This window comes from Henckelia pumila, chromosome 2, assembly GCF_033568475.1.
Source record: "Henckelia pumila isolate YLH828 chromosome 2, ASM3356847v2, whole genome shotgun sequence".
Classification (NCBI taxonomy): domain Eukaryota; kingdom Viridiplantae; phylum Streptophyta; class Magnoliopsida; order Lamiales; family Gesneriaceae; genus Henckelia; species Henckelia pumila.
Window position 1 is genome coordinate 160,125,945 of NC_133121.1, and position 72,089 is coordinate 160,198,033.

Below are 72,089 nucleotides of genomic sequence, written 5' to 3' on the forward strand. Positions count from 1 at the left end.
GGCAAAAAACTCCTAAGTATTCGTACTTGAGGATTTGGGGAGTGTCCTGTCTTATGTGAGAGCAGACAGTGGGAGATAAGTTTGGATAGTCCGATCGCACCTTATGATATTTTGACGAGTATCCGAAGATTTCAATTCGGATATTATTTCTATCATCCTACTGAACACAAAAGTGTTATGTTTTCTGAGGAATGCCACCCTTCATGGAGAAGGAGTTTTCTACTTGATAAGAAAGGCAAATATGATGATGGAACTTTTGAAAAAATTCGAGAAGAACCCCGAGATACAAAAATAACGATCTCATACCTCAGAAACCATTAAACGACACGACACGCCTCTTTCTAGAAGATCCGAGAGGACTTCTAGACCTCCTATTCCTATATGATTTACTTCTATGAAGGGGATCAAAGTGAACCCGACATTGGGATGTGATCCAAGAAACTTCAAGGAATCAATTTTGATGGCGGATTCGAATTTATGGCTTGAAGCTAATGCAGTTGGAAATAGACTCGATGCATACAAACCAAGTTTGGACTTTAGTAGATCCTGCCCGATGGAATTTGTTCCAATAGGGTGTAAATGGATATAAAAGAGAAAAACTTGTCCTGATGGTAAGGTATTGACCTACAAAGACACGATTGGTGCAAAAGGTTTATACTCAAAGACAAGTGTGTTGATTATGATGAAACCTTTTCACCAGTCGCAATGTTCAAGTCCATAAGAATCCTTATTGCCATAGCAGCTTGGTATGACTATGAAATATGGCAAATGGATGTGAAGACTGCATTTTTTAATGGAAACATTAAGGAAAAAATCTATATGATGCAGCCCGAAGGATTCACATCCATGGGAAGCGAGCATAAGGTATGCAAGCTTCAGAGATCAATTTATGGTCTCAAACAGGCATCAAGAAGTTGGAACCAAAAATTTGATGAAACAATAAAGGACTTTGGTTTTCATCAAGAACTCAGAGGAAACCGTGCGTGTACAAGAAAGTAGTTAAGGATGCTGTGACGTGAAAGAGTGGGTGCCCCGGTTAGCCAACTTGTGGCTAAGGGCTTTTATGACTCTATGTATAAACAATCTTTTGTTTACTATAATTTACACTTTTTATAATGGCATTTACTTTATCTTGTATCATGTTATTATGTTGTGACGTATTATACGATGTTTAGATAAAGACCTTGAATATACTATAGTGTAAGTAAGATGAGACAGTGAATAAAGAGAGATCACTATCATGAGACACATCTTATGAGCACTGTATATTCTAAACAGTTCTTAGTCAATTGAGCCGTCCGCAAATAAGGATAAGGATTGCTCGAGATTGAGACTAGCATTTGCGATGTCGAGTACCACGTTTCATTGGTATGGAACATAGAGATGTTCAAAGCATGCAAATGGATATTCATATGATGAATGATCGAACTACCCTATTCGGACTTTCCAAGTGGTTATTATTAATTGAGTGGATAATTCCGCGGTTTTGGTTGTACACCATTAGTCCTTATTACTTGAAACATCATGGAAACTCTATATGCTAGTACTGTACTTTGACTCGTTTATCGACTCTATGAGGGTCATCAGGTGTCGGGATTGGGTACAGTTACGACACATATAAGAGTCGATGCTTTGTTGTCAAGGATTCACCACACGCTTGCGAGTGTGGATATCCTATGCGATCTGAGGAGATATTAGTGTGACAAATCTCTGGCCAGAGTACTCGATGTGATTTAGGTTACTTGGTTTCCTAGTAGCACATGCGATGTCACTATTTGATCTTCAAGATGCATTGCATAGTTATCGAATCTCGAACGACTCTCGATTGTACCCAATGGTTGTTGATTCGATCGGAATATATGGATGAAGGGACCGTACTATACGCTAACCAAAACCTACTGGTTCTTGCAGGCACTATCAGTGATACCTAGGGAATCATGGGGCGATTTTTCTAGGCGCTCTTACCATGATTCGATGGGTAATTCGGAAATTGTTGTTCCGAGTCACAAGGAGTTGTGAGCTCATGGCTAGCTGTATCCCTTGAACCATTGAGGGTCACACAAGTAATGGATTACTAATTCCCGTTGAGATAGTTAAATTTAATGAAAGAGAAGTTGGACTTCTTAACTAAAGGGAGTGGAATTTCATAAAATGACATAGTGATGGGCATTTTTGGAAATCACTAGAATTCGGATTCAGAAAACTTATCTTGACTTTAAAAGGTGCAGAAATGGTTTCTGTGCACATTGGTGAAATCAGTTTATCAATCGGAGTCATGATAAATTTTATGGGCCCTAAGGAGTTAGTGTCCTAATAGACATATAACTTAATCTAGTCTAGAAATTATATATATATATGTGTGTAATTTTCGAAAACAATACAATTCCATCTAGCAATTTTCGAAAATCACATCTAAATATTAAAAGGAATTTTCAAAAATTTGAGAGAGTGTCTCAAGAGAATTTTCGAAATCCCTTCTCCCTTTTTGAGAGAATTCAGTCTGTAATTTTTATGAAAAATTACATTCTGAATTGACAGATCAAATCTGTTTAATCTCTTCGATAAACAATCTGATTGATTTTTAGTGCAATCAATCAGAGGGTTTTAGTTTTCTGTTCGTGGACCTAATTCCGGAGATTGATCGAGCAAGTCATCAGTTCCTGGGATTTACAGCAAGAGCAGATTAATCTGTTGGTGTCCATAATCAAGCCATAGCTTGAAGAGGTAAAATATTAATTGTTATTATTATTTTACATGTTGATTTTAATCGTTAGGATTTGATACCCATGATATGGAATTGTTCCATATAAGAAAATAAAAATTTTTAAACTTTCGCTGCTCCGGGTATCATATCACATTGATCTGAAAACGTGTTCTAACAGTTGCTGATGGTGTTTGCCAACATCACAGACAACACGGATGCTACTGAGTTTTATTTGACTACTGTCTTTTCCTACAAGTTCTACTATGGAGAAGATACTTCTGTGTGGATCTTGTATTTGAATCGATGCTGATTGATGAGAAGAATATCGATGTGGATGCCTATGTAAGGATCAATTTTGTTGAATTTTTGAAGGATCAAAAGCTATTTTTATTGTAGCGGTGCCCTACAGTAGAAAACCAGTGCTGCAATTTTTTTTGTGAGAGAAAAGCTTTTTGAGTTCAACCCTGCCATCATCAATATTTTTTTATGACACACCGGATGTTGAAGAAGGGAACCACCCTGATATTCATGAAGTCATTGCTGTACTCACCGGTGGTTTGCTCAAAGTTTCATGGACAAATCTTTTCTGCACAGCTCACATCCTTTTACTCTATCTTACACAATTGGATGCTTTCTACACGCTCCACCGTGGTGACTCGACCACAAGCGTTGGTGTCATTTGCTATATGGACTGATAGCACTTTCATTTTAGCAAGCTCGTATTCAAAAATATACTCCGGTTTGCAGATGGAAGATTAAAATCCATCAAGCTGTCTTTTCCATCTTTGATCTATGGAATTTTGGAGTTTCAAAGTTTGATTTGCGATTTTGGTGAAATTATCTCTGAACTGACTGAAGATCTGCAGGTTGCAGCTGCCTTAATAAGAGGGAAGAGAAACCTTGACCTTCCTTGGTCTGAATCTACTGCTGTTGTTATTGATGCTGATGTTGTTCCCGGTGTTGCCAACACGGGAGACAACACTGAAGAACCTGAAGAAATTACGCTTCAACAATCCACTCTGGATTTCTCTCTCACTATCATTCAGGCTCTCATGGCTCATGTTGCGAAGAATACTGCCCAAGCCCAGGAGGACTTGGATCTTTATGGAGTCTTGTTAGCTGACTTTCGTACAAGATTTGGCATTTTTGGCCAAAAAGGGGGAGAGAATGCACAAGATGAGGCTGATCCATCTGCTACTAAGAACGATGAGGATGAGGACATTGAAGATCAGGAGAGATCTGCTACTAATCAATTTTGGATTGATTGGTGTCGCCCCATATTTTTTCCTTATCTCATCTTTGCTTTAATTTTTTGATTATTATATCTGTTTTTGTTTTGCTCTAGTTATGTGCTCTAATTGCTCTGATATGCTTTAACTAGACTAACTATTTCTACCCCACTTATGCTCTAATACAGGAATAATAGAATCCCCACATGTTACTGTCCATGTTATCCATCGTGTTGTCAACATGAGGGACAACACCTTCAGGGGGAGACTTACAATTCCGAGGAGAATTGTTTTAAACTTAGGGGGAGTTTATGTTTATAATTGTTTGTGCTGGTTTTGTCCAAAAAGGCAAAAATAGGGAGATTGAAAGGAATATTAATTCCTTGATATTCTTTACCTTAAGCGTGAATATAATATTATTTAAATTTTTCCTTCTAGACAAATATTTGATATGATATGGTTAAATATTCTATCATGATCTCGAAAATATATGGATAGATATTTACCTTGATTAATTATTATCTTGATAAGGAATTATTGTGTATTATTGATTATCATATATTATCAAGATATTATCAATTATATTTAAAAGATTCTTATTCCTAACAAAGATTAATTTCCTTATTTGTGTAGGACTCTACAAGAAAATCCTTCCATGCTTGGCCTCTCATCTATAAGAAAGGATTTCTGCGCACAAACAATCATACACTTCAGAGGAGAATTCAGAAGAGCCTTCAGAGAAAATCACATTGAAGAATTCGAAGATTCTGAAGAAGTTTTGTATTCGTCGTTACTACTTGTCCCCGTGATGTCGTTCGTGTTGAAGACATCAAAGACAACACTGTGGAAATAGTGTTGTTCGAAGATATTTTGTGTCTCTTAAAATTTAGGCTACGGGAGTTGCATCTATTGTTTTTACTATGATTTATTTAGGATGCAAGTTTGATTTCTCAACTTGTTGAGAAATTTAGGATTTAATGATTTTTCATAAAATCACTAGTATTATTTTGTAAGATTGATCTTACGTTTACTAGTGATATTTAGCCCTAAGGCACCCGCACGAGTTTTTATACTCGTGTAAAATTAATTTCTTGTGTTATTTATTTTTGTTTATTTTCCGCTGCACTGTGTTGTCGTTGATGTTGTGACACCGCGGACAACACTGACTCTTTATTTTAACCTACAATTACAATACGATTTCTGTCACTAGATGTCCGCTTTAGGTTACATTTAATAGACTTTTATTTTGCATGATAAATTTTTAAAAAACGATCTTGAATAATTAAATTACATCTCTTTTTATTTTTTTAAATTTATTATCCTTAAAAAAAAAAACATATATTAGCTTGAATGTAACCTAAAATGTACATATACCGGTCAAAATTCCATGTTCTAAATATCTGAGAAAATCATCCCAAAAGCATGCATGTACTACATATCTAATATCTTGGACTTTTGTGAAGTAAGCTACATAGCCACACACTCGTTTCTTGATTTTCATCAACTTGGGCATTGATATATTTAATGTTATTTGTGGGGGCCGCACATACCAACACACACCCACACACACACAAAGTCTCTCTATATAAACACCGGGAGAACATAATACAACAACATCATCAAATAGCCAAGGTACCCAATTCATAGTTATGAGCTATAATTAACCTAAATTTGTCCCCGAATCGAAGACCGCATGCCAAGACGTCGCCTTTACCAGCATTTGCACCTGCCACCTTTTTATTCCCGTCTTCTCATTAATTCTCGTTTCTTAAGCTAGCTTGTTCGATCCTGCAAATGTATGTATATACATTTATTATGTTTATCAAGAAAGCACAACATCAATGTTTATACACAACATGACACAAACACTTGGAATTATTCGATCAAGAAATTAAGGGGAAACAAAGGAGGTGCAGGTGCAGATGCAGGTAAATGCCACTCCGGATAAATCCTTTAACGTACGTAGTTTCCATGAATATATCTTCTGTATATATACTTGGAAGCTTCAAGAAAATGAACTCTTGTTTTTGTGTGCGCGCTTGGGAAAAGAAGGTACGATTTCTCCATTACTCATTCATCTTTTTTTTTTATTTTTTTATTTTTTTTGTATCTCAGAAACTAATTTCTATGATGGGTTTAGTCTTTTTTCTCGTTTTTGAGAATCTAATTAATTAAGCTCATTTTATTTAATTAATTATAAGGTAATATGAGTGGACTATGGATCAGCTTAGCTCGCTAAACATTGCAATTTTGTTTCTTTGTTTTAGGGTTCGACTTATAATAAATATTAGGTCAAGATGAACATGTACGCATGGTTAGAATGATACACGAGCGAGGATTATAATTAGATTCATGATAGTTAAATGGGGAAAAAGTAATAAGAGAGTATTAATTATTAAATATATATAGCTTCAAATTCTTCCATCTGATATTCCAAATACGGTTCATACGGTCCTGAAATTGGACGAGGTTGGAGGTGTCCTGAATTGGAATAGAGAGGAGTTTCATAATATAAAATCTTAATGATCTTAACCTCTTGTACTAATTAATTTTAAAATATAAGTTAATTAAATGTAAATGAATTATATATAATTGTTATAATTTCAGATATATATATAGTTTCTTAAATTATAACTAGCTTATGATCAGAATTCCAGACAATATAAATTGTTGCATGTTCTTGAATCTTGATTAATCTATGTAGAATTCTTTAATTTAAACCTTTTTAAATTGGCCAATAAAAATATTTTTGGGAATCAAGTGTTGGTATTTTTTTTTTCTTATGATTTTAGAATATGCTAATTTTGTTCGAATTAATTCTATCACAACTGCGGAAAAATTCAGGGGTTTAGGGTGAGATAGAGTGGGAGAAAATATATAGAGGGGAAAATATGGAAGAAAAATGAGAGAAATTAAAAGGTGTTAAAAAATATTAGCAAAAATCTTGTTTAAACTTTAAACCCAAAATCTGAAAGAACACAAATGCTCAATTCAATCAGCTGGTTAATTTTAAGTTTTTAACCCCCTTGAACTATATTGAATCATTAAAAGGAGTTTAATAATCATTTAATTGAACCATTGATTTATATTGGTAAAATTCATGGGTGTATTTAGGATTTTTAAACGTGGGTTTAGACAAAAAAAAAAAAAAAAAAAAAAAAATTTTAGTTGAGAAAAAGAATTTGAAAAGTTTTAATATTAATATATTTCTTATAGCATGAACAAAGTAAAAAAAATCAATGAAATTTTATTTGAAAAAAGGTACTTTGTAAAAATTTAATGCATTAACATCATAATAAATATACAATATAAATTATAATAATGTATCTTTTTTACTAAATGCGCAAAAATATATATAAGTCAAAAATAAAAAGATAGAATACACTAATCAACAAGATAATTTTAGCTTTACAGTTTTCACTTCAACAATTCATGTTTAATCTATTTATTATTCATGAGTACTTTACATTAATATTTTACTTTCTTCAGGATATTTATGCAATTTTTGTAATCATCCTTTTATTAAATTTCTTTTTTTTAGAGGTTTATTAAATTTCTAATAATACTATAGCACACACACATGTATATATATATATATATATATATATATATATATATATACCATAGATTTTTTTCCCTGTTTTTTTAAGCTATGTAAACATATACCATAGTTGGTCGAAACACAAGTTATTGTTTTAAAAAAATTAGGATCAATTAAGGATGTTCATTTGAACCACTCGAACAAATCTAAACCGAGTGGAATTGAACGTTTCGGTTCGGTTAAAAGTCAAAATATTTATGTTTTTTCGTTCGAATTAAAATTTAACCAGATAAAAAAAGTTAAAATATTTTAGGTTTTTTCGTTCGAATTAAAATTTAACCAGATAATTTTAAAAAATATAATATTTAATTTATTTTCGTTTTTTGAGGTTAATTCATGAAAGTTCCGAGTATTTTTCTTGAAAGTGGCCAAGAAATAAACATTTGAAAAAAAATAGAAAGTATATTTCAACCAACTAATTAAATTTGTAATTTCAAGTAATTATGTTTATCAGCCTATTTTAAAAACTTAAATTGTTACAATATTTATTTTGTTGGAATGATTTGATTAAAATAAATTAAGCTGTTAAATGTACTTAAGTTATTAAGTGAATGTCCGAGTGGATTTTTTTATAGTGTTTAAAATATATGTGCAGTATCTACTATGGCGACAAATGGATAATATTCATATCATCAAATGAAAAACGTATACTCTAATTAATTTATAAAAAAATTTGGCTTCTATTTTCAAAATGTATCACATAACATCTAACTCAAAATGTAAACAAAATATTGATATATCTTATAAAATTTAAATATAGCATATAAATCAAAATTTTTAACATATAAATAAAAACATAATTCAAAATAGAAATCAAAATACATTAATTATTACCTTTGAACATAATACACAATAACTTTACTAGTACATGCAATTAGTGCAACCAGAGATAACAGAAACAAAATAATAAAGATCAGAAAAAAAAAAAAAAAACTGTTTTTGGTTCAATTAATCGAAAAATCAAACCAAATCAAATATACAAAAAATAAAAAACTAAAAATCGTACCGGATTATTGGTTCGATTTTCATTTTTAACCGTTTTCGATAGGTTCATGTGATTAATCAACCACACCATAAACACCTCTAGTATAAATTATTAGACAAATATTATTGCAGATGGCCTCATATATTGATTATATAATACATACATATAGCCACACATGAAATACATACCAAGTGTAAGATTATATTTCGCTGAAAATATAATAAATCAATTGAGACGAGGATTATACATTTGTTGAAAATATAAGTTCAATGTCACATATATTTGATTGTGTACATCCTCATTGAACTTAATTATACTATAATCGTTTTTTTTTCAATTATAGTATAATTCTCATCTCAAGTGGTAATTCGAGACTCAATTGTAACAATTTTCTCTGATCCTTAACTAAAAAAAATATAAGTTCAATGTCATATTTATAATTAATAATCTGATTTATATTCAAATAATCCTAATATCATAATTGTAAAGATAAATGAAGTGTCATATTTGAATTGATTATATTTGTATGTGTATTATACTATAATTGGGGAAAAAAATACCAAAAGACTGAACGACCATTTGAGATGGTAAAATAAACCATGACACCATTTTTAGCTGTTCAAGCCCGCACTTATAATGGATGGGCAAATGAACTAAAGCCCAATACTACACTATTTATAACCCGCAGGCATGTATATATATTAAGCCCAATAATCAGAATTCCTAAAATCCATAATTATCAATGCTGATTCAGAATAATTATCAAATCTGATAAAACAGTGCTTTTATTTCTCTCAAACTGAGAGAAAAAAAATATTCATAGCTAGCAATTATACACACCAGTAATTGTGGCACAATGCGTGCAGGGGCGGTCCAAAGAAAAATGAGGCCCGGGGCGAAGATTAGAGGAAGAGTTTCTTACATTAATTTTAAAAAAAAAATTGATATTTACACTTCTTTTTTTTTATTTGTACTCCATTTGTAAATAAATTTGCATTTCATTCTACACATGAATTTGAATATAGGTAACACAAAATAGAGTGTAAATATAAAATTTCATTTAAAAAATCAAATATGATCGAGCTATATGAAATTATCATCATATTTTGTGAATATAATTATGATCCCGAAAAAAAATCACATTGAACTATTAAAACTCACAATTTAAGTGTTAATTTAATTTAAAAGCAGTTAATTTAATCATTAAAGATAAATTAAATAAAATTCCCAATTTTTAAAATTAAATTTCGAAATTTGTACCTTCAATCCATAATTTTCAACCACGACATGAAATTAACTATAAATATTAAAATATAACATTAAATTAAAAATAAATTGAACGATTCATAAGTTAAATTTTAACGCACACATAGGTCAAGAGAAAATTGGTAGAACATCAAGCTATAAAAATCAATGCCAAAAGCGTGAAAAGTGATGTCGACGACAAACAATATCAAATTGAAATGTGATGAACGAAGCGACAATTGAACATATTAATTTGGATTATAGCTTTGTTGTTGACGATGTATAAATATTCTTCGATTTTTTAAATAGCTACTATAATATAATAAAAATTAATTGAAATACATTAATACATAATATTTATAATATACATTTATAATATTTTTTTTAAAAAAAATTGGGGCCCCACTTGCCCGCCCTGGGGTAGGGCCGCCCCTTAATGGGTTCGTTCGACCTTATCCCATGGGTTTTACCCCCATGGGATAGGTGGCAGCATGTGAGTGGTCCATTCATGTGGGGCCCACGTCAATTGATGTGGGATCCACATGAATTGTCCAATCACATGCCTACACGTACTCCATGGGGTAGGACCGAACAATCCTCCTGAATGCGTGTGTGTACATTTTTTTAAAAATTTAAATTTTTGCATTGCAATATTTGTAAAATCATGAGAGGGACGACTGCATTAATTGTAAAATCTGTACAAATGAGAGATGGTAAAAAATTATAAACAAAACGCAAAAAATAGAAGATGACAGTGTTTTGTGGAGGAGAAAATTGTGTTACAGTTAGAAGAGTGAGATAACAAAGTGAAGAGGCATTATGATCATTTTGTCCGTAAAATATGTGAATATCATGATGATGTTTGAGATATTTATATAAAATTATATTGGTCTACTTAGGTCGAATCAAAATAGTTAATAAGAGGTCGTCTTGCTTTATTAATAACTAGTCACCGCAGAACACGCGTTGTGTGTGGGCACGGAGGTGTGCATAGTTGGTGGGCAGCATAGCAAAACTATATATATATATATATATATATATATATATATTGTGGATCAAAAATCCAATTTTATAAAATAATTATGTATTTTTTGTACGGTCGTTGAGTTTTTTTTAGTGGAGACGTTTTGTTTAAATTTACTTAAGAGACTTTTGTAAAAAAATAAAAATAAAATACTTAAGAGAAGAGCAAAATGGGAAAGAATTTTTGGTGTGACAAACAGTTTTTCTAATGCCCTCAACTATTATAATATAGTAGAGATAATAATAATAATAATAATAATAATAATAATAATAATAATAATAATAATAATAATTTAGAAACACGTGTTGCATTTCTTGGTGAAACAAAATAATTTAGAAAAATTACTGAAAATGAAAATTCCTCATTTTGTTTTACTCGTACTCACTTCTACACCACAATTCATTTTTTAAATCCTTTTTTGAGCATTTTATTGATTGTTTGTTACATGGTAAGAATTTATTTATTTATTTTTTAACATTTTTTTTGTGTGCCCAGTCAATAATAATAATAATAATTACTAAAAAGTTCACATAAATACCCTAGCAGGCTAGCAGTAGCAAGGTGGTTAGTGGTTAGTCTTCGGAGTTCAATAGGATTTAAATTTGGTGCACCTACCAATTTACTACATGGCGTGGGCCATATTTATTTGAAATTGTTTTTTATGAGACAGTCTTAAGAGTTATTTTTTTAAAATGAGTCGTTTATATGAGTTATTCATTAAAAAATATTACATTTTATGCCAAAAATATTACTTATTATTATAAATATGAGTAGGGTTGACCCGTATCACGGATGAGACCGTCTCATAGAAGTGTTACTCTATTTATTTTTTAAATAATTAGATTTCGTTTGAACATGAACTTTAAAAACATTTTCAGTAGTTTATAAGTTTAAAAATTTTAAAATATGCGTTTTGATAAAATTTTTGTAAAATGTTTTTAAAAAATATTTTTTAAAAACTGTTATCAGAGTATAATTTTAAATTATTTGAAAGGTGGTTTTAGATTTTTTTTAGAATGGAACTATGGAAGACAAAGATGAACGACAGTATTTTTGAAATAATAAAATATTGTTTAAGAATATTTTCCAAACACATATTTATTTTTAAAACAAATTTTAAATCATTTTATAAAAAAATTTAAAAAAACAATTTTATAATTTTTTTTTATAAATACATATTCAAACTAAACCTTAGATATTTGGTGAAAACTCAAACCAGATTGTCTTTGATTTAATTTTGAGAGTCGAATCTTTAATTTGATTCAACTTTATTTCTTAATTGAATTAGGTTGTCTTTTGTTTGAGTAAACTAATTACCCGTGCAAACCTCTCTCGCGTGTTTGTTAGATTGTTTTTTATTTTTATTTTTATGAGTAATGGTAACATCATTAACCCTTTCGTTTGATTTTATAATTTGTTTTTTTTTACATAAAAATTAATGTTGAAGTTAAGTTAATATTTGATTACGAAATATTTGAATTAAAAATATAGAGTTTTGACGTCATGACTCATGAGCAATCACCATGAGCTAATACATAAGTATCAACCAATGTAATATTTTGTACATATAATAAATGAATATTACGTTAGTCGATATTTAAATGTTTGACTAGATGGTTCAATCAGAGATCAAATTTTTAAAAATATGATTTTTGTTATCTTGTGAAACCACGGAACATAATAATTGGTAAAATGTCATATTGGTACACAAACGATTGAAAATAACTTAATTGATACATGATCCAATTAAAAGATCAATTTTACCCTTAATATGAATTAATATTATATTGATTAATTTTAAAATATCATATTTATTAAAAATTAATTATATATATAATGATAAACAATTGTCAAGTCAAATTATACAACAAATATTGTAATATATTGATATGATAAAAATATATATCACCGGAATCTGTTGATCTTGTGTTTAAATGATTGAAACAAACATAATCACCATTTTAGTTTTTCAAAATTTGGTATAAACATTTTCAACATTAAAGATTAGATCATGAAAAAACAAATCTCATAAGAAAATCTAACTCATTGTCTCAATTTACGTAGTTTTAATAACCCAAAATTTCTCCACATGATTTAATAATTTTTAAGTTTATATTCTTTCCACGTAGTAGCGGGTGTACCAAATGAATTTTACTCTATAATAATATAATTTATTTGTAGAATTATGACGTGGATAATGAGTTTTTTTTTTTTTTTAAAAAAATTAAGATATAATTAGGGAAGATAATTACGTAATTTGAAGAAGAATAGCGCTAAAAATTTTCATTGCACGTAGTAGTGTGGTGTTCTTTCTTTCAGTTTATTCATAAAATTCTTCGTACGCTGCAACTCTACATTCTCAGATAGCTCAGAGGATGAGTAATCAAGCCGAGTCATCCGATTCGTGAGCATTCGTTGACTCCTCGCCATTTCAGTTCCTTTACTTCGAAGAATCCGATTTCTCTTTTTTTGGGTTGAAATTTTGGCGGAAATCTGAGTTTTTTTTTGTTGATTTTGGATAGAAAAAGTGGGAAGAAGGACTTCTCGACGGCGATTTTGGAGAGGAATAAGGCGGCTAATCGGCTGATCGTTGACGAGGCGGTCAATGACGACAACTCTGTTGTAGCTCTCCACCCCGCTACCATGGAAAAGCTCCAGATTTTTCGTGGGGATACTATTTTGATCAAGGTTCTTACTTTTTTAGGGCTCTGCTTTTCAATATCTTTTAATTGATGTTTAGTTAGTGGGAGATTGATTAGGCTTTTTTTTTCTTTCAAAAAATTATATATTATTGATTCGTGGATGTAACACATAGATATTGTCGATTTGATGTAAGTATTGTTGTTGGGCTTGCCTTTGATTGAGAATTTCGTTGTTTAAATCGGAATCCCATCATTGCTGGAGGGAAAAGAAGTTTGTGCTGGTAATTTGGTTAATTTATCGTCTTGTCATTGATCTGCATGAAATACTGATTCCTGAATGAATTTAAGTTAGATCGCGAATTATAAATTGGTTTTATTGGGTTAGATTCTATAATAGCTTGAATTATTATGACATGGTTTGGATTAGAAGTTCCATTGTTGCATCTGAGGATATCTGACACGTGTTTCTGCGTTGGTGTTATGGAGAGGTAAATGCTTTGCTACACCGGATGATCCGGTGTAGCATCCAGCGTGCATTGGGCTTGGGCCCACACATTTTGTGGGGCCTCATGCCCAATGAATGGTCCAATCGTCCAGATCCACCGGTGGATCATAGCATTTCTGGTTATGAGATGGCCATAATTATATGCAGGAAGCTACCAACTTGTTTCATGAATATACTATAGAGAAAAAAATACAAAAAAGACAGTGAATCTTATATAAGTGCATTGGTATATGGTTTATCACTGAATGTGGTGTGCCATATTAATTATTTGGCCAAAATAGATTTTGGCTACTAGACTGCTAAATTATCCGCTTACCAATTGCTTCCAGGGTAAGAAAAGGAAGGATACAATCTGCATTGCCCTTGCTGATGATGCATGTGAAGAGCCAAAGATAAGGATGAACAAGGTTGTACGCACAAATTTGAGGGTCCGGCTTGGAGATGTTGTGTCTGTGCACCAGTGCCCTGATGTTAAATATGGAAAACGTGTTCATGTACTACCCTTGGATGATACAGTAGAGGGCCTCACTGGAGATCTGTTTGAAACATACCTAAAACGTAATACTTATACGTGATTTACGTTTTCTATGTTCTGCATGTTTCATTTGGTGTAATGGAACAAATTTTTTGTTGCATGCATTTTCGTGGAGTTTTGTTGACTGACAGAATAATCTATGCAGCTTACTTTCTAGAAGCTTATCGCCCTGTTAGAAAAGTCGACCATTTTCTTGTGAGAGGGGGGATGAGAAGTGTGGAATTTAAAGTTATTGAGACTGATCCAGGTGAGTATTGTGTTGTTGCCCCCGATACTGAGATCTTCTGTGAAGGAGAGCCTGTCAAACGAGAGGATGAAGATAGGCTGGATGAGGTTGGTTATGATGATGTAGGAGGTGTTAGGAAGCAGATGGCTCAGATTCGTGAATTGGTAGAGTTGCCTCTGAGGCATCCCTAACTTTTCAAATCTATTGGTGTGAAACCACCCAAGGGAATTTTACTTTATGGACCCCCAGGTTCTGGAAAGACCTTAATTGCTAGGGCTGTTGCCAATGAAACCGGTGCTTTCTTCTTTTTAATTAATGGGCCAGAAATTATGTCCAAATTGGCCGGAGAGAGTGAAAGCAATCTGAGGAAGGCATTTGAGGAGGCAGAGAAAAATGCCCCGTCTATTATTTTCATCGATGAAATTGATTCAATAGCACCTAAGCGTGAGAAAACAAATGGTGAAGTTGAAAGGAGGATTGTTTCTCAGCTCTTGACTCTTATGGATGGGCTAAAATCCCGGTCCCACGTTATTGTCATGGGAGCAACTAATCGTCCAAACAGTATTGACCCAGCCCTCAGAAGATTTGGTAGGTTTGACAGGGAAATAGACATTGGTGTTCCAGATGAAGTTGGTCGACTTGAAGTTCTCAGGATTCATACCAAGAACATGAAGCTTTCTGATGATGTAAAGACCTAGACATCTTGAATCCAAATATATTGGTGCTCTGAATATAGTTTATGTGTTTGAAATGATGATGCTGTGTTGTAGGTTGACCTGGAGAGAATTGCCAAAGACACTCATGGCTATGTTGGTGCTGACCTTGCAGCTCTCTGTACTGAAGCTGCACTTCAGTGCATCAGAGAGAAAATGGATGTTATTGATCTGGAGGATGATTCAATTGACGCCGAAATACTCAACTCCATGGCTGTAACAAATGAGCACTTCCACTCTGCTCTAGGAACTAGCAATCCTTCAGCTCTAAGGGAAACAGTAAGTACTCTCTGTCTTGGATGTTATATAGTCTGTGCTCGTTACTATAATGAACTTTATGATGATAGCATATGTTCGTTATAATTGATGAAAGGTTGTTGAGGTGCCCAATGTGTCCTGGGAAGACATCGGAGGCCTAGAAAATGTCAAGAGGGAGCTTCAGGAGGTTATAAAATTCTTTAAGCCATGTTTCATATTGCCATATTTAATGATATGTTTATCGAAGTTGTTTTCTTCTAACTCCTTGGTTATCTTGTAGACTGTTCAATATCCTGTTGAGCATCCAGAAAAGTTTGAGAAATTTGGCATGTCACCATCTAAGGGTGTTCTTTTCTATGGGCCACCTGGATGCGGCAAAACTCTATTAGCAAAGGCGATTGCAAATGAATGTCAAGCCAATTTCATTAGCGTAAAAGGGCCTGAATTGCTGACCATGTGGTTTGGAGAGAGTGAAGCAAATGTTCGCGAAATATTCGACAAAGCTAGGCAATCAGCTCCATGTGTCCTTTTCTTTGATGAGCTTGATTCTATCGCCACTCAGGTTATATACCCTTTTAAGTTGTACATTTAGTTATCAAGATCTTCCCTTTTGGCTATTTTCAACTTTTGTTGATTAACTATTTAGTTAAAAGTTCAGAAGTTTAAATCTGCAGTAGGCATATTGAGCCTTAATCAGGATGAACAAAGAAGAAAAAGGAACCACTACCTTTGGTTGCATGCATTTGTATTTTATATTTGCGTAAAAAATAGAAACTTTGTCTTACTGGCACCGTGCCCTTGTATTGTTGCAGCGAGGAAGTAGTGTTGGTGATGCTGGAGGTGCAGCTGATAGAGTCCTCAACCAACTTCTAACAGAAATGGATGGCATGAATGCTAAAAAAACTGTTTTCATAATTGGGGCTACTAACAGACCTGACATAATTGATCCAGCACTTTTACGTCCTGGTCGTCTTGATCAGTTGATATATATCCCACTGCCAGATGAGGATTCACGCCATCAGATCTTCAAAGCTTGCCTCCGCAAATCACCACTTTCCAAAGATATTGATTTGCGAGCTCTTGCCAAGTATACTCAAGGATTTAGCGGTGCAGATATCACGGAAATATGTCAGCGGGCATGCAAGTATGCCATAAGAGAGAACATTGAGAAAGTACGTTTCTATGCCCACCACCACCCTTTTGATTATTTTTCCTTTTATATTTTTCTTTACATTTCTCTAACACGTGGTCAGTGGTATTTACTGTTTATTAATATAATTGGCCTCCTCTCCTGTGCACCTTCCAACTGGATTAAAATCCTTTTCTCGAGGTGATACTGGGTGATGGTTTTTATTTTTCCTCTCATGCTAATTTTGCTGAAATTGAAACACATTGCGAAGTTGGGTATCTTTGTTACCAGTTTCTCTTCCTCAGTTTCTAGTTTCATTAGTATTTCAGTTGAATGTCAAACTATCCGCTGTATTTGGAAAAACTTAAATAAAAAAAAAAATCATGAAAGCTTTTGAGTCTTTTGCTACTATGGTGACATGGAGGCGCAAATGTTTTTGCAGGAAACTCCCACTATTATTTTAACTCTCATACGAATTCACCAACTAGAGACAGAAATTCCACATAGTGCTGAAATCCGAAGTACTTAGATTCACTTTGAAAGAAACAAGATCCGATGGAGGCTATTAATTACCCTTTAGATTATTTCGTAACATTACGTACTTTATGCTTTTACTTCATTACATAATTTGTGCTGGCAAAGCTAGCTATCAGTTTGAATAGAGATCGACAGTTGTGATGATTTTATATTTTTATGCATCTAAATTTATAGACACCTTTGCCCACATCAGGACATAGAAAGGGAGAGGAAGGCAAAAGAGAATCCCGATTCCATGGATGAGGATGCGGTTGATGATGTTTCAGAAATCAAGCCTGCACATTTCGAGGAGTCCATGAAATATGCTCGTAGAAGTGTGAGTGATGCTGATATTCGTAAGTACCAAGCATTCGCGCAGACGTTGCAGCAGTCGCGAGGATTTGGAACAGAGTTCCGGTTCGCTGAATCAGGAGGTGGAGCGACATCTGGATCCGACCCATTTGCAGCCTCTGCTGGTGGAGCCGAGGAAGATGACTTGTATAATTAGACTTCCCGAGTCTGAGATATTACCCTTCAGTGACTATAAATTCGAAAAATATGTTTTTGCAGGCTTCACCGGGAACCAGTGACAGCAAAACTAACACTTAGTTTACTTTTCTCGATCATTTATACTTGTGGACTCCAGGATGTCTCTGAATTATTTTCTTTTGTTAGAATACTAGGGCATTTACTGGTGGCTTCCCTTTGGTTGTCTGGCTTGTGATTCTACATTAACATTTTATTTGGTAATTTAAATTTGTATTCGAGACTTTGAATTGAAATTGGATTTGGTCGGTAGACTTCTACTTCGCTATTTTGGTCAACTGTGTTAAATTTCAATTTTTGTCGTGTATCTTTCGATATTTTTTGCCAACGCGCCGGATTCAACAAAGTCTTTGTATTAATAAAAATTTATAATCAAGATTAATTGGATGAACGACCACAAAAGAAAAAATATACCTGTGAAAGAAATAGGAACTTGAAAATTTTACGTGACAGAATGTGAATTGAAAATATTCAAAGCAAAAATAGAGAACAAATTGTTCTGTTAATGAAGTAACTTGTTTGGTATATATAATATACCCCAAACAAAAAAAAATTGTTCTGTTTATGAGGCAACCTGTTGTGTTCTCTGTTTTTGCTTTGAATATTTTCAATTCTCATCCTCCCACATTAAAATTTTCAAGTTACTATTTCTTTGTCATCTATATAGAACTTAATCTTGATTAACAGATATAGTTGGTAAAGAAATAGGAACTTGAAAATTTCAGGAGGAGGATGAGAGTTGAAAATATTCAAAGCAAAAATAGAGAACAAATTGTCTGTTACGAACGTAATTTTTTTTGTGTATATTATATAAGGATATTTTATGGTACATCGGAAGAAATACTCCCATTTTTGTGTTTTCTCCACGAAGTACTGTTTCCTCCAAATTTTCGCGCACATTTGGAGAAAAATGAGATGCATGTCTCATGGTGTAACATAGACTAACCCATATCATATAACCAGGGGCGGAGCCACCCTTGGGCTAGGGTGGGTTCCAGCCCCACCTATTTTTTTTTTAAAAAAATTTAGTAGTTTAAAAATTAAAAAAAAAAATTTAGTCCCATGTAAAAAAAAAAAAAAAAAAGAACATTTCATTATAATTTTTGGTTTATTTATTGTCGCAGGTTTTAAAATTATGCGATTTTAAGATAAATTCGACAATTCTAAATTTTGTCGAATATTTAGTTGCGATAATATTGATTTTTGATACAAATGAATTTTTAAATTTGAATTTTTACCCTAAAAACTATTGTTGTGAAATTTAGAAAAAACAATCAATTGATTGAAATTGAAATATGCGAGAATTATTGACTTTGCAATTATTATTGAGCTAGTATTGCGATTTTTCTAGTTAGAATAAACTTAAAATTCAATAATTATGAGATTTGAAAAATAATCATTTGTTGTAAATTTTTGGGATGATTGAAATTTTATAGTTAGGTCTTTCAGAAAATGAAAAAAAATTTAAAAGTTATTTTTAAACTGAAAAAGCATATATCGACATATCAGAGGCAGACATAAATTACAGTTTTAGGTGTGTAGAAAATATCAATTTCAATCAAAATAACCTATCGAGTTGAATTCATCTAAAAAATCGTTTCAGTTAATTCATAATTTCGGTTTTAAATTTTAAAAATATTGGTTAGGTCGCTTTGGTTTCGGATTTTAACATAATTGTTTTGTTTACTGAACAAACCTAATATTTATTAAAAAAATTAATATTTTTAAATTTTCTAATAAAATTTTATTGGAAAATAGAACTAAACTTGAAAATATAGTTTTTAATAAATAATTTAAATTTATATAATTCAATTTTTGATGTAGAACTTATTTTTTAAAAAAAATTTCTAAAATATCGAGATCATTTAATTTGGTTAGTAATCAAAATAATATATTATTTTTTGTTTGATTTTTTTCGTCTTTAGAGTAAAGTTCAATCGATTCGTTTTAATGAAAAAAGGTTAATTTCATTTTAGAAAGTTTGGTTCGATTTTAACTGACTTTTCTCATATTTATATATATATTGTCTAACACGGGGCGAAACCAGCCCAGGTACTTTTCAATCCTGGCTCCGCCCCTGCATATAACATAGATTAATTTTTCCTGCTCTTACCGTTAGCCTTTTGCTGTTATTTTATTTTATTATTATATGAATGACTTCTCATTGAACATCACTACCGACTCAAAAAAAAAAAAACAAAAAAAAAAAAAACTGTCTCACTACAAATTGTTGTAGCAATAGTCTAACAATAACAAAAGAAATTCACGAAAGATTTATATATATGTATGTATGTATGTATATGTATTCTCGCGCGCACACAATATGCATGTATGTATACGTAATATAAATTGCGTAATTTGATCCAAAAGCCATCGCATTTCATTTCGACTCATGATCATGCAATAAGTTTGACTCAAAGCACACCAGCTGGAATATAGCTAGAAACTATAATTTTCATTTAAGATATAATCGAAGCAAAAATGAAAAAAAAAATAAATACAACAATTAATAATCTGAGACTCAAATCTCAGTCCCAACTTTGCAAATCAATCCCTCTACCTCTTATTCATATCTCCTTCAATCCCTCGACAACAAAATATTGTACAAACATCACCAAAAACCTCACCTTCATAACATGGCTAGCTAGCTAGCTATGGTATCCGAGAAAACCCCCCAACCGAAAAACACCTGAATGACCCAAGTGTTTGATAGTTCACGAACCGGCTAGGCGCGGACGAACGCCTCGACCCTTTCGGCAGGCAATCTTTCACGTCCCTCTCGTGAAAGAATATCGGTTGCTCTCCGCGACTCGAAAACGGTGTCATCGTGATGTAATGCGTGGCAGTCGAGGGTGCGCTAGGCGATATAGATCGTCCCTTGTGACGCGAAAAGAAGGTCGCAGGGAAGTAATATCTAGCGGTGGATGGTGCACTAGGCAGTATCGGTAAGTGCCTAGCCATTGCTACATGGATTGGTAGGAGAAAATTGAGACAAATCAATGTAATGTAAACAACATTTGTAGGCATTTTGTTTTTGTGTGTTTTTTTGGGCAGTTATAAAAAGAGGTGAATGGGAGACTTAAATAGGCACGTGCGAGGCAGTTTTGGACAGCACGACTAAATTAATTTCAATGTTCTACAAAGCTCGCTTAAGCTCGATTAAGCGGCCGTTTTTTAGAACAAAAGATTTTATTTGTTTTTTAAAATGAAAACATTTTTATAATTATGTATATTTATAGTTTAAAACTTGAATTATCTATTAAATATTATATATATGGTTAATCTAACATTTTATTTAATATTTATCTTAAAATAATTAAAATTATAATAAAAATTAAAAACACGTTTTTTCACGCTTAAACTCGTTCTAAACTCGCTTAAATTTGAAAAGCTTGAAGGTTGACCTCCGCGCTTCAACACGCTTTACGCTTTTTAGAACCTTGCTAAATTTTATGGATGACCAACAAATTTAGTTCATACTAGCTAGTTACACACGTGTGTTTTGTTAATGTATGTATTTTTAAACTACTATTTTATAAGATAAAATATATGTAATATATAGTTATTATTGTTATTAAAAAAAAACAAACTCAAACAATTTAATACACGTTGGAAGTTACCTTCAAATTAAAATCTGAAAATAATTGAAATTATTGAATTTCACATTTGATTTTTAAAAATTGCTTTATTAGATGTAGGGTTATTTTCGGAAATTCACTTAAAAATATCAAAGGTAGTTAACTAGGGTTTAGTACATGCCGCCCGCAGGGTACTACCCTGCGGGTGATGTGTAATTCCATGATTGGTCAAAATTAGTGAGTCTCACGTGGGGCCCACTGATTTTAACCAATCATGAGCCACCACGTCACCCGCAGGGCACTACCCTGCGAGTAGCATCTACTCAACCGTTAACTAGTTATTATAAGGTGCTCTTGCATTATAATAGTAATAGATAATAAAAGTTAATTTCATTATAAAACTAAAACACAAACATCGTATTATCCGGCAGAAAATTATTAACTAAGATATAAATACGCAGTAATAAAATTGTATATATCTATAAAAAAAATTATTTATATTTTTCTCCATTTAATTATCATTCCAAGATTCTCATTTATAAAGATGGATGGATGGTTACGTGAGCATGCATGAGTTGGTGGCAAGAGGAAGAGGATGCTCGTGAGTTTTCTGTAACACATTTATATGAAAATATATTTCAAATTTCAACCTTAAAAATCCCATTAAATAATGCATTTACAACCAACGGTGATATTTTTTTTGTGTGTTCACGTCGGGTTGAGTTAAAAAAGAAAATTTGTATCATTTTAATTTCTTCCCCAAGAATAATCGAAACAATTAGAAATGAAGCACATATATACTTTATGGAACGAAAGTGACCAAAAAAAAAATAATCATGAGACGTATTTTTCTTCTGATGCGATTAATGAAAAACATTTTTTTTTAGTTTAAACGTTTATTTTTCACAACACAAAGTATGAATGGGTCGAACCACATAATCACATATATAAATTCTACTATCTATTTCAAGATTATTGCTTGTATTTTGAGTTTATTACACTGGTCAAAAAAAGTTTATTATTATTATTATTAATTTTTAATTTTTGTTTTTGTTCTAATTTGTTTTAATAATATGTTGGTTTGACGTTATAAGGTTAACTTCAGTTTATTCTACATTACTCTTCGAGAATCTTGTGACTATTGTCCGTCCGTACATTACCCGAAGTATCTCCAAATAAATAAACGTAACATATTTTTATTATAATTTTCTTTAGTAATTAATATTATCATCAATTTTTTGAAAACAATTTGAGAATATCAAAATCTTAGTTTTAAAAAAGCAAAGATCAAAATCAGTTGTTAAACAATTCAAAACTTTATTCGTTAATTGAGTTATTGCATAAAAATTCAATATATAAAATTAAATTTTAATATTTTTTTTCCAAATAAATTTTAATTGCCTAATTAAAAAAAACCTAACAAATATTAAGAAGGTCGGCAAACGAGATTGCACACGCTCTTGTTTTTTTTTTTGTTTGCACACGCTCTTGTTTTTTTTTTTTTTTGTTTTTTTTTGCTGTTTCTTCCCATTCCCAATTTGTTCGGGGAGACTAGAATTTTTTTTAAATTGATAAATCTTGTAATGAATTTTTAATCTTCATCTATACTATATTATAATGCTTGAGACCATTATAAAAACTGTTTTTTTTTGTGTGACGTGGGAACCCGCAGCCGCTACCTTTCGGTGCGCTCTGGGTAAAACCCCGGATTAACGCAATAGCCTGCAAACTACGCTAGTCAGGTAAACCACACTAGGCAAGCCCTGTGTGACAGGCTAGTCCAAGAAGGTGTTGGCAGGAAGAATCGAACTCCTGATTTATGACCAAGAGTTCACCTACTCCATCAACTTGGACACTCCCTTGGGGCTTATAAAAACTGTTTTTGGTATGGTGTGATGACACCAAAATTTTCTTCCAGATTTGCCCTTTTATTGCAGCCAAATTTTCACTTTGCATCAGTTTTTTCCGTTTCTTATTCAATTGAAAATCTAACTTCTCACACACATGTATTTTCGGAGCACAAAATTTTTATATAATACATTATATTACACACGCAAGGCGTAACATCACAAGCTCTTAACGTAAAAAGAAAAAAAAATATTATTTATCGAAATACTGGTTGAAATAAATTTTATATCTTATAATTCTAATTAAATATAATCTGTTTAATTTTATCAAAATTTTCCTGTATGATATAGCAATAGCATCGATATTTTTCCCATTCCTTTTCATTTAGCTCTAATGGAACTAAGCTTGCAGACTCTTCCTCGATCGGTCGTCTCCTTCCATTACAGTAAGTTTGTGAGCACAATTTTTTCTTAAAATTCATCAATGAATCTTGCAATTTTCATATATTTCTTTGGCTTCTGACAACTGCAAAGCGTACTGTTATCCATATAATGCGGGTAAATGATGGAGGTGGGTTTAGTGGTTGCAAATTCACTCAAAGATTTAATCTTTTTACGCCCTGTGTTTAATGATATGAGGAACCCTTTGTTTGTTCAGTAAAACTTTCGACCTGACTGAAGTTAATGAGAAGAAAGGTAATATTTACGACTTTTGTGCTTCATTTATGGATATTGAAGTGTATATGGCTATGGTTTCTTGATGGGGTTTTTTTTTTTTAATTTTATTTTGGGTTGAATCATAAAAATGAACTGAATTTTGATTTATAGTTTGGTTGAAACGAGTTAATGAACTTTTTGAGGGCCAATAACAATTACCCAACTCAAATCTTTGGAATCTTTTCAGTTGGCTCGAACATCCCATTTTACTTGTTATGGGACAGTGTCTTAAATTGGAGGTTAATGGCGAATTGAGGGAGCACCGAATTGGTTGTGAAGTACAATTTATGGGGTTGGTTTTATGCATTAAGTAAGTTCTTGATTTGATATATATAGGACATTTATATCTTTCATAGATGTGAGTTGGCAAAGTGATGCAAATTTATTAGGAGTAAGTTTCATTTACTTTTATAGGTTTACTGGTGTGAAGTTGAGACATTGGATTTAATGATTGTTAAATAAGTGCATTAAGCAAGAGCAGATATGGGGGATGGAGTTTTAATGTGAACTGGAGGCTGGGGACTTTGCATATTCGGTGGCTTTAAGCAGGAAATTCCGGGCAAAAATTTGTTAGAAGGATTTAGCTCTATGCTCTTATTATAAATGAACAGACTTAGAGGAGCAAAGACTTGTTAAAAATGAATGACAAAATTTGTTGGCTTCGTGAGAACATTATGATTTAGTTTTCGGTGTACTAGTTTGATGGATTTTCACTGAAATCATTTGCAAAAGAGTTGGTTACTGATCAGAAGAGGGTTTGATCCAAACTATATTGTAAGCATCTGGGCGAATTTGAAAATTCACGCCCTCATAATCGTGTGCCAACTCTTCTATATTTCGTGAAGGGCCTCAAAAGTTGTTTCACCCAAAGTAAAAGTTATTCTATCTATTTATGTTTCATTTCCATTGATAAGGCCATAAGCAAGGGAGGGAAAGGACTTTCCATACCCATTAGATTAAATTTATAGGCAGCGTTTTTGGTTTGAGCAACAATTGTATTGTTTGCGCAGTTGCGGCTCCAAAAATGCTAATGATTTGTATCTGCTAGACCTTGAAAATTTCTCATACAATTTTATTCGTTGCTATATCGAAAATAAGTCTGGACCAATTGAATTGCTTAACAGTGCATGTATGGTGATGTATTTTTTAAATGGTAACCGAATATTCGTACACCTCTCTAACGTATAATTGTATTTTAGGGCAAGTTCTGTGCCAAATATGGTATAATCTCCAACTCATCTACTTCAAATCTTACTTTGAATCGAATAGTCTCACCATATTCTTTTTTACTTTATTTGGATTAATTCTCAAGATTTATTTAATATGTTTGTATAATTAATAAAGTAATTTGTTTACTTACAGCCTTCATTAAAAATCCAGCTCATCTCTGTTTATCAGCCGGAAATTCTGCTCACAAAATCCAGCTAAATGCTGGTTCTCTATATGATAGTAATGCGAAAACACGAGGCAGAGGATCAGTAATCACATTGCTTGCGCTGCCAGAAACAGCGGTCTCTGTTACTGTTGCAGCCACAATTGCTGTTGCTGCTGCTACATTTCTTGGGCGAAAATCCAACACCTCGGATGTAGCAGAGGTACATGAACACAAATTAAACGAAATTCTTACCGTCCAAGTTTTTCTCTTTCCCCTGAAATGTTCCTTGGATTTAAATTTTGAAACCAGCAGGCTCCCACAAAAACATGTGAGGACTGTGGAGGTTCAGGAATTTGCTCAGAATGCAATGGTGAAGGATTCATGCTCAAGAAAATGTCTGATGGAAGTGCTGAGAAAGCGAGGTTGCTGGCTAAAAATATGGCGAGTAGATACACAGCAGGGTACGACGAGTTCTTTTGTTCACATTTCTGAACCTTCTGTAGGAATGAATTGCTTTTGTATGATAAAAATTGCAGCCGATAGTGATGGTGCAACTCAAACTTATCGAATTGCATAGCAGTAAACCGTGCCATGCAGTCAAACACGGATTACTCACGCCCTTCATCAAGTTATCGTAAAAACGTTTTGTTAATATGTGCTAGTGTGTTGGCAGGCTTCCAAAAAAGTGGAGCTATTGCACGAAATGCTCCTCGGGTCGATCCTGTAGCACTTGCGGTGGAAGTGGGAAGCTGGGCTCCTAGAAGGAGACATCCTATGATAGTTCAGACTTCAGAGTCGGCTTTGAAGCTGGTGGTTCCATTTTAAATTAAGAACCGTGTACTCAATTTTCGATCACTTAGAGTAGTTCGATCGTACAATTTGATGAGGATCAGATCCAGGTGATGATATTTTTCTTCAGAAACCGGGTAGAAGATTCTTGCAATATATACTGTGCAGTTTCGAATGAACATCAAATTTTTGCTACTTATATTCTCATTATTAGAAAAAAATCCTTTGTTACATTCACTATGGAAATAAAAATTAGCCCAAAGTCATGACCTTTACGGATCAAATTACATAATGAAATAGATTAGGTAACTCCTTTTCTTGACCAAACTGATAATTCTATGTGTGGAAACATATTAAGATCATGCCGATCGAAACATGTTTCGTGCTCCCGTAGTCGATTGTTGGGAAATCTAGCTCAAACGACTATTTTCCTACTCTTTTAGAGTTACATACTTTGGGGATCGAATTCTTATCGTACCGTTTACCCGAGTGTGTATTACGTTACCAAGAGGTTTATCAGTGCAAGCTAAAGAGCATTGAGCTGCGGATTTCCATGCTATAAACAAAAAAAAGAATGAAAGGATGCACGTAGTTGATTGGTAGAAAATAATGAAAACTCTGATTCCAACAATATAGTTGGAATTAAACCAATGTCCAGCCGGCAGCAGAATTATGGTAATTATTCTCACAAAAATAAATAAATGGAATCAAACATAATTCCATATGTGTAACCATAGCATATATATTTCACTCTCACACGTAGTTAACTAATCCAGGTTTGATCGTTTGTACTTGAAAACACATATATCAGACATAGTTTGGTGTGGCGTTTGGCGGTGTTGGTGCTGAGGCGACACGTGTCCCCCTTTCGGATCGACTGTTTTCAGCGAATTTCAAGGTATTTTGATGCATCCCTTGCTGCTTCTCATCCTCGGTGTAGTCGGCGGAGTAATAGTGTTCTTCGGTGAACTTGACGTCCTTGGAAGGTGGAAGAAACATGCTACCCCATTGTGGGAAGTGAACCAATGTGACGGGAAGAGTGCAGGCCATTATCATGATCCCCATGTTCCTGAGGCCGACGGCTGTGTCGTGCGTGGCACTGGTGAAAAAGAGCAGTTGTGTTAAGCCAGAACCGAAGTTTCCTCCAGCTCCAGTCATGCCAGATATTATGCCTAAGGATCTTCTTGAAATGAAAGGGACTATGCCGAAAGTTGCTCCACAGGCTGCCTGGGCGCCGATAGAGAATATGATCATATGTGTAACGGCCACAGGAAGGGAATTGGCCTCCCCTAGAAGTAAACAGAAGGCTCCTCCCATAGTTTGTAGGGTCCATAGGGTCCAGAGTCTGCCTCTCATCCCGAATTTTCGGGCTGCAACATCGGACGCGTATCCGCCGAATGGGCGAGCAACCAGGTTAGCCATGCCGAAGGTGGCTGCTATGGTTCCGGCAGTACGGAGTTTGAGGTCGAATCTGTCGTAGAAGTACTCGGCGATGACATTATCGGTAGACAACTCAACTCCCATGGAGTATCCGTAGAGGAGTACGAAGATCCAGGTCCTGTAATTGGTGACAGCATAGCGAAACACCTTCCAGAATTGATCTTTGGCAACTTCCCCCTTCTTCTGCAAAGCACTTAAGTTCCCATCAGGCAAATCTTGGCCCAAAGTCATCACCAAAATACCCATAATCACATGAAGCCAACCCGGAACGAAGAATGCGATCCTCCAGGCTGTAAATGGAGTGGATCCCGCCTTCCTGATGATCTCATACAGCAAAGGCATCAGCAGCTGCGTCGCACCTCCTCCCATATTCCCCCATCCTGCCGCCGTCCCGTTCACCGTCCCGATAATCTTGGTATTGAACATAGTACTCATCCAGTACTGGCACGAGACGAAGGTGGCCAGGGAGAAGCCGATCATGAAACGAACCGCCACATACCCGCCAGCCGACGACACGAAAGACATGCAAAACACCGTCGGGGCGGAGAGCATGATCAGGAAAGCGCAGCCGTAACGTGGTCCCAGAAGATCACAGACCGCACCCATGACAAGCCTAGAGAAGATACTCCCGGAAACCGAGGCGACCCCAGCATTTCCGATGTCTCCTCTGGTGAGGCTCAGGTTGTCCCGGATAATGGGAACCAGTGGAGCAGCTGCGAAAGTGGACACAAAACAGGTGAAGAAAGAAATCCAAGACAGGTGAAAAGTCCTCATGTGTGGATTGGCAAAGGAAAATAGCTTGAACTTCTTCGCCTTGTGCTCCGAGTCCACCGGCAAGTCGAACTTGGCCGTCGTGTCAGTCGGCACCATCGGCGAAGCCACCGAGAATGCCAGCACCGGCTCCCTGCCGGTAACTCCATGCATGGAGCTTCCAGGAGACCCTTCCATATCCGCCATTGATTTTTCTTGATGATGATCAAGAAATATTTGCTACTAAATTATTATAATGTATGTGAAATGGAAGAGGGTACGTTGATTAATATTCAGTGATTAAATGAGTGATTGGTGATGAAGGATAGAGGAATCTAGCTAGGTAGAGTTGTTTATATAGTGTGAGAAGTTGACATTTTGGATGAGCCTGTGGAGGATCCCAATGGTTAGAGTTTGTAATATTATGGTTTGTTTAATTACAAATTAGAATCCAATTCTCCGCATCTGATTTAACCTTATCGTATATCCCAAAGGATCATATTCAACTTTGGTATTTTTTTAATGAGAAAAAAAATGTCAAAATAATTATGTGAAAGTGACTTCATCAAATTGATTTTAATGCAAAAATTTTTTAAAAAATTAATATTGAAATGTAACTTTTATTTTCAGAACATTGAATCTCTTTGTTGAAAGGGAATCAACCGGCGGATACCAAGGTCTTGTTATATAATTTAATTTCTCTAATACAATATATCATCGCCTCATCTTTCATGAACCCTAAATATATATGTTTTTTAATAATGACCTTATGTCGTCATTATATAATAAACAACGTTTTATGCGTTTACCTATGGTTACACTACAATCTGATCTCAAATCTCAATTTAATTTGTATAAAATTATTGAAAATTAATCACACTCCCATTTCATCAAAATATCAACCCACCAATTATTTTAATTAAATAAAAATGAATAAATAGAATGGAATCAAGATATCAAATTTCGGAGGAGGTCTAGGTTTCAAGATCCATCATAAGTATTAAGGTCCTCCCTTAATTTCTAAAGAAATAAAATATTGTATATATATTCTCATCTTATTTATGTTACGATTGATATATGCTTATTATTATCATTCCATAGAATTATTCTCAAATACTGTTTGTGTAAGTTGGGTTATGAGCTGATTTTGGTGGAATTAACGTGGAGCTATATATAAATTTTGAATAATTTGTGTTCACATACACGCAATTATAATAAAAGATTTCGTCACAAAACATAATTTTCCAAAACTGATGTTTAAATTTAATTTGCTCTTTCAATAAAATTGAAATATAATATATAAAATTTCTAACGGTTTGATGTATTGAAGGGGTTTTTTCTTAATCGATCATTTGGTGGAGATTTATTTTCAACAAGTTGTTGATAGCTGCTTAATTCGATCGCGTCTATATTAATTAATTTATCCCTGGACTGGTGTCTCTAGCCGTGTGTGAAAATTAAAAATACAGAGAGGCACTTACTGTGCTTACGTATACTTATACATATAAAATAACCTTGAAATTATTTTATTTAATTTGGCCAAATTATTGGGCAACATTTTTGCAACTGCGGTCAAATTTATTTGTGCAACCACAATACTTGCTGGCATTAACTTAATTATCACTTACGTACGGGGCATGAATAGCTATACAAAATATAGTAAATGGATATTTGTGTTGCATGCAATTACACAAATAACGAAATCATTTATTGACGTTGTATCAAAAAAATTATAGTCAATGAAAACGATGCAACTCAAATTTTTTAAATTGTATAACAATTGTTCAAACATCACGTCTTAAATTTTATGAAATATAAAATACATCAAGGTTTCATACTGCTATTGAGGGTATTTTTTTTTAAAAAAAAGAAGCATAAGATAATTCAATTTTAATGAAATATAAAATACAGCAAGCTAGCTAGGTTTCATACTGCTATTAGGGTATTTATTTATTTTTAGCTAGGGTTAAGTTTCAATATAATTAGCGTGAAGAATTAATAAATAGAAAATAGCAAAAAATTTATTTATAACTTAGTGTTTAATTTGTAGATTAATTTATCTATTAATATTTGACTTGGCACATTAGAACTTGTGTACGTTTTTTTTTAAAAAAAAATTATATAGTTTTTACGCTTAAGTATCAATTGATTACGTACTTAAGCATGAATACTTGATGCTTAGCCTTGAGGCTTTACACCGTTTCGTGTTTTTCATAACTTTGATTGGAATTACTGAAAGTTCAATTAGGTTTATTTAATTTTTAAAACGTTAATTTCAGTCCCCACAAAATTAACACAATATCCTCCATAATTTATAATATAACTAGCTAGCACTTGAGCACACAATGTTCGTAAAATAAAAAAAATGATACACGCGACATATGCATATGTTACTTTAATGAATAGTATTATAAAAAAAATTTAAATAAAGGGGGCGAAAAATTGCAAACAACTCGAGATCAGCAAAATTAATATTTTTATAATTTTAATGTAATTTTTTTTCTTTATCATTTGAGGAAAAAACAACGGTACGTCGTTCAAACCATTTACGTATGCAACACTGGTACTAAACTCGGAGTAAAGATTAATTAATATGAATGATTAATAATCACTTGGTCAACTCATTATAATTAACAGAATTTTGATACGTAATCGCATAACCTTTCAAGAGCTCTTAGAGTTCTTAATTTAATTAAGGAAATTGTATATATTTACATTATTATCAACGTACATCATTTTCGAGATAAAGGGCTACAATTATATATAGTTTGACTTCATTTCACAGATGAAAAAAAAAAAATACAAGCGAGGAATGAGTGGAAAAAATGTCAACTTAAATTGTAATTATTTAAACTTAGAAACAGTGTAATATGACGGCCATGATAATTTATTATGAAAAAAAATGATGATTTCATAAAAATTATAGTTTTTTGGATTCGCTTGTCTTGATCTGATTCTGAGTATGTATCCTTATCTGGTAATAAACATGATTCCCATTTGTGTAAGTACAATGTAGGGGGTTAAAATATGGAGGTTTTTTTTTTTTATGGTAGATAATGGGAAGAAAACATGCATGAAAGGGGCAATTTACATATTTTATGAAATTTCGGAGTTAATACTAAGCAATTTATATGATTCTATATTTGTCGTTTTATCAGAAATTATAGATGCTGATAACAATATAATTCAATATTTTACACCGTACATAATTAATTCAAACGTCACATTTCAATTTATTTTCTATTCGAACAAAATCTTTCTACGAGGAAAAATTGAAAATACACTAACTGAAATCGGGACTAAATTCATCTTTATGTGTGGGATGTAGTACTGATTTTATCTCTTTTAATTTTACTCGTTAAGTGATACAGATCGTAAGTCATAACTATAACTTTGATCTCTTGATCATTAGAATTAACATACCAAATTTATTTCCTCAAAAACCTAATTTCCTCACACTGCTCTTACTTTTCCCGAGCTAAATATAAAAAATGAGACTCTAATATGATATTGGAGCTAGAACAAAAAATTTCTCATTAGGAACAATCGAATTCGAAACGTCGTGCTTAGACTGATGTACTATTCAAAATATTTTTGTTGCAATGTCACCGACTAGTGTTTGATGCTAATAAAATTATATGTGAAAAATTTTACTCCAAATTATATCAATATAAATATTTACCATATACGAAATTATCTGTTTAAAAGTTTATTCACCTTTATATCTCAGTGAGTTTATATAGTATTCATATATGTCTCCAGTTTCCAACTATTGTACTTGAGAGTTAAGCCATAATCTCATTGATTTATTGTCATGCCAAAAAACTTGTAGTAGAAACAATAAGTCATAATGATCTCTTGATTACTCACTTTACTTATTTCCTGAGACAAGAGGATATAATTATGGTTAATATGAGTAATTATAGAAATTAACAATCAATTGTGATGATTAATGCAAAAACTTCTATGATCTCTTGGTAGAATGGATCCTCCAAATCTTCTATGAAACAGGTCGGGTCGGGTATCAATGAAATCTGCGCAAGCAACAGCTAGGTCAAGGGGCGCCGAAGGTGTTTTCGGCGTGACCCCTCCGATGCCTAAGTCAGTGTCTTGAAGGCAGAGGGTATGATTAATGCGAAAACTGAGAGATATGAGTGCGTGAATGTAAAAGTGAGAGTGAGTGTTGATGAATAATGAATAGTGAGTAATGAATAATGAATAACGAATAGTGAGTAATGAATAATCACAACCATAACAATACCTGTATTTATAGGAAGAAAATAGTAAGTTACCTAGTCGAATTATAAAATGTCCTAGACTAGGACTCTTCATCCATTGGTCCCTTTGTAAGCTTATCTCCATCTCGTGAATATTTGAAAAGATCCAGGCTTATCTCATATATATCAGAGTCCTACTTGAACTCGAAAAGAATACTTGCGGCCCATTAGAAACAGCCTAGATCGGCCCATAATGACCAGCCCTGGTCAAAGTCCAACATAGTCCAAACTGGGTTGGACCTTGACATGTTGGGCCATATCGGATAGACCAATTATAAACGAGCTCGGGTTGAAATATTTTCTCGGGGTAATAATAGTACCTCCCTAACTGGTCTAAAAGAAGAATGAATTTAGACCAATAACGTAGAACTGACCCCGAACTACATGTGCTTCCTTTGGACGAACGGTCTAGATGAAGGTCTGATTAGAACCGAGCTCGAACAAAGAGCAATAGACGACAATCTGATGAAACTGAGTGTCAGACCTGACTGGGCTTTGAATACCACTGACGTGGGCATCTGAGGTGGACTTTGAGTGCCAGACCTGCCTGGGCTTTTGAGTTCCACTGATGTGGTCCTTGAGTGCCAGACCTGCCTGGGCTTTTGAGTTCCACTGATGTGGGCCATTGAAGTGGGCTTTGAGTGCCAGACCTGCCTGGGCTTTTGAGTTCCACTGATGTGGTCCTTGAGTGCCAGACCTGCCTGAGCTTTTGAGTTCCACTGATGTGGGCCACTGAAGTGGGCTTTGAGTGCCAGACCTGCCTGAGCTTTTGAGTTCCACTGATGTGGTCCTTGAGTGCCAGACCTGCCTGGGCTTTTGAGTTCCACTGATGTGGTCCTTGAGTGCCAGACCCGCCTGGGCTTTTGAGTTCCACTGATGTGGTCCTTGAGTGCCAGACCTGTCTGGGCTTTTGAGTTCCACTGATGTGGTCCTTGAGTGCCAGACCCGCCTGGGCTTTTGAGTTCCACTGATGTGGTCCTTGAGTGCCAGACCTGCCTGGGCTTTGTATACCGCTGATGTGGGCTTTTGATGCCACTGATGTGGGCTTTTGAGACCACTGCTGTGGATTTTTGATGCCACTGATGTGGGATTTTGATGTCGGGCCTGCCCGGACTTTATAAAGTGTTGAACCATAAATTGGGCCTTATTGCTAGATTGCATGCCCGATATGATATAATTGGGCCTTACTGCGAGATTGCATGCCTGATGTAAATAACCCAATAAAAAATTTAAGAAAAGAGAAGTCCAACAAATTTGATCACAAGAAAACAAACATTTAATTTTGATGGTAGAAGATGCCTCAGAATATTATTAATAATGATAATAAATAAAAATTTAATAATTTAATTCAAACATAAAGATGATTGAAATACTTATCTCGTTCACGCGTTGTCGCTGACGTGACTTTGGATATATAGCAAGATAATATCTTCCATACTTTGATCAAAGAACCGAATTGATGTGGCAAGCAAAAATCGATCTCAACCGTCCAGAATGTGCGTCAAGATGTTCTGAACTCATGATAAAAATTTCAAATAATTTCAACGATTAGACTTTTCGGAATGATTTTTTCAAGAACACTACTCAAAAATTATACGAGCAGATTGTACTGCAGCTCGGCGGTCCGAATCACCTTTTACAGAGCCCCAAAATTCATATCAAGATCTTCACCGTTCAGATACTTGATAACATGATCTTAAATACACATACCAAATTTGAACTCAATCCGACGGTTCAATTAATTCCTATGATTTTTTCAAGATTCTGATATGCAAGACCTACGAAGAACACACAGAAGCTGTGCGAGTGAGCAGCGTATGTTTGGCGGTCTAGATCTGATTGTACAGACCACCAATCACGATATTCACCGTTCATATCCTTGAAAATATATAGAAGCTGTGCGAGCGAGCAATGTATGTTTGGTGGTCCAGATCTGGTTGTACAAATCACCAATCACGATCTCCACTGTTCATATCTTTGCAAAAATATTAATAAATATGTTTGCAAAATTTGAACCCGATCCGACGGTTCAATTAATTCTTATGATTTTTGCAAGTTTCTGATGCGCAAGTCATGCGAAAATATATAGAAGTTGTGCGAGCGAGCAGCGTATGTTTGGTGGTCCAGATCTGGTCGTACAAATCACCAATCACGATCTTCACCGTTCATATCCTTGAAAACATATTAATAAATATTTCTGCAAAATTTGAACCCGATCCGACGGTTCAATTAATTTCAATGATTTTCGAAAGTTTGTGATGTGCAAGCCATGCGAGAATCCAAAATTTGTTTCTTCTCTTATACTCATCATCTTAACCCTTTGTTTTCAAATTCCCACAGACGGCGCCAATTGATGATGTCAAAATTTTACCTCGGGTTCGGTCTGGTAGAATGAATCCTCCAAATCTTCTATGAAACAGGTCGGGTCGGGTATCAATGAAATCTGCGCAAGCAACAGCTAGGTCAAGGGGCGCCGAAGGTGTTTTCGGCGTGACCCTTCCGATGCCTAAGTCAGTGTCTTGAAGGCAGAGGGTATGATTAATGCGAAAACTGAGAGATATGAGTGCGTGAATGTAAAAGTGAGAGTGAGTGTTGATGAATAATGAATAGTGAGTAATGAATAATGAATAACGAATAGTGAGTAATGAATAATCACAACCATAACAATACCTGTATTTATAGGAAGAAAATAGTAAGTTACCTAGTCGAATTATAAAATGTCCTAGACTAGGACTCTTCATCCATTGGTCCCTTTGTAAGCTTATCTCCATCTCGTGAATATTTGAAAAGATCCAGGCTTATCTCATATATATCAGAGTCCTACTTGAACTCGAAAAGAATACTTGCGGCCCATTAGAAACAGCCTAGATCGGCCCATAATGACCAGCCCTGGTCAAAGTCCAACATAGTCCAAACTGGGTTGGACCTTGACATGTTGGGCCATATCGGGTAGACCAATTATAAACGGACTCGGGTTGAAATATTTTCTCGGGGTAATAAATTGATATAAGAAATTTTTGTGGTATGATTACTTATTATTTTATGTTGGATATGCCAGTAGAGTGTGGCTGAACAATTCATACTTATCTGATCAATCAGACAATCACACTAAACAGTATCTTAGAAGTAATTTTTTCAAGTGAAAAAGTATTTTTAATAATATATAGATATATAATTTGTCATTGGTCTCAATAATATATACATAGCAGAAGTCATATTTCCTCTCAATATGCCTTCTTCAGCTTCTTTAACATATGGAGTGTCTAAGAGCATCTCCAACCATCCTCCATTTTGGAGAATTGAGCTCCAACCGGTCTCCATTTTCATCCTCCATTTTTGAGGATGTTACAGTGGCACTCCAAATATGGAGGATCACTGTAGCAATAGAGGATGATTTGGGAGGATGACTTATTTACGAAAATGTCATCCTCCAAAATTATTAATTTGACTTTTTAAAATAAAAACTTATTTGTTGATCCTTGTTTCAAATTATTTTTTATTTTTTCAGTTCTTATATTAAGTTTTGTGTTGTTTGCAATGTAATTGTTTTGATGTGTTTGCAATTTAATGACCAAATAAATGTATTGTTTTTTTAAAAAAAACGAGTCGAATAAATTTTAATTTTTTGTATATTTAATAATATAATACATAATTATTAATATATTACACGATTTTTATTTGAATTTTATCGAATTAATTTAGTTGAAAGATATATTATGCAATTATTTAATTATATATATGTGTGTTGTAAAAGAAAAAAGAAAAAGTAAAAGAAAAATGGAGTATTTAGTAATATTTAGAGGATATGAGTTGAAGAAGTTTTATGAAAATAAAGATCGCGCGCGTATCTCAATTTTAAAGAATAGAGGATGAAAAATAGAGGATATGAGTTGGAGATGATCTAATAATGAAGTTGACAAAAACGGACACATCTGAATAACATGATTATGATTACTTTTTACATTTATTTAATATGTCAAAGTTCTTACATGGAATATATAAGTAATTTGTTTGATTAATTTCCATCAATTCTAAGAATAAGTTTAATTTAATTTTTTTTTTTAGAAAAAGAATAAAACTTAAACATACGTACGTAAATGCCTAATGACAATTATTGTCTCGCATACCAAAAGTCAATGCTAGGAAAGTTATGATATTTCAAAATAATTTTACTTTAAAATTAGTCAAAGAGGGGATTTAATTATATGATACCGATTACATTATGGACATCTGGCCGTTAGGATAAGTTTCAGCATTATTTTTACGAAAGAAGTATATTTCCGGTTTTGTTCATGCCGCCCGCAGGGTAGTATCCTGCGGGTGACGTGTAACCCCATGATTGGTTAAAATTAATGGGTTCTACGTGGAGCCCACTGATTTAAACCAATCAAAATTTGTCACGCCACATCGACTTAACCTATATTTCCATTGTTTTAGTACATTTGTATCTGGCTCCGTTTGGTTGAATTATTATTAATCAATGTATAGTTTATTTTATTTAATCCTACGTTCTTCTCGTCATATTATTTATTTTTCTTTTAATTATTTATTTTACATCAATCAAATTATTAATTATTTATCTTACATCAATCAAATCATTGAATTTAAATTACTATATTACCTCTTTATAAATAATATTATTCATATTTTATTTATTATTAAAAAAGTAAAATGTTAATTTTGTATTTTTATATAAAATTCATCTTTTATTAACTCACAATAATATAGTTTATAATGTAGTAGTTTACATGATCGATAGAGCTGTACGTAGTTTAATTCCATATATGGCGCTTGTGCTCTCTCTCTCTCTCCCCCACTTCGCATTGCAATATGTGTAGTAGTGTCAAAACGAAGGAAGTTACGTATCATGCGTATTTGTCTTCCACAGTTGAAACAAGCTCTAATTATAAGTTCTCGAAAAACGGTTCTCCATAATATTTAACTACACTTCGCTCGTCTTTTTTACTATCCAAATCTAATTTTAGAACTACTAGATCCCGGCAATGTTTTAAGCCTAATCCAGTCTGATTGACTGTCGTCAGTCATCCCTCTCGAAGCAAGGAGTCCTCCTCCCGATTCGCTTGTTTATTTGTTATTGCAAACTATATGTAATTAATTTTGTAAAGAAAAACTCATAATCATTTTCTTTTAAGTCTTTCCAAATACAAATTGACTCAAAACTTCCAAGCTACGTTATAAGTAGTAAAGTATATGTAGGATGCCAATATATATACAATTTATATATATATATATATATATATAATTATTTTTTTGGTTCGGTATGTTTGTCACTTTGCGATTTCAGTCCTTTATATTTCTAGATTTCAGTTTTAGTCTCTTATATTTATTATTTTTTTTTTTTGGCAATTTTAGTCTTTTTTCCGACGTGACGCTGACGTGACACCAATTCAGTGCTGATGTGGAGCTGACGTGTACAGTGCCACGTAAGTATTTTTGAATAAAAAGGACCGAAATTGCCAAAAATCGGAACATGCAAGACTAAAATTGAAATATGAAAATATAAATGACCAAAATCGTAAAATGACAAACATACATAACCAAATTTGCAATTTCCCCATATATATATATATAGACATGCATAAACCCTCGTATTATTTAATTTTTGTTTTCTTTTTGCTGTGTTCTTCAAGTTTGATATCGTTACTATATATATTAAATTAAGGCGTTAAAAACTATTTATAATTAATATTTGTTTCATAAACATTAATTATTTTAAAATTATATATAGCTAGCTAGCTAGTATTCACTATATTATTTATATCTGATGATTTTCATTCCATTTGTATTTCAATATATATTTATATATTTACATATATATAGACACAAATCAATGTAGGATATTAATTAAATTGGCATACTTATCGTGTGCATAGACGCTAATTTTATGTATCAAGGAAAACAATAGGTCAGAAATTTTCTTCTCTTTTTTATGTCACCGATCTACTTTTTGAAAATATCTGGCTAATTTCTACAATAATATATATTACACATTAAGTAATAATAACTCAGTAAAGCTTTAATTTGTTGTGTATTTGATGTCCAATCAATTGAAATTTTTTAATCTTTTTTTCAAAATAATCTAAATTGTAGCAGTTCGGGTTTATATTTGACTTTTCTCCATGTTATTTTTAATTTACTTACAAATTATTTTTTTACAGAAAAAAGTTTTCTCATCTTATTTTTCATTGTTGGTAATTGGACTAACCTAAATATATGTACAATAAAGACGATAAAAATTGATCGATCAAACCTATTTACTTTAATTTTTATGTTTATACATTATGTTTGCTATGCACCTAATTACACACACAAATTAAAGTGTAATATGTTTCTTGTGAGCTAGATAAGTCTACTCTATTCATTTTTTTTAATGAAAAATATTTTTGACATAAAAATATAATAATTTTTTTCATAATTCAGGTGTGAGACGGTTTCACATTAGTTTTTGTATATATATATATATATATATATAAAAGAATGCACCAACTCCTTAAATTAACTACCTTGGTAGTTTAATGGATAAACAAAAATAGCATTTATTTGCTCTCAAGGGGTGTCCAAGTTGGTGGAGCAGGTGAAATCTTGGCCAAAATTTATGAGTTCGATTCCCTCTGCCAACACTTTCTTGGACTAGCCTGACTAACGTAGTTTGCAGGCTATTGCATTAGTCCGGGTGTTTACCCAGAGCGCACCTAAGGGTAGCGGCTGCGGGTTCTCACGTCAAAAAAAAAAACAAAATAGCATTTATTTAATTCATTAAAAGTTGTTACAACAAACCTGTTTTAGTAAATTCAAAAATAAATAAATGATTTGTTAATTATAATCAATATCTTAAAGATTTTCTTTAAAAAAAAACTTAAAGATATAAAAAAAACAAATGTAATTACGTGAAAAATTAATTTGTGCACAGAAATTATGATATAATATAATGAAACCAACAATGCAATCTTGAATATTCCCTCCCAGAGAATATTGAATCATCTCTTAATTATCTTCATCCAGCTAATTATCTCATCATCAATATTTATCATGTCGAGGAGCTCTTATATAAAGTAAGATATTAAAATCTACGAATTTTCATCGAATGTTATTCTTGCAGGAAATAAAATTAAGAATTAATGAAGTATACAATATATATATATATATATATTCTTACACAAAACATAAATCATGATGAGAACAATTAGCTAGCAAGACTCTCAAATGTTATGAAAGGTTAATAGAAGCATTTGATTAATGCTTATTTGTCAGTATCATTGTACCACAAAGTCGTACACACAGCCGACTTTTTAACATTTGACCTTACAATTTGGAGTATTTTTTAGTTGCAATCATATCTCCCATAGGAGAGGAGAAGGGCCAATGCCGACTCCAAGCCAACTCATTTACCCTAATCCATTGACTTAATTACAACTTGTCACACCAATATCATGTATACTAATTATTAAGAGTGACGTAATCATGATTTTATGTAAATTTATATAATGTTTACTGCAAAAAATATATATATCGATTGAATTATATTATTTCGAAAATTGATTTTTTTTTTCGCGTACAAATTACATACGGTCGCCATCGTCATCGGCGCATGCGGTTCTCACGCACCAAATAAGGGTAGTTAAAGACATATATTGATAGGTTACACCTGAAAATTCAACTGGGCCTGAGCCCAATCATGAAAGTCCACTCCAAATATTTTTGAGACCCAAGCTTATTTAAATATTATATATATTTAAATCAAGCAGACTTTGAATTCTACAAAAGCCCATAAAAGGCTCAAGCCCGTGAAAACTCTCCGAATATCTATAAATAGCTCAAGTCACCTCATTATTAAGGTACACACTTTCTTAAGCACTATATCTCTCTACTTTCGATTATTATTCCTTGAGTAATCGCTGACTTGAGCGTCGGAGCGCCTTCGCCGGGAACCCTCCCGGCTCCTCCGACTTTGTTTTGTGACGTAGGAACAACCCACTGAAGATCTCTCAAGGGAACGTACACGGACTTATTCATACTCCGAACTTTGCAGAAGCAACGTGTCGAGTACAAGTGATTTTTGGCTACATCAGCTTGGCACCGTGTGGAAACCCGTTCACTACGTCATTGAGAACACATATTACTTCAAATATGTCTCAAGGAAATATTAACAATGGAAACGCACCGCCGAGTATTACTCTCACCCGTGAAGACTTGACTGCGCTAATGGAAAACACAGCAGCACTCGCAGCAAAAAATGAAGTTGCTCAGTACCTAGAAACCCGCAAGCAAAAAAGCAGCAAGAAAAAGGCTCAGACTGAAGGCTCGTAATCTCTTGACCCTAATAACGGAGACCCAAATAAAGATAAGTCTAAAGTGAATGATAAAGATCAAGGGGGGACCAAGAAAAATACTACTCAGAAAGACGGTGAAGCAAGTGTTCACACAGTTCATGACATTTCTGGCGAAAACAAGATCATTAATCCAGCTCGGAAGGATGGATCTCTCGCACACATGTAACTGGAGAGAATATGTCCGCAATTTTGCCGTCACGTCGAAGCCCCTTCACTGATGACATATTATCTAAAGCATTACCAAAGGGAGTCAAAATCCCCAGCTTACCTGAGTTCGATGGAACGAGTGACCCCCAAGACCATATTGACAAATTCTACGCGAAAGCGGATTTGTATGATATCACAGATGCTGCATACTGTAAAATTTTCCGAACAACATTATCAGGAAGAGCACTCACATGGTTCAATAAGTTACCCTCTGGATTTATTGCCAATTTGGAGCAACTTACTGACTGCTTCATCCAGCAATTCTCAATTAACAAAAAATACCCAAAAACAGCAGCATATTTGTTCACAGTCATTCAAAAAGAATGAGAATGTTTGAGGGACTATGTTCGGCGATTTACTCATGCGTTGCACGAAGTCTTACACGTGAATCATGATTTGTTAGCTGGAATAATGCAACAAAACTTGCGCCATCGGAAGTTCAAAGAATCAATAGCGGGAAGGCCGCCCAAAAACTTAGAGGAATTATTGGAAAGAGCTGAGAAATACATACGGGTTGAAGAATCTGTAGAGCCACACTACTTGAATAAAAGAAAGAGAGAAGAAGATAAATCAGATATTAGAAAGCGAGACGAGAAGCAAACAGCACAGAGCCCCCGCCTCCAAAATACACCCCTCAATGCACGTTTGACCGATATATTGGTAGTTGCTGAAAAACAAGAGTTGTTGCATCCCCCTCGCCCAATGCAAAATAACCCAAAGCGCCAGCGTTCGGACAAGTACTGCCATTTTCATAAAGATAAAGGTCATACTACAGAAGATTGCTTCAGTTTTCGAGCAGAAATTGAAAAACTCATAAAACGCGGGCATTTGGGAAATTTTGTGGACAAGTCCCGCGGTGAGAAACGAGATGACAGGCGTCGGGACGAACAACCAAAATGTGACTATCAAAAGCGACATGATGAAACTGGGAAACAACATGAACGAGCTGATAAAAATTTGCCCTCAGGAGGGGTAATTGCCGTAATCACTGGGGGGCCTGCTTGTGGCGACTCGAACAATGCAAGAAAAGCTCTTCTGCGGGCAGCAAAAGGAACCAACAATTTATCTAGCCCCACATGCTTGTCGATATATGAAATTGGAACCATCCAAGAGGGATTATCATTCAGTGACAAAGATCTGGAGAACCCTCGGGGCTAGAGCCGTAAATTTGGGTTAGGCCCGTCGGGTTGGCCCGGCCCGCCACATAATTTAAATGGGTTTGGTTGAAATTTTTTCAACCCAACAAAATGTGGGCCTAGATGGGCCAACCCGCCTAGGCCCGCGACCCGCGCGGGTTGGCCCGCGGGCCTAGAGAATTAATAATTTATTTTTATTGTTATATATGTATTTTTTAATAAAAGTTATGATTTTTTTTTGTATTAATTACTTTATATAAAATTTACACACATGAAATCAATAATTAAAATTTTTATTAATAAGTTTCTATTAATATTTATTTATGAAATGATTTTTATAATTAATTGTAATATTTTTTATTTATTTTTATTTGTCGTGATTCAACCCGCGGGCCGGCCCGCCTAACCCGCAACCCACCTTGGGTTGGGTTGGGTTGAGGATTTTGAGCCCGCCATCGACCCGCCAAAAGGTGAGTTGTTGGTGGGCCGGCCCGCCCCGCCATGAGTTGGCCCGTTTGACAGCTATACGGGGCACCCATAATGATTCTTTAATTATCTCAGCCACAATCTCCAATTTTTGGGTAAAGAAAATTCTAGTGGATTCAGGAAGTTCAGCCGACATAATTTTTCATGATGCATTCGTGAAGTTGGGTATTAGTAATGCACAGTTAGCTCCAGTCAACACTCCACTAGTTGGATTTTCCGAAGAAATAGTTGAAGCTTTGGGAGAAGTAACGCTTTCTCTTTCCTTGGGTTCTTACCCCAAAAGGTCTACTAAGATGGTGAAATTCCTTGTAGTAAAGACTTCATCTGCATACAATGTGATATTGGGACGACCAAGTCTCAATATATTCCAAGCCATCGGATCGACATATCATATGAAGCTGAAGTTTCTAGTGAGGAAAGAGCACCGAAACCTGGTAAAATTTTACGTGAAAACGGAATACACTTGGTGGATGAGGAAGCCGAGAGCAAAGAAAGAATAACAGCAACCGAAAATCTAAAGCATGTAGAAATCGTACCGAGTAATCCCAAGAAGACACTGAAAATCGGGACCGAATTACCTCCTGAATTGGAAGAGAAGTTGAAAAATTTTCTTGGTCGCAATTTGGACGTGTTTGCTTGGGGTGATGAGCATCTGCCAGGAATACCTCATGAATATGCGCTTCATCACCTCCGTGTTGATCCGAAAATGAGACCGCTGAAGCAAAAGAAAAGAGCATTTGGTCCAGAGAAAAATCGGCATATAGCCGCTGAAGTGGAGAAACTCTTAGCGGCAAAGTACATCAGGCCAGTTTCATACCCAGATTAGCTTGCAAATGTGGTTTTAGTACCGAAGCCGGGAGGAAAGTGGCGTTTGTGTATAGATTTCACTGATCTCAACAAAGCATGCCCCAAAGATCCGTTTCCACTCCCTCGAATTGACTTGTTAGTCGATTCGACAACAGGATGCAAGCTGCTCACTTTTATTGATGCATATCAAGGATACAATCAGATCGGCCTAGCACCAGAAGACCAGGAAAAAGCAAGTTTCATCATTGATCGAGGAATTTATTGTTATGATGTAATGTCGTTTGGGTTGAAAAATGCTGGAGCTACCTATCAACGTCTGGTAAATACCATGTTCGAACACTTGATCGGGCGTAACATGGAAGTTTATATAGATGACATGCTCGTCAAAAGTATTCAAGCATCTAATCACTTGGAAGATCTTGAGGAATGCTTCAGTATACTCAGAAAATACAGGATGAAACTTAATCCGGATAAATGCACTTTTGGTGTACGAGGAGGCAAATTTCTCTGTTATATGGTGTCAGAACGAGGAATAGAGGCCAACCCTGAAAAAATCAAAGCAATTTTAAACATGAATCCTCTGAAGAGTGTAAAAGGCATCCAAGAGTTGACAGGACGTTTGACCGCCCTCAACCGATTTATCACAAGATCTGCAGACAAAGGTTTACCATTTTTCAAAATGTTGAGGAGTGGGAAAGGTTTTCAATGGACAAAAGAGTTCCAGCGAGCATTTGACGAGTTGAAAGTACATCTGACCTCTCCGCCGTTGTTGGTAAAACCAAACGAAGGTGACACCCTGTGAAAGAGTGGGTGCCCGGTTAGCCAACTTGTGGCTAAGGGATTTTATGACTCTATGTAAAACAATCTTTTGTTTAATATAATTTACACTTTTATAATGGCATTGACTTTATCTTTCTTCATATTGTTATATTATGATATACTATTGTTGTTTTGATAAAGACCTTGAATATACTATAGTGTATGTAAGATGTGGTAGCACATGGGGATGGCTATCATGAAACACATCTTATAGTCACTGTATATTCTAAACAGTTCCTAGTCAATTGAGCCGTCCGCAAATAAGGATAAGGATCGCTCGAGATTGAGACTAGCATTTGCGATGCCGAGTACCACGTTTCATTGGTATGGAACATAGAAATGTTCAAAGCATGCAAATGGATATTCATATGATGAATGATCGAACTACCCTATTCGGACTTTCCAAGTGGTTATCACTTATCGAGTGGATAAAGTCCGCGGTTTTGGTTGTACACCATTAGTCCTTATTACTTGAAACATCATTGAGACTCTATATGCTAGTGCTGTACTTTGACTCATTTACCGACTCTATTGGGGTCATCAGGTGTCGGGATTGGGTACAGTTATGACACATATAGGAGTCGATGCTTTGTTGTCAAGGATTCACCACATACTTGCGAGTGTGGATATCCTATGCAATCTGAGGAGATATTAGTGTGACGAATCTCTGGCCAGAGTACATGATGTGTTTTAGGTTAATGGGTTATCCTAGTAACACATGCGATGTCACTATTTGATCTCCGAGATGCTATGCATAGTTATCGAATCTCGAACGACTCTCGATGCAGCAATGGTTGTTGATTCGATCGGGATATATGGATGAAGGGACCGTACTGTACGCTAACCAAAATCTACTGGTTCTTGCAGACACTATCAGTAATACCTAGGGAATCATGGGGCGATGTTGCTAGGCGCTCTTACCATAATTCGATGGGTAAGTCGAAAATTGTTGTTCCGAGTCACAAGGAGTTGTGAGCCCACGGCTAGCTGTATTCCTGAACCATTGAGGGTTACACAAGTAATGGATTACTAAAACCCCGTAGAGATAGTTAAATTTAAAGAGTTAAATTTAATGAAAGAGAAGTTGGACTTCTTAACTAAAGGGAATGAGATTTCCTAAAATGACATAGGGATGGACATTTTTGGAAATCACTGAATTCGGATTCAAAAAAATTATCTTGACTCTAAAAGATGCAGAAATGGTTTCTTTGCACATTGGTGAAATCAGTTTATCAATCGGAGTCACGATGAATTTTATATTAATTTTTATAACAACGGGATTGGCTTGTTGGGCTTAAGTTATGGATTGTGGGCTTTAAGAAGTTAGAGTCCTGATACAATTATAACTAGAAATTATCTATAAATACATGTAGTGGGTTCGAAAATTGAGGAGAATTGATTCATCAAATTTTCGAACACACACATATTATTTTCTAAGGGTTTTTCGAAAATCCTTGTCTCTTTTCGAAGAAAATTCAGTCTTGTGATTTTTGTGAAAAATTACAATTCTGAATTAACAGATCATATCTGTTTATTCTCCACGCAAACTTCTGATTGATTTCTAGTGCAGTCAATCAGAGGGTTTCTGTTTTCCATTCGTGGACCTAATTCCGGAGAAAGATCGTGACGCCATCAGTTCCCGAGATTTACAAGAAGAGCAGATTAAATTCTGTTGGAGTCCACAATCAAGCTTTTGCTTGACAAAGGTAAAATATTTAATAGTGATTATTTATTTTACTTACACAAATTTAATCGTAAAAGTTTTGATACCCAGATATGGAATCGTTCCATATTAATAAAATAAATTTTTAAACTTCCGCTGCACCGGGTATCAATTCTAATTGATCTGAACACAGTTTTCCAACAGTGGTATCAAAGCCAGGTTGCTCAGATCAAACGATTAAATTAATCGATTGTACAAAATTTTTAAGCCTCGGTTTTTGAAACAAAACAATTTTTTTTAAAAATTAAATTTTTGACGGGCAAAACACGGGCAGCGACGGGCTGCCCGGGATTGTCCCGGGCAGCCCGGAAAATTAAAATTTTAATTTTTGAAAAAATTTTGAATTTTTGAAATTCTAGTGTTTGATCCGATCGAAAATTGTTTTTGATTAGATCACGAGGCATCGGATCGAATTGTTCGAGTCCGAAATTTTTAAAATTGATTTTGGATAAATTTGAATTTTTGGAAAATTTATTAATTTTATCCGTTAAATTAGATTTTATAAAATTAATTATTTTGGTACAATTGATGATAAGATATGATCTTATGGATTGATAAGATAAAATATGATTTTATCTTTTAATTATGATGCCATTGCATGTTTATCCAATTATTTTAATTATTGAATTAATTATTGGATAAAAGGATGATCGATTGCCATGACCAATGTTTTAGGTGTATGTTAGGTGATTTACATTTGTCTTATTGTTGTTGGTGTTTATTAATGGGCTTGGTTTATAGCCCAATATGATTGTCATATGTAATAAAAGTGGGCCTGGTTTATGGCCCGTTCCCACCCCTAAAATGTATCCCATATTTGTCATCGAAATTTATTGTAAATTTATTAGACTTAGTGGGAGAAAAAGATTTGAAGAAATGGTGGGCCCAGCAGACAATGAAGACCGAAGAAATGTAAATTGGAAGCACAATGTAATAGGATTGCATTGCATACTTACATATCACCTAGGATTGAACCTAGACTCGTGATTGGCAACCACGGGTCGATTAGTTAATGGGATCGATCATCCTTAAATAATATATGATATTATTGATGTATGCATGTTTAGACAAAATTGTATGAATCCCGCAAGCATACATAAATTGCATGATGAGACAAATTTTCAAAATAAAATCCCTCATTTTAAATATGATTTAAAATTGATATCAAGATAAACAAAATGAATTTTAAATATTGTTTAAATATTCCTACCTTCCATCAACGATCAATGTATGTGATGCTACCCGCGGATATGGTCCGGCTCATATTATTGGGGGAGACCCGTTCGTCGGAAAGCTGTACATTGGATCGACACATGTTGTAAGTTGGGTGGAACTCCCATGGGATTGGCTCATATTATTGGGGATCCACATGACGACCGTCCATCACAACTTAATATTGATGGGTCATCTTGACATGTCACAATAAACGGCGTCATATTATTGGGCCCTTATTGGACATGAGGTAAAAACATGGAGGTTGCTTTGGAAGCAATTGGGCTCTACCTTTTGAAAATTATGGTTGGCTGATATTATTCGGGACCATAGTTTGTCAATTGGACTCCATGTTCCCACTAAATAAAATGTTTCTCGTTTTCACTAGAGGGTAGTGAAATCGTCAAAATAGTGGGAGTGTAATTCATAAAATGAAATTCATCATATTCATATTTTATGTCTTAGTAAATTAATTAAACAAATCATTGATTATTGTCTGTTTCCTTTTCAGTATACTATTACAATGACTTCTCGCAATCCACTGTTTTCAATTCTCGAACAAAACAAATTGACTGGCGCAAACTATACGGAATGGTTCCGTAAGTTGAAAATTATTCTCACTTCGGAAAACGCTTTCTACGTGTTAGAGAAGCCGCCTCCGAAGGAAGCCCCGGCTAATACAAGTCCGGAAGAGTTGGCCAAACTTGATTTATGGTGGGACCATGATATCAAGGCCAAATGCTACATGCAGGCTTCGATGTCTGATGAGCTTCAAAGGAGATTCGAGGATGCCGTGAATGCTGCTGACATTCACAAGAACCTCAAGGAACTCTTTGGAGCTCAGTCAAGATCGGAGAGGTATGCCACCGTCAGAGAGCTCATGACGAGCCGCATGCGAGATGGGACTTCGGTCCGTGAGCATGGGGTACGCATGATTGGGCTCATTGAAAAGTTGGTAACACTCGACTTGACTTTGGAGCATGAACTTAGCGCGGACTTGTTGCTTCTATCACTTCCTTCATCGTTTGACGGTTTTGTGATGAACTTCAATATGAACAAGATAGAGGCCACCCTTGAAGAGATGGTCAATATGCTTGTCACATATGAAGCCACACTAAAAAAAGATAAACCGGTACTCTTGGTTGGCTCCTCTTCTAACTCTAAGAAAGGACCAAGTGGAAAGGGTAAGAAACGTTCTGCCCCGCCCAAGAAGATTGTATCAAATAAGAAGGGAAAGGCCAAGGCTTCAATTGAGATAAAAGATGAAAACGTTTGCCATTACTGCAAGAAACCCGGTCATTGGAAACGTAACTGCAAAGAATACCTCGAACAGTTGCGAACTGCAAAGGGTATGTTTTACATTGAAATAAATGTTTCGCTTAATACTTATTCTTGGTTATTGGATACCGGATGTGGATCTCACATTTGCAATGATTTGCAGGTGATGACAAGAAGTCGTAAGCTAAGGATGGGTGAGACCCAGCTAAGGCTCGGGAATGGTTCTAGAGTCGAAGCCAAAGCTATAGGAGACATTTATTTAGTTTTGCAGAACAATTTTAAGTTATTTTTGAGAGATGTTTTATATGTTCCGGATTTGGTCAAAAACATTATATCTATTTCTATGCTTGATAGAGATGGTTTTTCTTGCAATTTTGTGAATGGGATTTGCAATATTTATAAGAATGAATGTTTGATTGGAAATGGACAACTTGAAAACGATCTATATAGCTTAAAATTAAAAGACGTTCCAATTAATTATGTTGATAAACCAGTAACAACAATTAAAAGGAAGGACGATAGTCAAAACCCGGCAAACCTTTGGCATACTAGGCTAGGTCATATTTCCTCAAGGAGGATGAACAAGCTAGTGGGAGAGGGCATGTTTGATATGTCTGATATTAACTCTCTACCTACTTGTGAGTCCTGCCTAAAGGGAAAAATGACTAAATCTCCTTTCAAAGGGAAACCTGAGCGTAGTCAAAATCTGTTGGATTTGATCCATACAGATGTTTGCGGTCCATTTAGGATTGGTACTAAATGTGGCAACACCTACTTCATTACCTTTACTGATGATCATTCTAGGTATGAGTATTTATATTTAATGAAATATAAGTCTGAAGCATTTGAAAAGTTCAAAGAATTCAAGGCTGAAGTAGAAAACAAACTAGGTAAAAGTATTAAGGCACTTCGATCGGATCGAGGTGGAGAATACTTAAGTACCGAGTTTTTGGACTATCTAAAAGAGAATGGGATTCTCTCTCAGTGGACTCCTCCTATGACACCTCAGCTTAATGGTGTTTCGGAGCGTCGCAATCGAACTTTGTTGGACATGGTTCGATCCATGATGAGCTTCACTGAGCTCACACCTTCGTTTTGGGGCTACGCGCTTGAAACGGCGGTATTGTTGTTAAACAACGTCCACACTAAAGCAGTAAATAAAACACCATACTAGTTATGGAATGGCAAAGCTCCTAAGTATTCGTACTTGAGGATTTGGGGATGTCCTGCTTACGTGAAGCAGACAGTGGGAGATAAATTGGATAGTCGATCCACTTTATGTTATTTTGTAGGGTATCCGAAGAATTCAATCGGATATTATTTCTATCATCCTACTGAAACAAAAGTGTTTGTTTCTAGGAATGCCACCTTCTTGAAGAAGGAGTTCTTATTGGATAAGAAAGGCAAGATGATGGAACTCGAAGAAATTCGAGAAGAACCCGAGATACAAAATAGCGATCCTACACCTCAAGAATCATCACAAGACACGCCTATTACTAGGAGATCCGAGAGGACTTCTAGGCCTCCTATTAGATATGGTCTTCTTCTTGAAGGGGATAAAGTGAACCCGTCATTGGATGTGATCCAAGAAACTTCAAGGAAGCAATTTCTGATGCGGATTCGAATTTATGGCTTGAAGCTATGCAATCGGAAATAGACTCGATGCATTCTAACCAAGTTTGGTCTTTAGTAGATCCTTCCGATGAAATTGTTCCAATTGGGTGCAAATGGATCTACAAGAGAAAGCTTGGGCCTGATGGAAAGTTATTGACCTACAAGGCACGATTGGTGGCAAAGGGTTATACTCAAAGACAAAGAGTTGACTATGATGAAACCTTTTCACCAGTCGCAATGTTCAAGTCCATAAGAATCCTTATTGCCATAGCAACATGGTATGACTATGAGATATGACAAATGGATGTAAAGACTGCATTTCTTAATGGAAACATTAAGGAAGAGATCTATATGACGCAGCCTGAGGGATACACATCCATGGGAAGCGAGCATAAGGTATGCAAGCTTCATAGATCAATCTATGGTCTCAAACAAGCATCAAGAAGTTGGAACCAGAAATTTGATGAAACAATAAAGGATTTTGGTTTCATCAAGAACCCGGAGGAACCATGCGTGTACAAGAAAGTAGTTAAGAATGCGGTAACATTCTTAGTACTTTATGTTGATGACATCCTACTCATGGGAAATGATGTAGGGATGTTGCAGTCAACAAAGATATGGTTATCAGGTAGATTCTCGATGAAGGATTTAGGTGAGGCATCCTATATTCTAGGAATTCAGATCTATAGAGATAGATCTAAAAGAATGATAGGACTCACTCAATCAACCTACATCGACACCATATTGAAAAGGTTTCCTATGGATGAGTCCAAGAGAGGACATCTACCTATGTGTCATGGAGTTTCTCTATCCAAGTCTATGTGTCCCAAGACTAACGAAGAGATAGAGAAGATGACACACGTGCCATATGCGTCAACCATAGGTAATATCATGTATGGGATGATATCTACCAGACCGGATGTAGCCTATGCTCTGAGCGTCACGAGCAGATACCAAGCCAATCCCGGTCAAATGCATTGGAAAGCCGTGAAGGATATTCTTAAGTACTTGCAAAGGACTAAGAATTTGTTCATGGTTTATGGAGGGAGAGAATTGAAGTTGGATGACTATACCGACTCTAGCTTCCAATGTGACGTGGATGACTCGAAATCAACCTCTGGATTTGTATTCGTGCTCAATGGCGGTGCTGTCTCTTGGAAGAGTTCCAAGCAGGACACCACAGCGGATTCCACCACTGAGGCAGAATACATTGCAGCATCAGCTGCTGCTAAAGAGGCGGTTTGGATAAGGAAATTCATCCAAGAGTTGGGTGTAATTCCTGAAGCTGTTGGTCCAGTCCCGGTGTACTGTGACAACACGGGTGCCATTGCTCAGGAAAAGGAACCAAGGTCTCATCAGAAGTCCAAACACGTACTGAGGAAATACCACATCATCCGGGAGATCGTGGAAAGAGGAGACATCAGTGTCGAGAGAGTGACCTCTACAGACAATATCGCTGATCCGCTTACTAAGCCCTTGCCAGGACCATTGTTTGACAAACATCGCGAAGCAATGGGATTACGTAGTATGACTAGTTGGCTTTAGGGCAAGTGGGAGATTGAAAGAGTGGGTGCCTGGTTAGCCAACTTGTGGCTAAGGGCTTTTATGACTCTATGTAAAACAATCTTTTGTTTAATATAATTTACACTTTTATAATGGCATTGACTTTATCTTTCTTCATATTGTTATATTATGAAACACATCTTATAGTCACTGTATATTCTAAACAGTTCCTAGTCAATTGAGCCGTCCGCAAATAAGGATAAGGATCGCTCGAGATTGAGACTAGCATTTGCGATGCCGAGTACCACGTTTCATTGGTATGGAACATAGAAATGTTCAAAGCATGCAAATGGATATTCATATGATGAATGATCGAACTACCCTTTTCGGACTTTCCAAGTGGTTATCACTTATCGAGTGGATAAATCCGCGGTTTTGGTTGTACACCATTAGTCCTTATTACTTGAAACATCATTGAGACTCTATATGCTAGTACTGTACTTTGACTCGTTTACCGACTCTATTGGGGTCATCAGGTGTCGGGATTGGGTACAGTTACGACACATATAGGAGTCGATGCTTTGTTGTCAAGGATTCACCACATACTTGCGAGTGTGGATATCCTATGCGATCTGAGGAGATATTAGTGTGACGAATCTCTGGCCAGAGTACATGATGTGTTTTAGGTTAATGGGTTATCCTAGTAACACATGCGATGTCACTATTTGATCTCCGAGATGTTATGCATAGTTATCGAATCTCGAACGACTCTCGATGCACCAATGGTTGTTGATTCGATCGGGATATATGGATGAAGGGACCGTACTGTACGCTAACCAAAATCTACTGGTTCTTGCAGGCACTATCAGTAATACCTAGGGAATCATGGGGCGATGTTGCTAGGCGCTCTTACCATGATTCAATGGGTAAGTCGGAAATTATTGTTCCGAGTCACAAGGAGTTGTGAGCCCACGGCTAGCTGTATTCCTGAACCATTGAGGGTTACACAAGTAATGGATTACTAAAACCCCGTAGAGATAGTTAAATTTAAAGAGTTAAATTTAATGAAAGAAAAGTTGGACTTCTTAACTAAAGGGAGTGGGATTTCCTAAAATGACATAGGGATGGGCATTTTTGGAAATCACTGAATTCGGATTCAGAAAAATTATCTTGACTTTAAAAGATGCAGAAATGGTTTCTGTGCACATTGGTGAAATCAGTTTATCAATCGGAGTCACGATGAATTTTATATTAATTTCTATAACAACGGGCTTGGCTTGTTGGGCTTAAGTTATGGATTGTGGGCTTTAAGGAGTTAGAGTCCTGATACAATTATAACTAGAAATTATCTATAAATACATGTAGTGGTTTCAAAAATTGAGGAGAATTGATTCATCAAATTTTCGAACACACACATATTATTTTCTAAGGATTTTTCGAAAATCCTTGTCCCTTTTCGGAGAAAATTCAGTCTTGTGATTTTTGTGAAAAATTACAATTCTGAATTAACAGATCATATCTGTTTATTCTCTACGCAAACTTCTGATTGATTTCTAGTGCAGTCAATCAGAGGGTTTCTGTTTTCATCATGGACCTAATTCCGGAGAAAGATCGTGACGCCATCAGTTCCCGGGATTTACAAGAAGAGCAGATTAAATTCTGTTGGAGTCCACAATCAAGCTTTTGCTTGACAAAGGTAAAATATTTAATAGTGATTATTTATTTTACTTACACAAATTTAATCGTAAAAGTTTTGATACCCAGATATGGAATCGTTCCATATTAATAAAATAAATTTTTAAACTTTCGCTGCACCGGGTATCAATTCTAATTGATCTGAACACAGTTTTCCAACACCCTGTTGATTTATCCGGCAATATCCGCGGAGGCGGTAAGTGCAGTATTGGTCTCTGAAGTAGGACGTGAGCACAAACCAGTTTATTATATCAGTCGAACTTTACACGGAGCAGAATTAAAATATACAAAGATCGAGAAACTGGCACTGGATTTGGTAACTGCAGCGAGAAAACTACGTCCTTACTTTCAATCTCATCCAATAATTGTACTCACCAATCATCCTCTCAAACAAATTATCTCGAGTCCTGAAGCATCAGGAAGAATGGTTAAGTGGGCTGTTGAACTGAGCCAATATGGAATTGAATATCGCCCGCGTCCAGCGATTAAAGCACAAATTCTGGCTGATTTTCTAGTAGAGATGACAGTAACTCAAGAAGAAAGCTCCACCCAGACATGGATGGTTTATGTCGACGGGTCATCAACCTCTACAGGAAGCGATGCAGGTATAGTTGTGGAGAGCCCACAGAGAGATAAATTTCAATATGCCGTCAAATTTCTATTCCCTGCAACGAATAATGAGGCAGAATATGAAGCTTTCATCATGGGAATTAAATTGGCCCTGTCGGTCGGAGCAAAAATACTGATGATACACAGTGACTCCCAACTTATCGTCAGTCAGGTTAATGGAAATTATGAAGCGAAGGAAGATAAAATGCTTGAATACCTCACTCAAGTGAATGAGCTTCTCTCGCGTTTAGACAACTATGATATAAAACAGATACCTAGAGGGGAAAATGAGTCAGCAGACCGCCTTGCCAAGTTAGCAAGCTCCTTGGCCAACATTGATAATAGGGAAATTACATTCCTAACTTATGGCAAGGAAAAAACTGATGGAAGTGATGTTACAATCTTCTGTGCTGACATCGAAGAACCTAGTTGAAAAGATGAAATAATCGACTATTTGAAGCAGGAGAAACTACCTGCTAACCAAGTCGAAGCTCGAAAACTTAGAGTGAGAGCTGCTCGGTTCACGATCATTGACGGAGAACTGTATAAAAGAGGTTTCTCTTCACCTTACCTAAAGTGTCTAACGCCAGCTAAGGGAAACTATGTGCTCCGTGAAATTCATGAAGGAATATATAGAAATCACTTAGCTGGCAGAGCTCTCGTGGGGAAAGAATTGCGCCAAGGGTACTTTTGGCCAACGATGAAGCAAGATGCTATTGAGTTAGCAAAACATTGTCATGCATGTCAAGAGCATGCTAACTTCCATCACCAGCCGGCTACAATCTTACAGCCCCTGGAAAGTTCTCTACCTTTTGCTCAATAGGGAATGGATTTGGTAGGTCCTTTTCCTCCTGCTACCGGACAAAGAAAATTTCTGATAGTAGCTGTGGATTATTTCACCAAATGGGTCGAAGCTGAACCATTGGCCAAAATATCCGAGAGAGATGTAATCAATTTCTTATGGAAGAATATAATATGCAGATTTGGCATTCCTCAAACCTTGGTTTCAGACAATGGAACTCATTTCTCTGGAGCGAAGATAAAAGACTGGTGCAAAGGACTCTTTATCAAGCAATTTTTCACTTCTGTAGGGAATCCGCAAGCAAATGGGTAAACCGAGATCACCAACCGGACCATTCTACATGAAACATCTAATACTAATAAATGCGGAATTTTTTTTTATTTAAAATACTAATTAAAATAAATGTACATACATGTCCATACATATATGCACAAAAATAAACAGATTTAAAAATAGCTCAAATAAAATGCAACATTTAATAAATTAAATGTCTAAGTCATTCATTAAATAAAAATGTTGTTCTAAACAATTAAATAAAAGTTTGCATGCACTGAAAATATTTCAATAAAAATATGTACTAGTACCAACTACTGAAAATGAATAAAAAGAACGACATGTTTAATATTCCATAAAAACATAATCATAAAGACTCAGACGACGGCCGCGGGGGATCACTGCATGTCCACTCATATGTCCTCACCTCCGGTGGGTACTATATCCTCTACGTACTCACCTGCACCATACCAGTGTAGTGAGCCTAGAGGCCCAACATGCTAACATAACAAGGGTTTAAAATAATTTAAATCACTTTAATACTAATACATAACATATACATGAATGAGCATGCTTAAAATATCATGACCATAACATAAACTTAAATTAAACTTGAATATCATAATAATACATAAAAATTGTTGAGCAAAGTATTTTCTAACATCGCATGGTTGTATCCATAGTGTAACCTTAAATCATACATTAAATACTGATCAGCGTGGAAACCAACGTACGTGGCGGTGACGAATCACCTCTTAAATTGGCAGTAAACTGCCCTTCAATAGTTCACATATGGGGACGAGTCCCCCTTAAATTGTCACACTACTTCAACTTCCAACATAAAATATTTTCTTTTGCTCAACCTTAAACATTAAATCATGCATAAAAATTATTTCATGAATGCATGTACTTAAATAAAATGTGTGTCCTTCATATATATTTAATTTAATTTCATACTAACATATAAATATAAAAAATAACTTCCATGCATAAAAATAATTAAATATATATTCAGGACACATGCAATTTCTCATGGGTTGTACTGAACTGCTGGCCCTAACACTCAAGCCCATTTTCTTAAATTCTGGCCCATTAATATTGAGACTGGCCCATTAACATACTTAAGCCCATTAACACCTTTCTAAGCCCAATAAATCAATTAAAGCTCATTAGCACATACTTGGCCCAATAACAACTTAATCTGGCCCAATGGGCCTAAAAGCCCAAAGACTGGCCCAATAATTTCCGTGGGCTCCAAAGCCCATAAAAATTATTGGACTAACTTAAAATAATTATTCAAGCCCATTAAGAAACTTAAATGTAGCCCATTGCCCAATTAAAACACTTTAACTTAATAATTAACTTAAAAATAAAATACACGAGCCCGACTAACTTAACCCGGACCCCACAAATTTTACCTTAAACGGATCTCTGTAGAGGGAGAACGAACCAAAACAATCTACCCCTAGTTTCTTCTCATGCGCAGAACGCGACCAGAGGCTTCAGGCCGTTCGGCTGCTCATCTCCGGCAACCACCGGCCGGAAAAATTACCTGTACAACCTTCCCCAAGGTCTTGGGGTTCTAACCCAATTGGAATCACCCTCAAACTCGTCTTCAATAGTGCACACGAACCATTCTCCTAAAACCGCTCAAACTGCAACCTGTTGTGCATCGGAAATAGATGGCTTCGGTTCCAGCCTGTTACACCCATAAAACCTGACCAATCTCGACCCTAGGGACCCTAACACACCCACCTAGACATGAACCAGCAGTTGGTCGTACCATGTTGGAAGAAAACGTGAGTCATGATCAAACAAATGCATAAACATGTTATGAACATCAAAAACGATCCTTAAATCTGAAAATTTGAAGAAAAATCGATGCTACACAATACACACTCTATAATATCTGATAGGTACGAAAATTTGGAAGAAAAACATGCCTTTCACCGATGTTTGAAGAGAAAAAAAAGGCGAAGGTGACGATTCCGGGACGACGGGACGACGAACAACCTAACTTGAAGCTTGAACAAACGAGGCTATGGAGTTTTCTGTGGGAAGCCGATGAAAAGATTGAAGATTGGGGTGGGAGAAGAAGGGTTGTCGGCTGATGGGGTTTTGGGAATAGATTAGGGAGTGATTTAGGTTTAAAATATTGGTAGATAATTGAATAATAATAGATATTACTCAATATAAAGATATTATACCTTAACAAAATATTTTAAACTCTTAAATAAAAATAACAATCTGATAAAATATCTCAAATCTCGAAATATTAATATAGGATAATTTTAAAATTTAATAAAAGTCAATAAAGGGACTAATTTTGACTAAAAATCAACCCTTAATTAAATATATAAATAAATACTAAAATTTTCTTGACAAAATATCTTAAAATATTATTTTAAGGCTCATAGAACTCATAAAATATTTTTGGCTAAATATTTTGGTATCTCGTCCGTCCACGGTCCCGTCTCCGCGATCAAAACAATTAAATTTTCATAAATCATGAAAATCACTAATTATGGGTTAAATGCTTAAAATAACTTAAAACATGCACAAATAATTTCACATAATTATTTAACCCATAATATAAAATTCTAAATAAATAAAATCCCTAATTATGCATGCGAATTTACGTATTAAAAATTCCGGGTGTTACAATTCTCCCCCCCTTAAATTGGATTTCGTCTTCGAAATTAAAGTACTTACCCGAACAACTCCGGGTAGCGAGTCCTCATGTCTGCCTCGGTCTCCCAAGTAGCTTCCTCCTCCGAGTGATTCAGCCACTGGACTCTGACCATCAGTATGACCCGCGTCCTCAATCTGCGCTCCTCCCTAGCTAAGATCCGTATAGGCCTCTCCTCAATGCTAACTCCGGTGTCAACTGAAGAGGCTCAAAATCCAACACATGCGACGGGTTAGAGACATATCTCCGAAGCATGGATACATGGAAAATGTTGTGCACTGCTGCAAGCCTTGGCGGTAGAGCTAAACGGTAGGCCAACGTGCCAACTCTCTCCAAGATCTCGAATGGCCCTATATATCTCGGATTAAGCTTCCCTATCCGGCCAAATCGTACCACTCCCTCCATAGGTGACACTCTCAGAAACACGTGATCACCTACTGCGAACTCCAAATCTCGTCGTCGAGTATCTGCATAACTTTTCTGACGACTCTGAGCAGTCCTCATGCGATTCCGAATCTGAGTCACAATGTCAGCTGTCTGCTGCACGATCTCAGAACCCAGTAAAATCCTCTCACCAACCTCATCCCAATGCACAGGAGATCTGCATCTCCTCCCATACAATGCTGCATAAGGAGCCATACTTATAGACGGCTGAAAACTGTTGTTATAGGTCAACTCCACTAATGGCAGTCTAGTCTCCCACGAGCTCTGAAAATCAATGACACAGGCTCTCAGTAAGTTCTCAAGAATCTGTATCACTCTCTCTGACTGACCATCTGTCTCGGGATGAAAAGCTGTGCTGAACAGTAGTCTAGTCCCCCAATGCTGTGTGCAAACTCTTCCAAAACGCAGACGTAAATCTCGGATCTCTGTCTGATACTATGGACACAGGTATGCCATGCAATCTAACAATCTCCTTGATGTAAAGCTCTGCGTACTGTGTCAAGGAGTAGGTAGTCCTCACCGGCAAGAAATGAGCTGACTTGGTGAGTCTATCCACGATCACCCAAATAGCGGTACACCCTCTAGTACTCCTCGGAAGGCCAACTACAAGGTTCATTGTAATGTTCTCCCATTTCCATTCCGGAATAGGAAGAGGTCTAAGAAGTCCTGCTGGACGCTGATGCTCTGCCTTGACTCGCTGACAAGTCAAACACTCTGACACCACTCTCCCGATGTCTCTCTTCATCCCGGGCCACCAATACAATAACTGCAAATCTCTGTACATCTTCGTACTTCCGGGGTGAATGGAGTATGGAGATGTGTGAGCCTCTGCTAAAATCTCAGCTCTCAACTGATCGACGTTCGGTACCCACATCCTACCACGGTACTGAACAATGTCATCCAAAACTGTATAAAGACGACCACCCTTGGCCTCATCTCTCTGCCTCCAACGTTGTAACTCCTCATCAGTAGTCTGTCCAACTCTGATCCGATCTCGTAGAATCGGTTGCACCGTCAACACTGACAAGCTCGGTGCATGACCACTCGAGTAAAACTCCAAATCAAACATCTGAATCTCGCTCTGCAGTGGTAACTGCACTGTCAAACATGATACCACTGTCGACTTCCGACTCAAGGCATCGGCCACTACATTAGCCTTACCTGGCTGGTAGCTAATGTCGCAGTCGTAATCCTTCACTAACTCCAACCATCTCCGTTGCCTCATGTTTAACTCCTTCTGAGTGAAGAAGTACTTGAGGCTCTTATGATCCGTGAAAATCTTGCACTTCTCGCCATACAGATAGTGCCCCCAGATTTTCAAAGCGAAGACCACTGCTGCTAACTCCAAATCATGTGTCAGGTAGTTCTGCTCGTGAATCTTCAACTGCCTCGACGCATAAGCAATAACCTTACCACACTGCATAAGTACTGCGCCTAAACCTAGCTTAGACGCGTCAGTGTACACCACTAACTCCTCGTGTGGTACTATCATTGCCAAAACCGGTGCGGTAGTGAGTGCTTCCTTCAGCTGACCGAAGCTCCTCTGACAGTCTGGACTCCAAATAAACTTCGCATTCTTCTTGGTTAAGGAAGTCAAGGGTACTGCAATAGAGGAAAAACCCTTGATGAACTTCCTATAGTATCCTGCCAAACCCAAGAAACTGCGAATCTCCGAAGCATTCTTTGGAATCCCCCAATTCTGAACCGCCTCAACCTTCGACTGATCCACTGCAATCCCATCTCTCGAAATAATGTGGCCAAGAAATGCCACCTGCTCAAGCCAAAACTCGCACTTGCTGAACTTGGCATACAAACAATGCTCCCTCAAATTCCGCAAGGTTGTCTGTAGATGCTGCCTATGCTCCTCAATGCTCCTAAAGTAGATCAAGATATCATCAATGAAGACTATGATGAACTGATCGAGATACGGCTGAAATACCCGGTTCATGAGATCCATGAAAACCGCTGGAGCATTGGTCATCCCAAATGACATCACTAAGAACTCTTAATGCCCATAACGTGTCCTGAAAGCAGTCTTGGACACATCTGCATCTCTAACTCGCAACTGATGATAACCAGATCGCAGGTCGATCTTGGAGAACACTGAAGCTCCCTGCAAATGATCAAATAAATCCTCTATCCTCGGCAGTGAGTACTTATTCTTCACTGTGACCCTGTTGAGCTCTCGATAATCGATGCACAATCTCATACCGCCATCCTTCTTCTTCACAAATAACACCGGAGCTCCCCATGGAGAAAAACTAGGACGAACAAAGCCTTTCTCTAATGACTCCTGAATCTGCTCCTTCAACTCTTTCATCTCGGTAGGAGCAAGTCTGTACGGTGCCTTAGAGATAGGCACGGTGTCTGGCACTAAGTCGATGCTGAACTCCACATCTCTCACTGGTGGAATTCCTGCAACATCCTCTGAAAAAACATCCGGAAAGTCACGAACCACCTCTATCTCTGACAATGACCTGCTAGATGGTTCTGAGGCCGTGACAATACTTGCTAGAAACCCCTGGCAACCCCGTCTCAACAACTTCCTTGCCTGAATAAGAGATATCACCTGAGGAAAATCACTGCTCTGAGATGCATGGAAAGTAAATGGGTCGCCTTTCGGCGGTTTCACTGACACTGTCCTCCGACAAAAATCAATCGAAGCTCCATTGACTGTCAACCAGTCCATACCCAAAATCAAATCAAATCCGCTCAACGGCAAAACCACCACATCTGTGCGAATGGAGTGTCCCTGTAGCTCTAACTCCAGCTCTCGGATGACACTAGAAGTAGTAATAATCTGTCCTGACGGCATAGTGACATCATAACCACTGTTGGCAATCTCAGGTGTGATGCCTATCCGTCTGATAAACGCTAAGGAGATAAACTAATGCGTAGCCCCTGAATCTAGCAATGCAAACGTGGAGTTTCCTCCTACTAGAATTCTCCCGATGATTAAGGAGGTATCTGGGTCTGCCTCCTCAGCCTGCATGACAAACACCCGCCCAATGGTGTTCTTCTTCCTTGGGCAGTTGTATGCCCCATTCCCTAGCTCCTTGCAGTGGTAGCAAACATTGGAACCGATCAAACACTGACCTGTGTGAGGCCTCTGACACTATGGGCACAAGGGAACTACTCCTATCTTAGGGGCCCCGCCCCTCTGCTGTTGTCCCTGCTGATTCGGGCCCTTATACGGTCCAGTAAACTGCTTCTTCGTAGAAGGCTGCGAAGATGTTCAATAAGCTCCTGGCTGGAACTGCCTCTTGCCTTGCTGTTACCTCTGCATCTCTCGTCTTCCTTCCTCAGAACGCAATGCTCTGATAACTGCCGTCTCGTAAGTAGTGACATCCAACATGCGAACGTCATGCTTGATGTCATCTCGCAATCCATCCACAACTGTCTCAACTTGTCTGGTACACTCAGCAATAAGAGGCACGAAGCGACACCCTCTCTCGAACTGGGTAATGTAATCCACCACATGTTTCTTTACGTAAATCGACATGCATAACTAAGTACTTAAAAATTTTCTGCTAACATAAATGCTTAAGTCTTAAACATGATACTACTAGATCATACTAAAAGCAATTAAAACTTACAGACCGGTAGCGTGGATTTCTGAGCTCGCATAGCAGTGATGACCCCACCAAGAACGCGTCTCTGATACCAATTGAAACATCTAATACTAATAAATGCGGAAATTTTTTTTTTATATTTAAAATACTAATTAAAATAGATGTACATACATGCCCATACATATATGCACAAAAATAAACAGATTTAAAAATAGCTCAAATAAAATGCAACATTTAATAAATTAAATGTCTGAGTCATGCATTAAATAAAAATGTTGTTCTAAACAATTAAATAAAAGTTTGCATGCACTGAAAATATTTCAATAAAAATATGTACTAGTACCAACCACTGAAAATGAATAAAAAGAACGACATGTTTAATATTTCATAAAAACATAATCATAAAGACTCAGACGACGGCCGCAGGGGATCACTGCATGTCCACTCATATGTCCTCGCCTCCGGTGGGTACTATGTCCTCTACGTACTCACCTGCACCATACCAGTGTAGTGAGCCTAGAGGCCCAACATGCTAACATAACAAGGGTTTAAAATAATTTAAATCACTTTAATACTAATACATAACATATACATGAATGAGCATGCTTAAAATATCATGAACATAACATAAACTTAAATTAAACTTGAATATCATAATAATACATAAACATTGTTGAGCAAATTATTTTCTAACATCGCATGGTTGTATCCATAGTGTAACCTTAAATCATACATTAAATACTGATCAGCGTGGAAACCAACGTACGTGGCGGTGACAAATCACCTCTTAAATTGGCAGTAAACCGCCCTTCAATAGTTCACATATGGGGACGAGTCCCCCTTAAATTGTCACACTACTTCAACTTCCAACATAAAATATTTTCTTTTGCTCAACCTTAAACATTAAATCATGCATAAAAATTATTTCATGAATGCATGTACTTAAATAAAATGTGTGTCCTTCATATATATTTAATTTAATTTCATACTAACATATAAATATAAAAAATAACTTCCATGCATAAAAATAATTAAATATATATTCAGGACACATGAAATTTCTCATGGGTTGTACTGAACTGCTGGCCCTAACACTCAAGCCCATTTTCTTAAATTTTGGCCCATTAATATTGAGACTGGACCATTAACATACTTAAGCCCATTAACACCTTTCTAAGCCCAATAAATCAATTAAAGCTCATTAGCACATACTTGGCCCAATAACAACTTAATCTGGCCCAATGGGCCTAAAAGCCCAAAGACTGATCCAATAATTTCCGTGGGCTCCAAAGCCCATAAAAATTATTGGAATAACTTAAAATAATTATTCAAGCCCATTAAGAAACTTAAATGTAGCCCATTGCCCAATTAAAACACTTTAACTTAATAATTAACTTAAAAATAAAATACCCGAGCCCGACTAACTTAACCCGAACCCGGACCCACTAGACTTGACCCATGACTTACTGAAACCGACCCGGACCCATGACCCGACCCGAAAAGCACATAGAACCCTAAAACCCGAAACTCTATCTCCCCTTGTGTTGCGGCCGTGAGCAGCCCTGAGCGGCTTTAGAAAAACTAACCGTGCTGCCTGCTTCGGACACCTTTGGCCGTGAAACTACCGCCCATACTTAACTAACATCAAGACGGTTCTAACCCCACAAATTTTACCTCAAACGGATCTCTATAGAGGGAGAACGAACCAAAACAATCTACCCCTAGTTTCTGCTCACGCGCAGAACGCGACTAGAGGCTTCAGGCGTTCGGCCGCTCATCTCCGGCAACCACCGGCCGGAAAAATTACCTGTACAACCTTCCCCAAGTCTTGGGGTTCTAACCCAATTGGAATCACCCTCAAACTCGTCTTCAACAGTGCACACGAACCATTCTCCTAAAACCGATCAAACTGCAACCTGTTGCGCATCAGAAATAGATGGCTTCGGTTCCAGCCTGTTACACCCATAAAACCTGACCAATCTCGACCCTAGGGACCCTAACACACCCACCTAGACATGCACCAGCAGTTGGTCGTACCATGTTGGAAGAAAACGTGAGTCATGATCAAACAAATGCATAAACATGTCATGAACATCAAAACCGATCCTTAAATCTGAAAATTTGAAGAAAAATCGATGCTACACAATACACACTCTATAATATCTGATAGGTACGAAAATTTGGAAGAAAAACATGCCTTTAACCGATGTTTGAAGAGAAAAAAAAGGCGAAGGTGACGATTCCGGGACGACGGGATGACGAACAACCTAACTTGAAGAGCCGGGTCTGCAGGGATTGGATGATGGTCCTGTTAGTTACTTCCGTTTGTCCATTGCCCTGCGGATATGCTACGGAGGTGAATGCCTGCTTTATTTTCATCTCTGTACACCAATCCTTCATTTTCTTTCCCTGGAGCTGCCTCCCATTGTCCGAGACGAGCTTCCGGGGCAAGCCGAATCGGCAAACAATGTTCTTCCAAATAAATCCCAGCACCGCTTCTTCCGTGATTTTTGCCAAGGGTTCGGCCTCTACCCACTTAGAGAAATAATCCACCGCTACTAGTAAGAACTTCTTCTGCCCGGGGCCCAGAGGGAGCGGTCCCACAATGTCCATGCCCCACTGATCAAAAGGACACGAGGCCCACACTATCTGTAACTCTGCCGCTGGTTTTCGAGAGAAGTTCCCAAACCTTTGACATCCTTCACATGTTTTAACTACCTGCCGGGCATCCTGTTGCAGGATGGGCCACCAGTATCCTGCTAGCAAAGTACGCCGGGCCAGGCTCAGTACCCCTCCGTGATCGCCACAGCAGCCTTCATGTATTTCCTGAAGCACATAACCCACTTCTTCCCTGGCTAGACATCTTAGCAAGGGACCCTGAAAGGACCGCCGATACAATTTTTCGTTAACCAGGGTGAATCGAGTTACCTGCCTCTTGAGCTTCCAGGCGTGTGCCTCATCCCCAGGAAGGACCCCCGTTTGCAGGTACTTGGTGAGGGGAGTCATCCAGGATTCTTCCACGGTCTCCTCTGCTTTTCCCTCTATGGTCATCACCGATCCGGACTGTTGTATCACCTCCCGGCTATGAATACTAGTCAGGGATGATGCCATCCGGGCTAGGACGTCCGCCTCAGCATTATGCTCCCTGGGAATTTGTTCAATGCTCCAGCTAGAAAATTCCTCTCCTTGCTGTTTGATGAGCCCCACGTACTCTTGTAATCTATTCTCCCTGATGCTAAACGCCCCCTGTATTTGCTGCACTACCAGTTGGGAATCTGAATATACAATCACATGCCCTGCTCCTGCCTCCCGGGCCAACTTCAAACCTGCGACCACCGCCTCATACTCCGCTTTGTTATTAGATCTAAAAGAGGATTATCTTATTGCAATCTTAGTCTTCTCCTGAGTGGGAGAAAAAAGGATTACTCCCACCCCGCTCCCCTCCAAACTGCTGGCTCCGTCCACAAAAACTCTCCACACCTCCTCCTGACCAAAGGTGATGACCTCGGTCAGAAAGTCTGTAGTAGCCCGTGCCCTAATTGAGTAATTAAAGGATTAATGCTAATTAATTGAATTAGGTATCGGACGGATCGGAAGCTCCGAAGGCACGATCGGAAGCTCCGAACAGGATCGGAAGCTCCGATGAGCGATCGGAGGCACCGATGTTATTATGTCAGGCATGACGTGTGGTTGGATCGGAAGCTCCGATCAGGACCGGAAGCTCCGATCACCCCTATCCGGAGTCATCAAGTGATATTTTGACACGTGGCAGATCAGGATCTTCGGAAGCTCCGATGACAGGATCGGACGTTCCGATCGAGGTTCGGACGTTCCGATCAAGGATCGGAAGTTCCGATCGTTGTCTATAAATAGAAGGCCGAGACTTCACTTTCATTTGCCAATTCCGAGTTCTCCTTTCCTTTCTAGTCCTTTTGGAGCTGTTCTAGTCTTCTTAGGCTTGGTCCGGAGGTCGGAGAGGCGTTCGGTAGTCGTAGCGGAGTCGTGCCCAAGTTCTGGAGGCATCGACATCAAAGGGCTAACGACGGACGAAGGTATAGCTTTTGCTCCCTATAAATATTTAGGAGTATGCAATAGCTTAGTTAAGGCTTTTAGAGCACTTTAATGATAGTAGTATCATTTGGCAGTGTAGAGCAGACTATAGGCGTGGACCTAGAGTTGGTAGAGCTTTCACTGTTTTGAGGTACGAAAGTACTGTTCGAGATATCCTGACTGAGTATGCATGTATTATATGACTGCATGATTTATATGCCATGATTATGCTGCATTCATTTGCATCTTGCTGTATCTCCTTCGAGATGTCTGTAGTAGGGTTGTACCCTATCCTGTTAGTGGATGGACTTCCATCGATTTGGGTCCGGCGTATCCACGATTATCTCGGTATGGGAGCCACCTCCTGAAGCGACGGCACAGCGTGCTACATACCAGGGCCCGGTCTGTCTCTGTTATCTGATCCTTGACCTCGAGTCTATAGGGAGTTCACTTTGCATGCATGTATACTCATACTCTCGCACTGAGCGTTTTATGCTCACGTCTCGTACTCTGTATTTTCTGAACACCCTATTCCATGGGGCAGGTTTGCGATTGGACGAGGAGGGTGGATCCAGGAGGGGCTAGTCAGTGGTTGGCCAGCTGGAGCTTCGTCTAGGTTTTATTACTGTTGTTTGTGTTTATACAGCTATTCGATTTGGTTGTATATTATTGGATAATTACAGATTCCTTTACTTGGGATTGTATAATGTTATTGGATTCCGCAGTTTTATTCTGATATCTGTTTAATTAAGTTAATTGCATGCATAAGTTCTGTTTAGTAGGTGATCCGGGTAAGGGTCACTACATTTATGGTATCAGAGCATGCAAAAGAATTCTTGGGATATAGTCTCATCTTGAGGTATTTTTGTAGATGTCAAATCGTGACGACCAGAGTTCTCATGGCAGTGTTGGTGGGCGTTGGGGTGATGCCGACCGGGAGCCTCGTCCAGAACGGCGTCATCGTCATCATGACGACGAGCGTTTCACTGTGCGTCGATTCTTAGCTATGGGTCCCAAGCCCTTAGTTGGAGGTGAGTCTCCGGAGGATGCGGAGAACTGGTTAGACCGCATGGAGACGACTTTTCAGACTTTCCAATGCACCGATGAGCAGAAGGTGGAGACCCTTGGCTATCTTCTGGATGGGCGTGCGCGCAGGTGGTGGAGGTTTACTTCTACACCTTTTGTTGCGGCGAGAGGAGTGGCCACCTGGGCCGAGTTTCGCACAGCTTTCCAAAAGCGGTATTTTCCTCCTGCACTCCGACAGTCGAAGGCAGGCGAGCTACTGAGTCTGCGACAGGGAACCATGTCTATCGATGAGTATCAGCAGAGGTTCTTTGATCTGCTATCCTATTGCCCCGAGATTGCTGATAGCTCAGAGATGAAGTATAATCTATTCCTTCACGGCCTTAACCCTGAGATCCATGACCATGTGGGTTGGCGACGACATGTCCTACGAGGGTTTGGTGAGCCGTTGTCACCAGGCGGAGGATAGCATTCGGCGGAACAGGTCTTTCCCTCAATCGAGGCCTGCTAGTTCTTTGGGTCCCCGTGCCCAAACTTTCAAGAAGTCTGGATCTTCTTCTTCCTCTGGTTCTGGAGGTATTGTCCGTTATGGTAAGAAGGACAAGTGTGATCACTGTGGGAAGAACCATCCATCCGACAAGTGCCGTAGAGCTTCTGGAGCTTGTTTTCGTTGTGGAGAGACTGGTCATATCCGGAGAGATTGTCCAATGTCTGGGGGAGGTGGTTCTGGTTCTGGTTCTGGTTCAGGATCGGGTTCTCAGGCTACCGTACAGCAGAGGTCGCAGGGACAGTCTGCTGGGAGTTCTCATTTGAGGCCACGAGCTTCTGGCCAGGTGTTTGCCCTGAGACATGATCAGGCCGTGGAGGAGAATGAGAAAGTCATCGCAGGTACATTTTTGCTTTATGGTATACCTGCTCTTGTACTTATTGACACTGGTGCATCTCATTCCTTCATTTCTGCACGTTTTGTTAAGAGGCATAAGTTACCATGCATTGCACTAGACGTAGTGATGTCTGTTTCTACTCCGACGGGCCAAACTGCTTTGGCTAAGCGTCTAGTGATGGGTTGCCCTTTAGAGTTCGAAGGGAACGTTCTGTTGGCGAATCTCATGGTCCTGGCGATGGACGACTTTGATTGCATTCTGGGAATAGATGTGCTGACTACCTATCGAGCTTCAGTGGACTGCTATCAGAGATTAGTACGCTTTCATCCGGAAGGAGTGAGAGTTGGTTTTTGTAACGCCCCGTTTTTATCTTAAATGAGTTTATTGAGTTTATCAGAGATTACAGAGTTCTTGAGCCGATTTGATTTTGATCAGGGTCCTTTTTGCAAATTTTGGAAATTTCAGGGACTAAAACGCAAATAGTTGATTTTATATATTATCTACACTTGATATTTATTTCACAAGTCACCTCCTTCCTCCTCCCAACCGTGAGCCCCCATTGAAGCCGATTATTTGAGCTTTCAAGCTTTCAAAATCCAGTCCGAGCTCGATCCGTCCGTTAGAAATTAATTCTGAAGGCAGATTATCGATCACTGCAGTGAGAGCTCTGTTATATTGTAAGTATTTCTCCGATCGGATATGTTTTGTTTTTCGGAGGTTGTTAGAATCGATTTAGATTCTAGTATGTTGTTCTAGGCAGAGTTCTGATCGTTTATTACCTGTCGGTTTTGAATTAGAGCGACGTCCGGATTTGTTATGATTTTTGGAAGCCATTTTCGAAAATGTGGATTTTGAGATTGATGGGTTTGCTTTGTTATTGTTGTTTTGGGCATTGAATTGAGTTGTTATCAGTATTGAACTGCTGTCTGCGTTGCCGGTTTGTTCAGTTTATAGCCGTTATGCCGTCGGTTTGAGTTTTGGGTTTTCGAATCGTTTTTGGTATTGAGTGAAGCCTGGCTTGTGAATGATCGTGATTGTTGATCAAATCTTGTATTCGTACAGATTCGTTGGAGTGTGTCGAGCCCTGTGTTAGCAGCATTGTTCGTCGAGAGTTGGACGAAGAACGGTAAAGAGATTTCCTTGAATCGTTGTTTGTTGTTTAGGTTGTCTAGTTGTTGATACAATCTTTTGTTGTAGCTTGTCCGGAGTTGGATCTACGACATTGAAAGGTAAAAGCAGTCATCGTAGCGGGATAGCATACTCGGGACTGTTGGTTCTCGAGTTTCCCTTTTTAAATCACATATTGCATTGATACTGGTTCTAGCACGTGGAACTTGTAATTGTTGATTGATTGAGTTTTTGTTATGTGGCTTATGTTTATGTTTCTGTTATGCATTCATCTTGAGCCTACTTTGATTTCAGCGGGCAGAACCGCCCTTTTTGTTATTAGTTTGGGAACTATGATTGAGTGGCCTAGGTTGTAGTATTTCGCCTAGTGCTAGCATACTCATTATGGTTGCTCAAAGTCTAAGAGGATGGATACGTGGCACCACCTTGATTGGGAGAGTCGGTGAGTCGTTACGTGATCTCATCCTCGGGATCCCAAAAGCAGAGCAATACTCCCGTGTTTATCAGAATCGATATCCTGGTTTTAAAGACATGCATATCATTAACTTCGACTTGAATATGTGGTTTGATAGCATGTTGTATATTCATTACTTGATATGTTGCTTTTACTGGGATTATCATTCTCACCGGTTATCCGGCTGTTGCTTTGTTTTGTATGTGTACTTGGCAACAGGTGGGGCAGGAACAAGTCAGAAGAGGCCTGGTTAGCTTCGAGGGCAAGTAGTAGAAGTGAGACTCGGTTTAGAAGTCGAATTAGCATGTTTATCTAGTTTAAGATTGAAGCATGTTAGAACTCGAACTTGATATGTTTTGTTATTCGAATTAGTTTGTATTCGGATTGTAATCTGAAATCGAAGTATGTTGTTGTTGTATCGATTTAGACTTCTGGTTGTTTTTAGGCCTTATGAAAGCATGACTTGTTATGGCATGTTTCCCTACACCCTGTTATTGTAATTGTATTTGAAGGCATGTCGGACCAAGCGCGGAATCCCTTTTCTTTTTATGTAGCCTGAGCATTTCTGCCCAGGCCTTCCGCGCGCGGGCGAGGCGTTCCTCGCACGCGCGCGAGGCCTCCGTTGGGCCTCGGGATCGTTTGCCCGCGCGCGCGCGAGCTTGGTTCCTCGCGCGGGCGCCGGCGTTTTAAAAAAAAAAACAAAACTTTGACTTGTTTTACTCTTGGATTCTTGTTCGCTTAATAGTTGTTTAATCCGAGATTAGTGGATTAGAATCGAGATCTCACATTAAGTGGTATCAAAGCCTTAAGATTCTTGGTCGAACTAGAGTGAGCGGGGTAGATCGAGTCTGTGTGTAATGACTCCTCGCATGTGTTTGAATTATTTAATTGTGTACTTAATTCCATGCGAGCATGATTTATTGTTTGAGCATTATTTGAATTACATGGTTGTGTGATTTAAATTAATAAAGCATGATCTACTTGAGATATAACTGTTTCTGTTCTCGACTGGTATTCGGTATTCCAAGCGGTTGTAAGGGCACTGATGGTAGCGATTGAGATATCTCGTGTGCTAACCTTTGATTATCAGATGGGTCCTCGTCGAGTGATAAACAGAAACACACCACCAGTTATCCCTGCGACTGAACAAGCTAGCACTGAGGTTGATCAGTTGGATGCTTCAGCAACTCCTATGGAAACCTTGCTGAAGAGGTTTCAGTCGTTCAATCCGCCATAGTTGATGGGTTCAGAAAATCCAGTTGACTGTGAGAGTTGGTTGGATGATATGGATCAGTTGTTTGATTCCATTGACTACACAGATGACCGCCGAATCAGGTAGTAATTCATCAGCTGCGTGGTGGTGCTAAGAGCTGGTGGATCATGACAAAGAAAGCATTTGAGAGTAGAGGTACAGAGGTTACTTGGACTCTTTTTAAATCTGAGTTTTATAAGCGGTTTTTCCCTATCTCGTATCGTAAGGATAAGGGAGCAGAGTTTGCAAATCTGAGGCAAGGAATCTGAACATTGAAGAGTACGTGGCTAAGTTCGATAGTATGTTGCGTTTTGCACCGCTAATTGCCGGAGATGAAGAAGCTAAGGCAGATCAGTTCATCAACGGGTTGAACCCCGATGTCTTCACGTTGGTTAACACCAACAGGCCTAGCAACTTTGCGGATGCCATGAATTACGCAAAGGAGCAGAAGCAGGCTTGTGGAGGCAAATAGGTAATCAGGGGCACCTCAGCAGCAGAGGCAGTATCAGAACCAACCATCTCAGTACCAGAATCAGCCACCTCAACATCAGAACCAGCAGTAGAGGTATGAAGGTGGAAACAGTGGGGGAAACAGAAAGGATCAGTACAAGGAAAGAGGTAAACAGTTCAAGAGACAGGGAACAGTTCGTCCAGTTCCAATGGTTCGAAGCAATTCGGTTCAGGACCGAGTTCTGGGTCATCATCCTTGTACTGCAGCAAGTGTGGAGGAAGACACTCACCGGATCAGTGTGTGGGAGTCTTCGGCAATTGTAACACATGTCAGCAACCGGGACACTTCTCTAAAGTGTGCCCTCAACGTAATAGAGATAGAGCTCAGAGTGGGAGTTCGTCTAGACCTGCAGCTCAGCCGGAGAGGCAGTCGTCTGCAGTGCACTCTTTCCAACCCCAGCAACAGCAAAACAGACAGGGAGGTAGCTCTAGTGCAAATCAGCCTCCGAGACAGCAAGCACGAGTCTTTGCATTGACAGAGGATCAGGCTCAGGCAGCACCTGACGATGTCATAGCAGGTAACTGTTCGATTTTCGGTCATTCTGCTCATGTCTTGATAGATACCGGTGCTTCCCATTCCTTTATCTCTGAGAAATATGTGTTATTGCATGCTTTGCCAACTGAATTGTTGCCTACAGTAGTAGCTGTTACTTCACCTTTGGGTGGAGGAATTGTTTCTGTCCGACTAGTCAGGAACTGTGAATTTTGTTTCGAGGGGAATTTGTTAGAATTCGACTGTATTGTGCTTGGATTGTCAGATTTTGATTGTATTGTCGGGATAGATGCTTTAACCAAGTACAGGGCGACAGTTGATTGTTTTCTGAAGGTTGTCAGGTTCAGACCTGAAATGGCAGACGAGTGGAAATTCTTTGGTAAGGGTTCTCGATCTAGAATTCCTTTGATTTCAGTGTTATCTATGACTCGTTTGTTACAGAGA

The 72,089-nt window shown here is 36.9% G+C and overlaps 2 protein-coding genes and 1 pseudogene across 2 annotated transcripts; 2 read left to right on the plus strand and 1 right to left on the minus strand.

The window, feature by feature from the left end:
• Positions 1 to 13,080: 13,080 nt before the first annotated feature.
• Positions 13,081 to 18,074, plus strand: LOC140880701 (cell division cycle protein 48 homolog; annotated as a pseudogene).
• Positions 18,075 to 23,637: 5,563 nt separating this feature from the next.
• Positions 23,638 to 26,417, plus strand: LOC140880665 (uncharacterized). The gene is made up of 4 exons (XM_073285295.1): positions 23,638 to 23,729; positions 25,363 to 25,595; positions 25,688 to 25,836; positions 26,049 to 26,417. Exons 1-4 carry the CDS (start codon positions 23,678 to 23,680, stop codon positions 26,134 to 26,136), a joined length of 522 nt encoding a protein of 173 aa, XP_073141396.1. The 5' UTR covers positions 23,638 to 23,677; the 3' UTR covers positions 26,137 to 26,417.
• A 441-nt stretch (positions 26,418 to 26,858) lies between these two features.
• Positions 26,859 to 28,663, minus strand: LOC140880664 (high affinity nitrate transporter 2.4-like). The gene has a single exon (XM_073285294.1). It carries the CDS (start codon positions 28,559 to 28,561, stop codon positions 26,972 to 26,974), a length of 1,590 nt encoding a protein of 529 aa, XP_073141395.1. The 5' UTR covers positions 28,562 to 28,663; the 3' UTR covers positions 26,859 to 26,971.
• Between the last annotated feature and the right edge of the window lie 43,426 nt (positions 28,664 to 72,089).

Excerpts from the sequence above, each read along its gene's own strand:
- LOC140880664 (XM_073285294.1), bottom strand. The coding sequence starts at position 28,561 with ATGGCGGATATGGAAGGGTCTCCTGGAAGCTCCATGCATGGAGTTACC.
- LOC140880665 (XM_073285295.1), top strand. The coding sequence starts at position 23,678 with ATGGAACTAAGCTTGCAGACTCTTCCTCGATCGGTCGTCTCCTTCCAT. Across the intron at positions 23,730-25,362 it reads GGTCGTCTCCTTCCATTACA|CCTTCATTAAAAATCCAGCT; the intron begins GTAAGTTTGTGA and ends GTTTACTTACAG. Across the intron at positions 25,837-26,048 it reads GCGAGTAGATACACAGCAGG|GCTTCCAAAAAAGTGGAGCT; the intron begins GTACGACGAGTT and ends GTGTGTTGGCAG.